This window comes from Panicum virgatum, chromosome 8N (assembly GCF_016808335.1).
Source record: "Panicum virgatum strain AP13 chromosome 8N, P.virgatum_v5, whole genome shotgun sequence".
NCBI lineage: Eukaryota > Viridiplantae > Streptophyta > Magnoliopsida > Poales > Poaceae > Panicum > Panicum virgatum.
In genome coordinates, this window is record NC_053152.1 from 2,886,318 (window position 1) to 2,958,188 (window position 71,871).

Here is a 71,871-nt window from a genome sequence, read left to right on the forward strand (position 1 = left end):
TCGCCTAGTCGTCCAGGCGGAAAAAATCGCGGCGTCCAGGGCGCCATGAATCTTGTGCGTATGGCGTCCGGAGTCGTCGCCTAGGCGGGCATGGCATCGATTTTCAGCAAGTCGGGCGCCGCGCGGTGATTTGACGAGGGACGCGCGCGGGTGAGAATGAGTGGGCGCGCGAGAGAGATGCGCGCGCGGGGAATCGGGAGAGTCGGCGCGTGCGGGTGAAATCCACGCGCCTAACTTCCCGCCAGCAGGATTAAGAACGAGAGAGGGGAAGAAGAGGCCGCAGGCCCGCCGGCACCTGGAAGACAGAGGGAGGGCGGATTCAGAGAGAGGGAAGGAGAAACGGAAGGAGAAAGGGCTGCCGCACCTGGAATCCTCACCGGCGGCGCGTGGCCTCAGCCCAGGTGCGCCCGCACCTTGGTCTGGCGGCTCCCATCCCTTCTGCTGCAACCAATCCAGTCCGCCCACATCTAGATCCAGGTGCTCGTCGACTCGTTCCTCTTCTGCTCTGTCTTCCGCTCTGCCTCTTTGTCCTCCCGGTCTGCTCACAGTGCACATACCTCTTCCTCTCCATTCCTCTGCTCTATTGCTCTGTTCTGCATTGCTTTCTGCTTGGACATAGTCTGCTCTGCTCTGTTCTGCTGTGCTTCTTGCGTCAGGAGGCAAACAACATTGGCTGCTCTGCTCCACTGCATCTATTATGATTGATTCATGTGATTGCATCTTACTGCATTTTGCTTAGTTTTGCTACTTGCTACTCTCAGTTTCAGAATTGACAGCAACAAGGTAGGTTTATGCGCTTCATCCTAGATTATGATATATAGTATGGCGTCGCCTCGCCGCGCGCCTTACTCGCCTAGGCGTCCGGAAGGGGGTGGGTCGCCATGCTTCGCCTTACCGCCTTAAAAACCATGGCTTTCATGCATATTGAGTCATGTTCTATTGAACTTAAATGCTCATATCTAAGTTTATAGGCTATGTGCTCATACATTTGCTTAATCTTGGTGTACCAAGTGCTCTTTGTTTAAAGATTTTCAATTGGTTGCAAGTCACTTTTAAATTGGTACATGCAAGGTAAACAAAGCTTCCCCCGGAGGTATGCAAGGTTCTAAATTCATTCAATTAGTATCTTTGTCATTCCTTGTTATTTTAGAGCTACCTCCGTGCATGATATGATCTAAGCTTTCTAATTATAACATCTAGTTGTGCACTTGATTTTCACATTATCATTTTGTGCACATACTTATGGAAAGGTTAGCTCATGTCATGCTAGTTTCGTGATTTTGTGATCCACCGTAGTGAAATTTTCAATTGGTATCTTCATTGATATCATACAATTGGATCATGAGTCATGGAACTAACTCACTAGGCTACTAACCTTCTCTTGAGCTATATTGTTTTGAAAGACCTTTTTAGGAGCAAGACTTTTTAGGTGATTTGATTCCAAAGGGGGAGAAATGTGGATCAAAGCAAGGTATTTTCTCAAGGAGGAGAAGCATATCCCAAAGGAGGAGAAATGCCTAAGTGGATCAAGTCAACATATGAGAGAAGAGTAGTAAATAGGGGGAGGAAAAAAAAAGAGGAATCATAGCTTTAGGGGGAGGCCAAACCAACATTGGATGGTGGTAAGGATCCAAGCAAGTGTAAGTGGTTTAATTTGTAAATTTTTGCAAATTTTATGCTTGCTTTGATTGTGTTGTCATCAATCACCAAAAGGGGGAGATTGTAACGAACATGGCACCATTTATGCCATTTCGTGTGATTTTGGTGATCGTATGACAACGCATTCAATGGGACTAACAAGTTTATTAACTGAATCTTTCTAGGTCCCAAAAATGTATTAAAAAGGGTTAGCAAGGTAAAATATGAAGAAAGAACTCAAAGAAATGCTGAATTGGACGAGTTATGCAAAAATCAGTAGGACCGGTTCTTCCTATGACCCTGCACCGGACCTTCCGACAAACATCGGTTTAACCAATGTTCAAAACTTATTCAAATGAGATGGAATTTAGAATAATCTTGTAGAGAATTTCATAAGCTTTCCAAAGAATACAAGATCATCGAAATCGGAGTTCGGAGTAAAAAGTTATGGTCAAAACACGGAGAAGCTGATTTCTGTGTGGCACCGGTTGAACCGATGCCTATCACCGGTTATTCTGAGGATCAAAATTTGGTCAAATGAGATGGACTTTAGCAGAATCTTGTAGAGAATTTCACAAGCTTTCCAAAGAGTACAAGATCATCCAAATCGGAGTTCGGAGTAAAAAGTTATGGCCAAAATACGAAGCACCTTGAAGCTGATTTCTATAACCACCAGAAATTCCGATGCTACAAAAAAGGACCACCGGAAATTCCGATGCTACAAAAAAGGGCATCGGTGCAATGCCCGTAGTATTGCCCAGAGAGCATGTTTTTGACCCCAGAAAGTTCCTTTAGCACCGGAAGTTCCGATGCTACCACCGGATATTCTGATGGTACCATTTTTCAGCTGCAGAACTTGTCAGAAAGGCCCAACGGCTAGTTCAAACTATTAGTGACCAGAAGAACCGATGCCCAAGCATCAGAAATTCCCATGCCTACGCAGAAATGTGCCCAACGGCTCTAAATGGCTAGTTCAAATTGGAGGCCTATATATATATGTGTTCCCCCGGCCATTTGAAGTTTGCTGGAGTCCCAAGACATCTCATACACACCCAAATACACCTCTAAGCCATACAAGAGCTCATTGATCATATCATTAGGTTTTAGCACTAGTTTTGTAAAGTGTGAGTGCTAGATTAGCTCTTGAGTGAGTGAACAAGCAAGGTTGAGATCCTTGTGGCTAGTTCTAGAGTGAACCACACTTGTATTACGGTGCGCCGGCCCCTTGGAGCAATTGGTGACTCGCCGGCAAGTCAACGACCCTCCGGCTTGGTGTGGAGCGGCGTCGACGATATTGTATGGGGACGGAGACCCCTCATTCGTGGGCAATCTCCCTTAGTGAAGATCGGGATCAAGGTGACCGTGATTGTGTTCACGGAAGAGACTTGATTGCCGGAAAGCGATATTCTTCGTGAGTGCTTCAACAATGTGGACGTAGGGGCGCCTTTGTGGCAATCCAAACTACGGGATAAATCCTCGTGTCGAGAGTTCGCTTCCTCTCATCCCCCTCTTTAAGCTTCCGCATTTCATATTGCAATTTGTGTGCCTTTGCCTTCTTAGTGTAGTATCTTGCTAGGATTGGTTATAGGTTGCAAAACTCTTTTGGGATGAGGGTTACACACTAAGGTGAACCATAGTTGCACATCTAGGTAGCTTAATTTAGTTTAAATTTTGTGCAAACTAGTTGGAGCTAGAGGTTAAGATTTTTAGAGTGCTTAATTCACCCCCTCCTCCTCTTAGGCTAGAGCACCCGATCGCTTTCAATCAAATAATCACTTGCTTGGATGAAAAACAATAAACACATGTAACAGATTGTATCAGGAATACTCAACCATAAGGCGTTTTCCTCGGCGACTCGCATCTGGGGGCGGATCCGGCGCCTTCCCTCTCCTCTCCGGCGGCTCTTGAGCATTGGAGAGGAGGGGGAAGCGGGATTGGCTCGTCGTTGTAGATAGTTGGGTAGCTAGTTTCTAGTTTGCTACTACTAGGGTTGTTCGCCGGCTTTAATGGCGGCGGAGCTTGGGTTCGCGGTGGAGGCGGCACGGCCACTTCATAGGCGAATAAGTGTCCTCCAGAGCTTCAGCGTCATCTACGGCGATGCTTTTGGGAGGTTCCAGTTTCAGTCAATCTCCGGTGATGGTGGCGACTACGGCGTCGTCTCCGGCGAGATCTTCGGGAGGTCAGTGACTTCCTCTTTTGGTGCGAAAGGGGAACGGATCCTTTCTTTCCCTATTTCTCAAGTTCTTGCCGAGTTGCTGGCGTGGCCGGCGACGGCGGCTGCTTCGTCCGTGAGCCCCCTGTACGGGTGTCCGGGCTCCGAGCTTCGTCGTCTCCAGCAGGCGGCGGGACTGTGGCCCTTTTGCTTTAAGGCTGCAGAGCGGCTGGTGGATTTCGTGGAGGTTTGGTGGTTGGACCATGCACAAGCTTCCCTCGACGGCGGAGGTCGTCGATGGCGAGCAGTGGTCCATGAGCTGAAGAGCTTGGGGTGCAGCCCCGGTTGATGGGCGACCGCCGATGGCTATATCCCATCCCTCGGGATGGGTGTCTACTTCGACTCCTTCAAAGCCAGCGCGCGATGGGGCTCTTCTAGCTCGGGGTCATGCCCAATGTCTTCCTCGACGACGGTGGCCGGCGACTCAATCTGATAACGGTTTGGGTCCAATCCGGTGTGTACAGTTCGGTTTCCTTTGGCCCTTACGGTTCGGCGGTAACTGGGCTGAAATGTTATTGGGCTGGTTCGGTTTGGGTTTAGGGTTAGAATGGGTCAGTCTGGTCCGGTCCGGTGTCTACTGGTTCGCCCTCGGCGGCAGAGGCAAGACCGCAAGAGCGGCGCCGGCGCCCGCTCCCTCCGTGCTCTCCTCTCCCGGCGGCTGCAGCGCAGGGGATCGACGCCTCCGTGCTCTCCGCTCCCGGCGGCTGCAGCGCAGGGGATCGACGCCTCCGTGCTCTCCGCTCCCGGCGGCTGCAGCGCAGGGGATCGACACCAAGCGGCGCCGGCGGCTGCAGACGAAGCCCGCGCCCGCGCCCCCGGCCGCCGTGGTTGAACAAGCATCCCCATGGTGGTGAGTCTTCCTCCTCCACTCCCCTCACCCCCAGTCCCGCAGTTCTCCCTTTGGTCTTGCTCCGTGCGTGGCTGCTCCAATCCGTGTTGCGTCCAGCTGCTTGTGGGGACCTGGTTCTTGAATCTCGATTTGCTGTTGGATGGGCCGTGCGATGGTTGGGGGTTATCGGTGCTGTTGGATCGAGGTATCCTTTTCTGTATTCATACTCGATGCAGGACCGGACCAGCCATGCCTCTAAAGAATTAGTTGGCTGCGCGGATAGCTGAGTCCCACTGTCTCTAGGTGACTAGGACGATTTTGAGAATGTAATTGCAGTTTGGGATTAAAGGCACAGAGTATTGGGGCTAATGTCTTTCTTAATGTGTCTCCTTGCCACTTCTGGTGCTGCCAGGGAATTGTTGGTTAATATATATATATATATATATATATATATATATATATATATATATATATATATATATATATATATATGTAATGGCTTGGTATGCGGAGGTTGTGGATTTCTGCAAATTTAAGCTTGTTTGGGCTTGTCATTCCTGGTAGTACTGCAGGCTGTGCATTCAGTTATGTACCATGTCATGCTGTTGGAATCGCCCCTTTGTTGTTCATAGATAAGTGCATTTGTGATGTCATTTCCATGTGCCGTCGCTCCGTTGTGGCATGGAATACTCTGGCTGTGCTCTGTAGTGTAAGCTAAAGAACATAGGGGTACTGAATTTGTTGCTGAATGTGGGGAACAGATTCATGTTGCACTTCCAGCTGGCTGGCTGTGCTGCCGGCACCATTTGTACATGACACGCACACGGATGGCGGCATTGGTTTTCTCAATCCAGTGTTGCATGCGCAGAAGAGAAGCGCCGGCCAGCCACCGGCGCACCGCACAGCAAGGAGGAGGATGTGAATCCAGCGCGGCCTAGGCCTATTGGGTTCAAACCGTTAGCAACTATGGTTTGGTTTGGGTTGGCTTGCTTTTTGCTCCGGTTTGGATTGGTTCGGGCTGGAGAAACATATTAGTGGGTTGAAATTGGTTTGGGCTGACTGCACCGTGGCATTAGTTTGGGGTGGGTTTGGGTTCGGTTGTTCACCCATTAACAGCCTGACCGGCGACGAGGATTTGTGGCAAGTTCGCAGAGATCCTAGGGGCTTCGTTGTAATTTCTTTTTCTTTCAGGGTCTTCTGTGAAGTTCGGCTGGGACAGCTGTCTCTGTATCCTTACCGTACGTCTCTGTATCCGTATGAGTATATGTACGTTTTCCTTATCTAGAAATACAAAAATGTTTTATCAAAAAAAAACATAGGAATGGTCCACCATTTCTTGGCCGTTTGATCAGAATTTTCTGGAATCACTTTTAACAGCTTATTCAGATTACACAAAGATAAAACAATAAATATAATAAAATGGGCACTTATCAATGTGCAAATACAGTTCAATCCAACCAGGAAAATTTATGAGTAATTACCTCACCAACAACAACAATAGTTAAGTTAGTGCCTGTTGGAAGAGTCCATATGCAGAAAAAATATCTTACAATTAATATCCTTCCTGCTAGTAGCATCACATACAGTTCAAGATTTGTTAGATAACCCTGATTGAGCATTCACATCCACATGGTCGAGGTTGCTTCTCAAAGTCCTCACTTGCTAGGCGTAAAATAGAGCCATCTGCATTACGAGCCCTCAGTACCATCATCCTAATAAAAGTAGGATGTCAAAGACCGTTTAATCCAAAAGTTATAGCCAGTCATGAACACGCAGAAAAAAGATGCGGTGATGCTTAGATGCTCAATAGTATATAGTACTGTGGGCATTTATTTTTTTAAGAAAAAAGGACACACATATGAATAGAATGGTCAAGAGAAATTCTATAGGATTTTGCAATGGTGAAATCTATCATATCTTGACATCCATCGATGTAATAGGTTTTTCATCTAGTATGCACAGAGAATCTGAAGCGCACTAAGGAGGCAATGCAATCTGTAGAGGCTGCTTCAACAGCACCATCTTCCACATCTAAGAATTGTACGAAACATGATGGAATGCATCATGCATCTGATTCAGAAAAGCCTTGGATGAGTTTCTTTTTAAAATTATCAAGACATTAGAGAGCCATCATAGTAGAATTTAGATTAATTTATTTATTTTCTTGATAGCTTATGGTTTTCGTAGCATCATGCTGTTGCCTTTGTTTTCTGGCTATAAACTTAATGAACTCTCTTGTTACACAAATCTTTCAGACAGCCAATCTGAATGGCAGAAAAGGGTGTCTGTCCTAGTTACTTGTCCTATTTACTGGCTAGCTTATTCAGTGCAATTTTCGACACCATTGCTGATGCTGAGTTAGCTTACAGCAAGGAGAAAATGTCAGAATGTCAGATGCCAAAGCCTGGCAGTCAGCATGATGCTATGAAAACCATAAGCTATCAAGAAAATAATTAAATTAATCTAAATTCTACTATGATGGCCTGTAATGTCTTGATAATTTTAAAAAGAAACTCATCCAAGACTATAAACTTAACAAACTCTCTTGTTAGACTATTCTTTCAGACAGCTAATCTGAATGGCAGAAAAGGGTGTCTGTCCTAGTTACTGGCTAGCTTATTCAGTGCAATTTTGGACACCATTGCTGATGCTGAGTTAGCTTACAGCAAGGAGTAAAGTCAGAATGTCAGATGCTAAAGCCTGGCAGTTTTCAAAAACCTGAATGCAATGGTATTGTCTGAAACCTACAGCTCTTTTCGTGCAAATGTTTTTTTTCAGTGATCTACAAAATCAGTACCTTATACCAAACAGATCTACAAAACAAACAATGGTTGATTCCATATTTTATATGGTAATGGTAAAAACAGCAAAGAGAATGGTTTGAGGCTAACACTGCAATGCTGGAACTCTGTAGAGGAACCGTTAAGGCACCGGCCAATCTGCTTAAAAAGGTGGCACCATGCAATGCTGAAACTCTGCAGAGGTTATGTCGCCTCAAGCACTTCTTCTAGGTCTCCCAGAAACAACACATACTTCAGGAATTTTTAGTCCTTCTCAACGAACTGAACAATACAATAGGATAGCATGGTCAGAAGGTGCACAAGATATTTCATTGCCCAATGCAAAAATGTAAGTAGATGACATGGTTATTTTCTAGCACTCAGTTTGCAGTAATTTTGTGTTTGTTAAGTGGGTTGTTCATTTGTACATTTTTTCCTAGCACTAATTGTTTTTTAGCACCTGATGCCTGAATTGCTCTAAAATAACTTCATTATTCTGTGAATCAAAATTGGAGGTAATTTTGATCTATGCTCACGGCCAATCACGAGTGGAAAGGATACTACAAATAGCATGTTTCCGAAACATAGAATGTCCCCATCTCTCTTCATAGTTCTCAGATCACAAATCCTATAAATTACAAGAACATATTGTATAAGTCCAACTAATCAACTAATTCATCCCCAATCTCACCGGTTAGGGTTAGAAAATTTGGGGGAAATAGCTTGGCATACCTTAGGGAATTGGGAGAGGGGGCCAGTCACCAGGCAGGGAGGAGGAGGGAACCGCACAGGGGAGCAGGGAAGTGCCGGGCGTCGGGAGCCGGGAGGTCGGGGAGCGAGCTGGCGAGTAGCAGCTGCGGTGGCGGTTCGCCGAAAGCTGCGCAGCATAGCCGCACAGGGGAGTAGGGTTGGCCTGGGGGCAGGGCAACGGCCGGCGACCGACGGCTGGCAGGGTCGCAGGACGGAGTCCATGGCTCGGGTCGCCTCCGCCTCGTCTGTCGCCGAGAGGAGACGAGTCGAGAGGTGAGGCCGTGAGGGGCAGGCCGGACTGGTGAAGGAGGGGTGCGCAGGCCGGCGAAGCGCGGGGCAAGAGCGGCGGCGCCGAGCGCGGGGCGGCGAAGAAGGGGCGCGCGTGCGAGCAGTAATCGGCGAGAGGTGTGGGGGCGGACAGGGAAGGAGGGAGGGGGAGACGCATTTTTTTTTTGAAATGGTAGCCTTTTAAATTCATTTACCCGATCGTTACACAAAGAAGGCCAGAGAAACTCTGGAGCAACATGAAGCCAGACCAATTCAGAGATTTGATCGGTTGACCTAGCAAGTACATGAGCTACCTCATTACAACATCTACTAACATGGATAAAAGAGAAGACAACAGAGGAAACATGTGCCGCTTTCTTATATCTTGGGTAATGATTCCTGTATGGGATCGATCCATGTCCTGTGACTGGAGCTTCCGGATCAAGGAGAGGCAATCTGTTGCTACAATAGCCCGGCTATATGAGAGCTCAGAAGCAAAGAGAATCGCCCGCCTGAAAGCAATAGCCTCCGCTAATTCCGGGTTTATGATCCTATCGATGCCCTGTCTGCACGCCGCCAAGAAGTCCCCTTTGTGGTCTCTGATCACAATGCCCAACCCCATTCGATTAGTTTTGTGAAAGATTGCTGCGTCTACATTCACCATAACCCATCCCCCAGGTGGTGGATCCCAACATTTAGATTTATGAGAATCACACTTCTCAACGGGATTATAAAAATGCAGCAAGACCATATCCACGTATGCAATCAACTTCTCAACTATACAGTGGGGATGCATCTCACTTTCTCCATTTCGAACATCATTTCTAGCCTCCCAAATATGCCAAAGAGATATCACAAATATAGAGGCCTCTCTCTCCGAGCAGTCAGCCAAAGTTTCAAAAATCCATTGCCTAGATGAGATAAAAGGTTTGAGCAGTTTCCTGAAACCACACCTCATTTTCAATTGTCTCCAGACTTCAGCAACATATTGACAAGTGAGGAATGCATGTTCGACAAATTCATCTCTTCCACAATGACAACATAGATCATAAGCTGGGATGTTTCTAAGTTAGAGTTGCTGTCTGGTTGGAAGGCAATTATGTGCAAATCGCCATAGAACAATTTTCATCTTGGGTGGAGCTTTAATACTTCAAAGACGCTTCCATTCTTTTGCAATACATAATTGATCTGATGGTTCCCCTTTACCGGTGGTTGTAGCCTTTAGATGTACTTTCTCAGTTTTAGCCAACAAATAAGCTGATTTCACTGTGTAATTGCCCGTCTTTGTAAGAGGCCAAGATACACAATCTGGGACCTGGTTATGACTTGGAGCAATATTGAGAATGCATTCAGCATCAGCAGGAACATGTCCGAACTAACTCCTCATTCCATTTTTTAGATGAGCGATCTATCAGGGAGCTCACCTTCAGACCATCAGACATTTGGACAATTGGGAGAATTGGATGACAGGGTGCATCAGTAATCCATCTATCTTTTGTAATTCTGATTTCTTCACCATTACCCACCCGCCAAAGGATACCACCGTCCAGGATGCTTTTTCCAAACATCAAGCTTCGCCACGTAAAAGAACGAAGTAGACTTTTACCACTCGGATGCGTTCGCTCCCACCATGCGTCCGCCTGCCGCTAAAAAACGCGCCTCCACTTTCAGAAAGGATGTGGAGGCGTCTTTTTTAGCGGCGGGCGGACGCATGGTGGGAGCGAACGCATCCAAGTGGTAAACGTCTACTTCGTTCTTTTTAGTTGTAGAGATCTCTCTGTTTCTTTTCCCATTCGGTGGACGGCTGCAGCGATGAAGCAGTGCAACTCGGGATAATGGACGCGGCGCCGCCCTCGAGAAGGTAGTAGGGTACATTTGTATTTTGTTTTTTTAAATAACATTTGTATTTTGTCACCCCAAAAGCTACAATGCAAGCACGCCGCCGCATTGCACCGGGCATCACAAGCTGCAATACATGGGGTCGGCTGGTCGGGCCTGTGACGCCCGGGCCCCGGCCTTCCACCGGGAGATTCGCCACGCCACCCGCAGAAAGGCCACCAATCGGTGGGCCTGGTCCAGTCCATCCAGCGAGCCATGGGCCCGGCAAGATTGATGGGTGGGGGTGGGTGGAGACAGGGAGGTGTGTTTGCTATTTCCACGCGTCCAGTGTAAGAAGACGTATTCGCTCGTGTGACGCTTCACCACGACACCAAGTCACGAACCAACACAAGTGCCCGCCAAGCTTTGCCTAGCCAGGCTCTTCCAACCTCGCCTCCATGGCTCCATCTATGTCTCTGCTTCGGCCCTTCCCTGTACCGGCCGCTAACACATTGATTTGATATTCGTGGCAAATGCAAGTTCATGTCTTCAAAGCGGATGTTAAATATAGAATTTGATACTAGGGTGGTCTAGTATATACAATTTTTCTTTTACGAAGTAGTCGTCGTGGGCGTACTTCGAGCTAGATCTTAGATGTAGCCCACCTCCTAGATCCGCTAGTCCGATAGAGTAGCTCTACACATCATGTGGACGCTAGGCATTCTAACCTGGCTGGACAGAAGCGGAGCCATGATTTCGAGTTAGGCCCGGGTGCAAATTGCAAAAAGCAAGCTGAGAAGGCCCTAACAGATTAGCACTTCTTGATGGCTTCACAAATAAAAAAGCTCCCATCTAGTAGTTGTATAGGACACGGACTGAACCTATGCGGCCACAGAGTAGTTAGGCTTTCACTATTTTCCCCCTTTACTGAATATACTGCTATATTTCTCTGCAAATCAGCAATATTTGAGGGGCCATGGCCCATGGCCGCTGCTGGCTACCCCTAGCTCCGCCACTGCAGCAGGAGTGCCAGACCGTGCTCGGTGCTCCACTCTACTGAAAGTGCGTCCGAGGCTCACCATGTCAATCTCCAGCATGTGGTAAATTAAAGTAACTAGTCAGGTTGGCGCGCTATGCGCGCCTATACCGAAAATATTGATATAAAATAGTAATAGAAAGATATTGTCCGCTACTATATTCGAAGCAACATTGCATCGATGTATTAAATCAAATTTAAAAGTTACAGTGAAGCAGCATAGTAGTTCAAAGTCTGAGAGCACGCCAATCCCAAGCATTTTAGTATAGAGGTACAGATAATTTTTTCTTAGAAATTGTTTTTTTTGCGTTAATAGGTATAGTTGATGGATTGTGTTACATTAATTATTATTTTTTGTAGGGAGAAAAGTAAGATTAGCAATGAATGAATAGTTCAATTATATTTTGTGAGTTTACGAAGTGAAAGCGAAACCTAAAAAAAGTAGGACTATCACATATGAATGTAGAATATAAAGTCTAGTTATTATATTTATACGTAGGAAATAGTTAAATATATTTTATATTGTCAAATAATAGAAGGAAGATATTTTTTTGAAAGATAGACCCACTTAATAGAACCGTAGGCTCCACCAAACAATGTGCGCAGGTCCACCTGAATAGTACATGGGTCCCGCCTGAATAGTACATGGGTCTCACCTGAATAGTATGTGGGACCCGCATAAACAGTACGTGGGTCCAACTACGAAGTGAAAGCGAAACCCAAAAAATAGTAGGACTGTCACATGTGAATGTTGTATACAAAGTCTAGTTATTATTTTTATATGTAGAAAATAGTTAAATATATTTTATATTGTCAAATAATGGAAGGAAGATATTTTTTTTGAAAGATAGACCCACTTAATAGAACCGTAGACTCCACCAAACAATGTGAGCAGGTCCCACCTGAATAGTACGTGGGTCCCGTCTAAATAGTACGTGGGTCCCGCCTGAATAGTACGTGGGTCCCGCCTGAATAGTACGTGGGTCCCGCCTGAATAATATGTGGGACCCGCATAAACAATGCGTGGGTCCCATGTGGGGCCACAACTCACGGGAGCTCCCCAAATCTTGGCACTTTAGTACACGTATATAATTCATTTTATTTTCTTTTGCCCTGTGTTCTCAAGTCAAAAGTTTGGTCAGAGAGAACATATCAGTTCGGCATCATTATCTTTAAAGATAACTCTTACTAAGCACTCAAACAAGAAATTTGCTCTGATGTACAGGCACTTCCTTGGTATCTGGCAGTAGAGAATACTTCTTCCGTTCAATTTACTTTTAGAGATATTGTTAGATTAAGTTAAAAAGTTTAACTTTGAAAAAAATATAAACATAGCTATATTATGGAACGGAGGGAGTAAGAAACAATATGCACATCGTAAGGAAACCTCAATTGTAGTCCTTTCTCAGTACAATCTTGAGTTTCTCAAACGCGACAAATTGAAAAAAGCTCCGGTCGAACTTCAGTTTGGTACATCATACACTCCTACAGGATTAACGACCATCTAATTCGGTCCTAAACATCACAAAAGGTTACAGCTACGCTTCACAAGCCGGAGCGCCATTGTCCCGGGTTAGTTCTCTGACCCTACAGCATCGGAGGCCTAAAGCCCTATAGGACCCGGCTTCACCAACCCCTTCACAGCAAACACAAGTGCGCCTTCATTTTCCAGCTCCTTGATAAACTGCTCTGATCTTGGTGTCTGCGCAACGACAAGGCCAAGCAGCTTGGTTGGGGGAGCTTCTGAAGTTGCGTGGGGCTTCCCATGATCACTGGGGTCAATCTCAGTGCCAACGCCATGGACAGGGCCTGGAGACGGTTGCCTCTCAGATGGCATGGTACCCTTTGAAACAGGCATTTCTTGGTCCTGGGTGTCGCCTTGCACCTTATCTTCATGGTCCTGGTCCTTTCTCTCCACAGCATGTGATGTAGAAACCTTTTGTTTCACTTGACTAGCTGCTTTGCTCTTGCATGACCTGCGCCTGAACACTCCCCACAGATAGGGTTTCCCTTGGAACGCTACAACAAACCAGGATTTGTTAAGTGAACTGCAAAATATTAGCAGTAGATGTCTTAACTATAAATCACAAGAACTTAACTGCAAGAAATAAATAACTTTTCAAGTGTAGTAGTTGACAGTAGAAACAAGTGCAATGCAAAATTGCGCTGACCAAATGCAAATGCAAAACAGGTGCAGTGCCATATTATATCCATGACGCTAGTAAATAACATTGCGAAATCAACAATATGGTACTTACTTTGACATTGCTCTGGTAGGAGAACAGAAGGGAAGATCAGCAGCTTGTCAAAGCCAAAAACATATTTGAGAATTATGCTATGATCAGTGACATACTGCACTAGTCGATCCAGATCTTTATTTGGCCTACAAAAGCAACATCATTTAAACTAGCATGTAACTGAAAATACAGAACAAGCAAGTATGCATAGGGTAGGCCACACACCTCATATTATCTGAAAAGAAATACAAGCCAATGCTTTCAGCAGTAGGTTCTGATGATGCCTCCCAGCACTTTGGCCAGGCTTTCAACTTTGAATGCTTTGTTACTTTCATTATAGGTGGTAATGATCTTGATAATTCCTGCACCTTCTTGCATGCTTGATTTGAGAGATGTGCAGCCAGTGAAATATACTCTTGGCCAATCTTCATGATTCCACTATCAGTATAAAAAGTGAAAATATTAGCACTGCAGAGACAAAAATATTTAAATGATTTAGAATTAATAGGATTGAGAGCATCTAACATACGTCCAATAAGGTCTATCAATGGGCCGTGGACAAATAAAGCTTTCTTGATCAGTAGGTGCTGAAAAGACTGGCATCCCGGATAGGCTACAGTGTCCCGCTGCCACTGCAGCTTCTGATACTAACAGCTCAGCATCTTTCGGTGCGCACTGAACACTAGGATTCCTTAGAGGTGCATTTTTATCTTTATTTTGCCTTCTCTGCTTCTTTGTCAGTGTATTTCCTGGACTCAACGCTTCCTCATGATTCCCTCCAGATCTTCTCTTATTCATTGTACCATTTTCTACACGTCTCCTATTCATCCTTACCTGTCCATCATTCTTGCTGGATGGGGGGTTTGAATCTCCCATCCGCATGGCCTTGGCATCTTCATCACATGGTAAAACAAGTCGTTTTCTTTCCATGGGCACGATATTCTCAAAAGATTGAGCCGCACTAGGAAATATTGGCCCTGCATCGTTAGCATTATTTACTTCCTTAGTCTTTGAAGACAAGTCCAAGGAAACACTTGAGCAAGCATGATCGAGTTGCTTTGATGGCCTACAACTTTTCAGCTGTGCAGGATCAGCATTTATATCCTTGGTAATGATCTCAAGCTTGATTTCCTGATGTTTAGTATGACATTCAGTATGTCTGTTTGATCGCTTTTTAGAGTTACTTTTTGTTGCCTTGCATGGACTAACATTCTTGGAAGGCAACACCTCACTGTTATCATCTTCCGTTTGTGACACTTGGCTACAAAACACATTTTTGCCAGCAGAAACTGAAGCCTTCGGCACATCATCTTGGGTATTCCTTCCCTCCAGTTCAGAACTGGGATGGGAGCTTTCATTAAGACCATTGTGACTGCAATGGAGTTCGCCATTCAAGATGTTTAGATGTGATGAAGGTACCTCAACTTGTTCACTCTCCTTGTTTTCTACGCTGCACAGAATATGTTTATCTGATCTATTTGCTTCATCTGAGTTGTCTACATCAGAAACCAAGCATTCTTTTGCTGTTGAGGTACTTGATGCTTGGACACTATCCAGTGCAGGGGTGACAGTTTCCGTGCGTGACAAGCATTCTGTTCTTTCAGCACTGTTTTTCCCAACAGCTGAGTCATGTTCTTCATTTGAGGAACTTGGTGGCTCTGCCAATGGACTCGATTCCTGGACATTATCCAGTGCAGGTGTAACAATTTCCGTGCCTGACAAGCATTCTGTTCTTTCAGCTCTGTTTTTCTCAACAGCTGAGTCCCCTCCATTTGAGGAACTTGATGGCTCTGCCGAGGGACTCGATCCCTGGACATTATCCACTGCAGGGGTGACCGTTTCCGTGCCTGATAAGCATTCTGTTCTTTCAGCATGATCTTGCTCAACAGCTGAGTCTCCTCCATTTGAGAGACTTGATGGCTCTACAGTCTTTGACATTGACCTCGAGAACAAGCACGCTTTAGAAGAATCCAGGACGTCCGTATTCCCAACATCTAGACCTGATGACTGCATTGGCTGTGAGTTATTTGATTGAGGGTTGGATCCTAGGATACTCTTTGGAACATCCTCCCAAGGTTTAACCACTTCTGAAGGCTGAGGTTGCTCCCAACTTTCCGAGGTTGAACCATCTGTATGCTCCTCACTTGACAATGTAGGACTAGTTTCGTCACTAAAAGACGGATGGGATTGCTGGACATCATTAACTGAAGCAAATAAGGCTGCCTTCGTTTCTTGTTCTTCAATTTCTAGTGCAGGGTCCAAGGGTGAATGGCTTGAGCCATTTGGATTAACCACCACCCAAGGACAAGACTGTTCTGCACTTTCCGATTCCTGACTAGAACCATCTTCCAGCTCCACATTCGGCAGTGGCGGACAAGAACCATTCACAACAAATGGTCGAGATCTCTCAATGATTAAAGGAAGGAAGTCGGTTTTGCTACCTTCAGGAATGGACCCTTCAACATAACTTGGTGACAAAGAACACCTATCTTTTTCTGTTAAGAGGCCCAGATCTAGACACTCCACAGTGTTCATAGTAGGTTCAACATCACCCATCGTCTTTTGTATTTCTGCAGCAAGGTCAGAAGCTGAATGACTTGAAACATCAGCACTTTCTGGCCCATAAGCTAAGTGACCATTTTTACTTTCCCCTTCCTTTTCAGCATCTTTGAGCTTTGAATTTTCCCCAACGATCATTTCAGAAGAGTTGAACGTAGCTTCACTTAGAAAATATCTAGTGTATGCATCAGTACTATCCCTTCTCGCCTTGCGCGATCTATGTTTACGATGCCCCCAAGTACTATATCTTCTTGCCATGTACGACCTATGTCTACGATGCCCCCATGACCACAATTCCTCCGTCACCTCCACTCTATTCACATTTGGTTCATCAATTATAGAAGAACCCAATTGAATAGAATGGTGGTCATCACACCTCCAATTTAATGATTCCGCAGCTTCATTATGTCTTGGGGCGCAATCATCACACAACCATTCAATTGATGGATCATAAATAACATTATCCAAACAATATCTACAAAACCACAAACCACTCTAGTTAAGGATAGACCTTTTATGCCTCAAGAGCCATAAAGGTATCCAATTAGGGTTAATTGGATCTGTGCCATTATAATTTTGAGTTTCTAATAAACACCACTAATATTCACAATATTTGAATCATGCCATCACAATTTCCATTATCTTCGAGATATGCCATTACTGATCTCTTCGATGCATTTATCAAGATTCGTACACCAAATTGCCCTTGTCTTCTTCCCTCTACTCTCCTACTCATCTCTCTGTATGTGCTTCGCACTACAATGCCTAAGGGTGGGAAAAAACCAAAACCAATGAACCGGACCAGGACAACCGAGACCGGAACCGAATATTCGATCATAAATTCGGTCTCTACTTCTAAGTAACCGAATTTAAATCGATTAAGTCGGTCTTAATCCTCAATAAAGCAATTTGTCTGAGAAGACCAAGTGGTATAGCATAGCACACATACAATTGTATAGCCCAAAAGCCAAGCAGCTTAGGCCGGCACAACACTCTCGTCAATGCATATATATGTGCAAAAACAAAACCCTAACTCACCGATTCACCCTTCACTTCTCCCATTCGGTAGCCATCACTAGCTCAGGCACAGCTCAAGCAACAATTCTAACCTCCGGATCCGGTAGGTGCAAGGCCCTCCTTGTCCCTGATAGCATGCATGTGCAGCTGCTTAAGGCCTGGCGGCTGCACCTCCTCCGCTACACCATTCTTGCAGCCTTGCAAGAGCACGTGGTGCCTCCACTCTACCCTCCATACTGGCACACTGTTCAGTGGCGAGCCTCCTTTGCTTTGTCCTTCTTTGGCTATCTGTATTGATTGGATGTCGGTTGTTGTGTAGCTGTTTGATTCAACATCGAGCCTAATTGGATTTGAATCGGTTGCATCAACGTTTGGTGCTTGTTTCTTGTTTCAATTTGATGGAAGAGGACTACATCAGTGAAATGCGTTTTGCTTCGTTTTGCTTCTTCTCGATTAGTGCTTCCTCCATGTTGATTTTGGATGCGTTAACTGATAACACGGTCGATTCAGACACAACCGAGACCGAACTAACCTAACCAAGACCGAATTGTCTTGGTCTAAGCAATTTCTAGGAACTATCGGTCCCATTTTCTGATGACCGAATTCAATGCAAACATGAAGAGCTGAACCTATTGATTCCAGTTACCTAAATTCCCACCCCGAACGGTGCCATCCCCATCTCTCTCCATTCACCATTGCTCAAGCCAAAAGATGTCACAGGCTCACAGCACCGGTCCCTGTGGCGGGTGGGGTAGGTGGTGATGCACCGCCCACTTCAACTACGGCGGGTGTGTGTGTGTGTGTAGGGGGGAGGGGAGGTTAGGCTCGCCTTCCTCCTCGTGCTAGTTTTGGTGAGGGTTAGGTCGAACATGACAGAAGTGATAGACTCGATGGCGCTTTGTGCATGGAGAAAATTATGTTGGTGCTGATATGGTAGATGAACAGTAAGTAGATGGGGCAAAGGTCGGACACGCCTAGCAGGAGGTGCTACACCCAACAGGAATCTAGTGATCAGCAAGGTTTTTAAAGCGGTAAGGCGAAGCGAGGCGATGCGCCACCGCTCGGACGCCTAGGCGATAAGGCGTGAGGCGAGGCGACGCCTTATTTGCCTGTAAAATACAGACATTTACCTCTAAAACACATATATTTAATTGTAAAAGAAAAGAAAAAATAGAGGATCATTGGGCCTAGAGGTGCAAAACAGGCCCAAAGTCAGCCCAACCCAGTGAACCCACTCCCTCGTCCACCCTATCTGCAACCCTACCGGCCGCCCGTGCCTCTCTCGCTCCCATCCCGCATCCCGCCGCCTCTGCCTCTCCCTCTCCCTCAGATCCCGCCGCCTCTGCCTCTCCTCCTCCGACCGCATCGCCGCCGCCGCCGCCTACCTGCCTCCTCCTCCTCCTGAGCCGCTGCCGCTGCCCTCCTCCGCCTCTGCCTCCTCCATCGCCGCCCACCCCTGCCTCCTCCGCTGCCCGCCTCTGCTTCCTCCGCCGCCAGCCCCTGCCTCAGCCCGATGCAAGACCAGAGGAGGAGGAGGGGGAGGCGGCGGCGCAGCTCCTTCCCCGGGTGGCGCGGCACTGGAACGCCGGCCAAGGCGAGGAATGGTAAGGCGACGCCGACGCCCAGCTTTTTTTCCGCTCGGACGCCTAGGCGTCGCCTAGGCGACGCCCTAGGCGACGCCTTAGAAAATCAAGTCAACACCATCGATGATGATATGTTAGACGTACAAGAGATGAGTCAAAACGAATAAGATGGCAATTTGGTCAAACCGAGTGGTTAATAAAGGCATGTCACAAGTAAATTGTAATGGCACAATTTGAATATCACGAGTAACCGTGGTATTTATCCAAACAAAAGAAATTACAATGGCACGGATCCAATTAATCCACAAAATTAAATACAAGGAATAATTGCAGCTAATCCTACTAGCTTGTTTGGTTCAAGGGAACTATTCAACTTAAGTATTTACTCCATCCAATATTTTACAATATGTATTTCTTTTCATTAGGATTAAGCCTTCGACTACCACGCTAGGGGCCAAGTTGGACCGCATGTCGAAGACAATAACATCCCAAGGGTGAACCTAGTGTTAGGGGTGGTTGAAGCTTCAACCCAATGCTCACACCTCCAAGTCAACTAGACAATACATATGATAATGACAATCTGAAACACCTTTAGATGAAACAAGTACGTGTGTGCGTGTGTTTTGGGGTGTGTGTGTGTGTGGGGTGGGGGGGGGGAGGCTCTAGTGAGTCAGGGAACCTTCCACCACCCCTCCTCCTAGATGGGTTTAGAATTTTGCCTAAGCCCATATTCATCGGTGGGTACCCACGGATCACACGTGGGTCTACACCTTACTATACTAGTTTTTATCATAATCAACAAATTTAATATAAGAGAAAAGTCTATATTGCCACCCTAAACTTGTCACCGAGTTTGAAAAAAAACCTTAACTCTAAGACCGGCCATTATACACCCTCACATCCTCAAAACCAGGCAAATAACCCCCTGCAAGCGGTTTATGGAGTGGCTTTGCTGCTGTGGCATGCGGGGCCCACATGTCATCCATTTCCCTCACATGTCATCTCTCCTTCCTCTCTCTCTCCCTCCTCCCCTGCCTCCCTCTCCCTCCCCGCAGCTCCGCCGCCGTTGTCCCGCATGCCGCCGCGCCCGCCGTCAGAACCGCCGACCTCCCTCTTCTTCCACACTGAGCTCTCTCCCTCTCCTTTTTCTTCTCTCTCTCTATACCCTCCCCTGTTCCAATCCGGCCACCACCATTGTCGGCCACAGTGTTTTAAAAAGCATTTTTAAACGTCGTTTAATCTTGATTAAACGCTGAATGGTGACCAAGCGTTGCGTTTAGTCATGGTGTCGTTTAATCACAACACACGTTTAATCATGTTCAATCTACGTTTAATCACAAAAAACTCTAAACCATAGGCAAGCGTTCGCCTAGCGTCTAGCGTTTTTTAAAACTTTGGTCGGCCACCACCACCCTCCAGCCACTCCGAGCAATGGAGCCCACAGTAAGCATCCTTGAACCCACTCCTACCATTCCCCACTCCATTTTGCACCTCCCGTCCTCTACCGACCTCCCATCGTGCGCCCGAACCTACCGCCACCATGCCTTCATCATCAGTATTAGAATATATTTGGTAGTTGTAGATATACGTATCGTAGACTGTCATATGTATCCCGGGGAGCCTTGCCCCCCAAGTCATGTACTCTTATATATACCGGCCGAGGCCTCAATGCAATACATCCCATTATACACCAATCCTATTATTCTACAATCAGCTGCCTTGGCTCGACCACCAGTCAATTAGACCACAGCACCACCTTCTCTGTGCCTCGTTCCCCCTTCCCGGTCCCTGCTTGACTCCCCTGAGCCCCCGCCTAGCCCAGCGTTGTGCGCCGCCGCCCGTTGGCTTTCCACCTTCGCAGCTCCGCTGTCTTCTCTGCGCCCGCTGCCTACCTGCATCGTGAGCTTGCCGCCTCCTCTCCCTCCGCGGTGTGCACCACCTCCACGTGGCCGACCTCCATCAATCGGTCAACATCGTCAACCCCAGGAGGGCACCGCTCGCGAAGCCAAGGAGTCGGTCGTTGCTCGCGGCGTAGAGCCACTAGGGAGGGAGCACGCGCCGCCGCGTTGGGAACTTGCGCCTAAGAGAGGATCTCGAGTCGCTAAGCCAAGGGAGGAGAGGGAGGCAGCGCTGCGGGGAGGGAAAGGGTGGCAGGGCAGGAGAGAGAGAAACAAGAGTGAGATGCCATGTGGGCCCCACATGTGAGAGGGAAATGGATGACATGTGGGCCCTGCATGCTATAGCACCAAAACCACTCCATAAACCGCTTTGAACTGTTGGAGGGGGGTTATTTGCCTGGTTTCGAGGGGAAGGGTGTATAATGGCCAGTTTTAGAGTTAAGGGAGGTTTTTTAAACTCGGTGACAAGTTGGGGTGGGGGGTGGTATAGACTTTTCTCTTAATATAATAAGCCTAAAGTTTATAGTATACAAAAACATGATGAGCAAGAAGTTAATAGCTCACTAAAAATAACAAGTTCTATAACACCATACAAAGTCACGAATCCATCATATACATACACAAACACTACAACAACAAAGCAACAACAACCCTACCCTCCACTAAAACATTCACGGTTCACTAAAATAAGAGGTGAATGAGAAGGGATATTAAGTTTGTTATCAATTCACAAAATAAAATGCAACTTGCACTATGTTGGACCGGATTTTAAAAAAAAACTATAGGTTTACGGGTTTGGGTATTGTAGGAATAAACCCGTGCCCATAAACCTGACGCGTAGAACTTTGTGCCCATTAACAAACCCATAGATAAGAAAATTGATCCACATCTGTACCCTAATAGAGTAAAAACCTGTTAGCTAGGTTAAAAATCACATGTTGAAGACAACGATGATGTGGCAGTGGACCATGACGTGTAGACACTGCATCTTGGAGACAACGATAATGTCCCGAGACCTCAATACTAGGTGATCTAGAGGGTCAGACATAAAACAATGTTGGTTAGAGGCTAATCTCCCAACCAAAGGGAATGCAGCCTTGTGGCGTACAAGATGGTAGACGGCACTAGCTAAGGTGGTGGCAAGTAGTAAAGAGTTATGACTTATCACCCTCCTTAATTCATATGCAAGGGTTCAAAATTGTAATATCATGACCTATGTTTTGCCCTCGGCTCGTATAACCCAAGTGTTTGGATGTTTTGGGATTACTCCTAGCATGATTGTTTAGATAGACTAGATCTTATAAACCTTTATGTTCCCAACATAGCAAGCCTAGGTTAACAACTTAATGCAAATCAACAACGGAAGTGTAAGAAAAGTGCTATGGTCAGAGAGGCTAGGACAAAGGGATTTCGGATAACGGGGTGTTCCACACGTAAGCCTTATATTTGGAATTAAGAGTTTACTCCTTACTAAAGGTTGTTTGGCAGAGCTCCAGTTCCAAGCTCCACGCGATTATAGAGTTTATATGACAAATTAAAGTGGTTCAAACCTAGTTATTTAATTAAAAAAACTAAAGAATAATGCCACAACTTAATAACCTTAGTCAACCTACAACTCCTACCACAAGAATTTCTAGAGGTAGAAGTAAGCAACTTAATTCTTAGACTAGAGCCTTGCCCAACAAGCCCGAATTCCAATGAGATTGTACCATACGGCTCTCGTAAAGACGAGTGTAAAAAGAGGTTTAAAACTTTTGAGCACCACAATGACAAGTGAATAATTAGTTTAGTATGTAAATAAGATTTTAGAGAGATAAACAAGGGCTGAATTGATGCAGATTATTCTCTACAAGAATGATAACAAATCAAGCACCAAGCTATTCTAAACATCATTATGACAAGATAATCAAAATTCATGCAATTGTTTTGTTCTTTTTACTTAGGCATTTTAATATGAGAATAGGAAGACATGAAATCAAAGTAGAAAGAAGTTACCTGTGCCTAGTAGCGTTCCTGCAGCTATTGCATTGTACCAAAAGATGCTTGTAACCGACAACACCACACACTTCGCATACCACATCCTACAGAAAAACGCAAACATGTATTTACAAAATCTCACACAACTAAGAATAATGACATTGCATGGATCACATATTGCATCCACATTCAAAGTTTTGTCTGCATTATTACATTGTGTTTAGGATTTCTCATGTTTCTATCAGTATGAAACTGGAGTTGATACATAAAGTTAAAAAGAACAAAGCTTGTTGATCAGAAGTGTTTCACATTTATCTAAGGTAGGTTTGTTTGAGCACTCGCCTTATGCTTCGAGTGGAGGAAATTGCCATGATCTCCTCGACCCCCTAGCCCATTGACAATGGAAATGTAACGACCCGGCCCGGGATAACGGCTAAGATCTACTCTGCACGTTGAGTAAACCACACCTGCTAAATAACTCTCTTTCGTATTCGTCCTCGCTTCGCGCAAAAAGCCGCAGCCGGAGTTACCAGCTTCCCACGACCGACCCTTTTAAGCTGGTCTGATTCGCTACCGATCGACAGTATGGTACTATCTCTGGGAACACTACAGTACCCGCCGAGCTACAGTAACCCGAAACTGGCCCGGCCCATCTTAGCCTGTAGGTTGTTCTGTTACAATCACCCACCCTTCAGGATTCGACGTCCTCATCGAATCATCGAACCAGCTTACCCATACAGGACAGGACCAGAATCTCCTCTCTTGGCCACGACTGTATGTCCTAGTGCCAATCAACATATGTACACGTCTGTGCGTTTAGTGCTAACGGCGCATCCCCGATGCCCGCGCACTGACCCGCACACGCCCGTGTACATGCTGGGCCTGTGACCCACACCTACCCGTGAAACCGCGAGAGTCGGCTCTGATACCACTGTAACGACCCGGCCCGTGATAACGGCTAAGATCTACTCTGCACGTTGAGTAAACCACACCTGCTAAAATAACTCTCTTGCGCTTTCGTCCTCGCTTCGTGCAAAAAGCTGCAGCCGGAGTTACCAGCTTCCCACGACCGACCCTTTTAAGCTGGTCTGATTCGCTACCAATCGGCAGTATGGGACTATCTCTGGGAACACTACAGTACCCGCCGAGCTACAGGGGGGCTAGGGGGGATCAAGCCCCCCCTACACACACACACACCCACCCCCATTTTTAGGATGAAAGAATGAAGAGGAAAGGGGAAGGAAGAAGAAGAGAAGGGGAGAAAGAAGAAGAGAGGGGAGATGAGCCCCCTCTACATGTGCTAGATTCGCTACTGCACTACACTAATAATCTACTACGACAAGCCATCAATCGTTTGCCTCCATCAGACTGCCCTCACGTCAAGGTTCTGGTGGTGCCTGACAGACTCACCTCATGGCTCTGGTGGTGCCTCAGAGTCAACACACCCAGCAGCGCTCATTGAGCCACCATCCCAACCTTTCCTCCACACGCATCCCTACCAATCTGAACCCAAATCCCCCAAACACTAACCCAGGCAGAGCTCGCCGGAATTGGAAGAATAACTCCTGAGCAGAATGAAGGCACGGATCGGGTGGTTAGAAAACAGGTTTGGAGGGGGAGACGAAACACTAGTGACAATGCAAAAAGGTTCTTGGCGAAAAAACGAAAAACGTTCCCCACCGTGAGCTCCTCTAGCTAATCACCAGTGGTAGTGGTAGACAATCCACCACCCTTCTCAATTGGACCAGCCTATGCCCACATGCAGACTGTAACGTCCCCGTGGCCGCCGGCGATCGCCGTCGACGTGAGTAACAGCACAAGCGAACTTGGGGTAGGAGGACCAGGCGGCGGACCAGACCTCGAGCCTCTATTTCTCAGCGATAAAAAACATTCATGTCTTACAGTTTTCTCCCACCGGGATTTAATCCCCCCTCACGACTCACTCACTGGCCACATGGCCCCACACACAACTCTCTATGCCCTATTACGCTTCCTTGAAGGCGCCTTTCAGCCGGCCACGTGACCCTCGGTCACGACATCTGCCCCCCCTGGAGAGCGAGCGTGTCCCCAAGCGAGTGCGTCTGGAAAACGTTGGCGCAGCACATAGTAGTCTTCCCAGGTAGCTGACGTAGCTGGAAGTTTCGTCCACTTGATGAGCACTTGAGGTACCGCGCGACCTCCTTTCTTGACCAGGCGACGATCGAGGACGGTTTCCGGCAGGACGTCCGAGCCGTCGAGACTGACCAACGGTGGAAGATCGGAGAACACCGGAGTATGGTCAGGAGTATAGGCCTTCAGCTGTGAAACATGAAAAGTAGGATGAATTAAGCTAGTAGGAGGTAGATCAAGGGTGTAAGCTGCCTGACCGATCTTCTGCAGAACCGTGAACGGGCCGTAGTACTTCATGGCTAGCTTAGGAAATGGGCGATTCACCACGGATGATTGAGCATATGGTTGTAACTTGAGAAGAACCTTGTCACCCACTTGAAAGGAAACATCAGTGCGCAAACGATCAGCCATGAGCTTCATGCGTTTCTGTGCTTTCTCCCGATGATCTTTAAGGAGGACCGAATGTAATTTATGGTCAGCAAGAAAATCCGCAACCAACGGAGGAGCATCAGATGGGGTATCCACTGGAACACCCACGAATGAGTCATGACCATAGAGCGCCTTGAATGGAGAACAGCCAAGAGAAGAATGGTGTGAGGAGTTATACCAAAACTCAGCTTGCGGTAGCCAGGAGTGCCATTTGCTTGGAGAGTCACCAACTGAACAGCGCAAATACATCTCAAGACACTGATTAACCCGCTCGGTTTGGCCATCCGTTTGAGGATGATAGGCCGTACTGAGTTGTAACTGGACCCCCAACAGCTTGAACAATTCCTTCCATACATGACTGGTGAACACTTTATCTCGATCCGAAACCATGGAGTGAGGAAGACCATGAAGTTTAACCACAGTGTCAAAGAGTAACCGGGCTACTGAGATTGCCGAGTAGGGATGTTTCAGTGGAACAAAATGTGCATACTTAGTGAAACGGTCGACAACTACCAGAATGACATCATAACCATTGGACTTGGGCATGCCTCCTATGAAGTCCAGTGAGATCCTGCCATGCGCCCGCTGGAATGGGTAATGGTTGGAGAAGTCCCTGAGGATGAGTATGCAAATGCTTTGCTTGTTGGCAGATGTGGCACTGAGAAATAAACGCTGCCACATCTTGTTTGAGGCCTTTCCAACAAAAGAGTCTCTTAATTCTGTGATAAGTTGCATGCTGCCTGGAATGTCCCCCAACTGCACTTGAGTGGAAAGCAGCAATGATCTTGGTCTGAATAGCCGAATTGGCACCCACCCACAGCCTGCCTTGATATCTGATCAGACCTTGATGTAAACTGCAGCCTTGGTCATTGGGAGTGTGCACAGCTAGTTGGCTTAACAATTCCTGAGCTCTAGAATCAGTAACATAAGAGTTGATGACCTCTTGCACCCATTGTGGTTGTACCTGAGATATTGCCTGGAGTGCCAGAAGGTGTCCCACTCTAGATAGAGCATCAGCAGCTTGATTGTCTTTGCCTTTCTTGTAGACCACCTTAAACTGAAGACCCATAAGCCTAGTCATAGCCTTTCGCTGCATATCTGAATGAAGATTTTGCTCTGTGAGGTAAGCAAGACTCTTGTGGTCAGTCTTAATCACAAACTCTCCTCGTTGTAAATATTGCCTCCACCTTTCCACAGCCATAATGAGGGCTAAGAATTACTTTTCATAAATTGACATGTTCATGTGTGATTCTCCCAAAGCTTTACTCAAATATGCCACCGGTTGCCCATGTTGTATGAGCACAACTCCAATGCCAATGTCAGAAGCATCAGTCTCCACCTCAAATGGTTCCTGGAAATTAGGAAGAGCTAGGACTGGTGTAGTGACCATAGCCTCCTTTAATCTGTCAAAGGCTTGCTGAGCTTCATCAGACCAATAGAAATTCCTATGCCTTAGCAATTGTGTTAATGGTTTAGCAATCAAACCATAATGCTTGACAAAACGTCTGTAGTGTCCAGTGAGCCCCAAAAACCCCCTCAACTCTGTGACTGACTGGGGAACAGGCCAGTTGACCATGGCAGCTGTCTTAGCTGGATCAGTGGTGGCCCCTTCTCCTGAAATAATATGGCCCAAATAATCCAATTTTAACTGAGCAAAAGAACACTTACTAACTTTCAAGTACAACTGGTGTTCCCTGAGTTTATCCAACACTTGTCTGATATGTGTGATATGGGTGTCCAAGGAAGGGCTATAGATCAGAATATCATCCAAAAATACCATGACTGATTTTCTAAGAAAAGGTGCTAAGACTTCATTCATCAGACACTGAAAAGTAGCAGGAGCATTGGTTAAACCAAATGGTATGACTCTAAACTGGTAATGACCTTGATGTGTTTTAAATGCTGTCTTGTGCTCATCCTCTGGCTTCATCCTGACCTGATGGTACCCAGAGCACATGTCAAGCTTTGTAAAGTACTTGCTGCCAGCTAATTCTTCCAGAATTTCTTCCATGAGAGGCATGGGAAACCTATTCTTAATTGTTAACTCATTTAAGCACCTGTAATCTACACAAAAACGCCAGCTGCCATCCTTCTTCTGAATGAGGAGCACTGGAGAAGCAAAAGGACTGGAACTAGGGACCACTAAGCCAGCCTGAATCATGTCCCTGACTTGCCTTTCTATTTCATCCTTGTGGTGAGGAGAATACCTATATGGTTTAGAATTGACAGGAACTGAATTTGGCAAGAGTGGAATAGTATGGTCATAAATCCTACTAGGAGGAAGATGGGTTGGTGGCTGAAACACATCAGCATATTGGCTAAGCAACTCCTCAATTTCCTGGGGTCTATCTATTGTTGAAGTGTCTGGCTGCTGCTGCAAGACTGCTAGGGCCCAAATATCATTTCCCTTCCACCATTTCACCAACTGATCTGCTGACAACTCTTGAATTGAAGTGGCCTTGTTAGTGATGCCCTTCAGACACACAGTCCTACCCTGATATGTGAATTCCATGGTCTTGTCTGTCCAGTGACATGTCATGGGGCTCAGAGGTTTCAACCAGTCATAACCCAATATGGCGTCAAAAGCAGTAATATCTAACACTCTCAGATCAGCCTACAATGTATGACCATTGCACCACCAAGACAGCTTGGGAACCCATTTATCAGACATCAGAATCTGGCCATTGGCTAGTTTAACTTGCTTAGGGGTAGTAGAAATGGGTTGAATGCCCTCTTTTTCCAAAAATGCAGCACTAACAAAGCTGTGAGAACTGCCTGTATCAATCAAAGTGAGCATGACCTTGTTCTGCACTAGAGCTCTGATGTGCATGGCATCACCATGGGAAGTACCAGCTAAGGCATTGAGGGAGAGTTGACAAAATTCTGAGACTAAAGAATCTTCTAGCTCTATCCGGGCTACTACTTCTTTAGACAGTGGCATATCCAATGAATTAGCAACAAGTGCATTTACCTGAGCCTTAGGACGCTGAGCACAGATGGCTGCATGATTAGGATCATACTTCTCACCACAATAATAACATAGGTTGTTGGCCTTGCGGTAGTTCAATGTTTGCCGTTCTTTTCACATAGAAGTCTGAGGAGTAACAGATTTACCATCTCCCTTGAACCCACTGGACTGAAATTTCTGTGGGCTAGCATTCTTGTGCCATTTGTTCTTTCCTCTTTCCTGCACCTGTTCCTGAATCTTAGCCAAGAGAATAGCCTGGTCAACATCCCTGGGCACTTGAGTTCGTACTCTGGCACTAATATCCAGCTTCAGCCCCTTGACGAATTGAGACACAAAGAAGGTGTCATCATAACCATCATGATGCATACATATCTCAAACTGAAGATTCTCAAATGCTGCTGCGTATTCGGCCACAGTATCTGTCTGTTTGAGTTCCAAAAGCTCACTCATGGCATCCCTGTAATCATTGGCGCCAAACTTTTGTTCCACTGCAGCAATGAAACTGTTCCAATCACCTAACCCATGTTGCCTTTTGTATACCTGCAACCACTTAGCTGCCTTGCCATCCATATTCAGAGACGCTGCCATTGGCCAAAATGCCTCATCGATGTTACATAGCTCAAAGTAGTCCAAACATTTTGACTTCCAAATGCGGGGGTTAGAACCATCAAAAGTAGGACAAGACATCTTAGGGGTAACATGTCGATGACCAGAAAAATCAAAAGGCTCACGTCTAACCCGGTGGCCCTGAGGAAGAGGACGAACCGGAATACCAGAAGCAGCAGCACGGAACGGATGGGGCCCTCGATCCAGAGAACTGTGGGAACGTGTAGGGCTTGGTGGAGGATCTGCGGGCTCTTGAGGTTGTGGGCGATTCAGGGTGATCCGTGCGACAGCTTCACCGGTTAACTCGATCTGCTTGGCGAGGATCTGCTGGTCCTTCAGCATCTGCTCCATCACTTGGTTGCCCAAATTCATCTGTGACTCCAGCCGCTCTTGATTGATCCCAATTGACGCCACTCGAGCAAAGAGCAAGTCGAAATTCTCATTCACTTGGGTCCAGCGCTCATCCTCCTGCTGAAAACGGTCGTCCATCTTGGAGAGGACGAACTGAGTCTGCACGGAAGGCTTGGGGGGCGCCGTGGCGACTGCACCTCAAACCCGGAGATACTGCTCGATTTGATGAAACCCCACCCTCCGGGGCTCGAGCAGCGTCGATCCAAGCCGAAGGAGTACCGCAGCTGCACACGAAACCCACGAACAGCGACGAAATGTTCGCCGCCGCGCCGAACTGCAGACACAGAACACCGATCCCGATCTAATCCTAAGCGGCGCGAGAGAGGAGTGGTCGACGGCGCTGGGCAGCTAACCGTCGATTTGCGGTGGCCGCCGCCGACTGGGAGTCGGTAGGCGGGGCAAGGACGCCGGAATCGGAGCGATTCGCGGCGGAGCTGGTTGACGACGTCGGTGTGACGGTACTGACCAAATCGGGATCGAACCGGGGAGGAACGGAGCGCGCCGAGGAGCCAGAATCTGATACCACTTGTAACGACCCCGTGGCCGCCGGCGATCGCCGTCGACGTGAGTAACAGCACAAGCGAACTTGGGGTAGGAGGACCAGGCGGCGGACCTGACCTCGAGCCTCTATTTCTCAGCGATAAAAAACATTCATGTCTTACAGTTTTCTCCCACCTGGATTTAATCCCCCCTTCGCGACTCACTCACTGGCCACATGGCCCCACACACAACTCTCTATACCCTATTACGCTTCCTTGAAGGCGCCTTTCAGCCGGCCACGTGACCCTCGGTCGCGACACAGACATTCTTGCACAATAACAGGATAGAACTAACCAAATCTGACTCGATTCGATTCAATTCCCCATCCATGCTTTACAGATGTACATCCCCCCCCCCCCCCCCCGAAACCGAGAAAAAGTAATGCGCATAACATTGAACACCTTGTCCCCACAGGGTTCTGTCTGCTTAATCCACGATTTCAACATTCTCTTCCGAAGAAATCAACCAATCAAATAAACGGGGGGAGAGAGAGAGTGAGAAATCTCGCAGCGCCGTCAGATTTAGAGGGTGGGGGACTGGAGAGTGAGGATCCGTACCATTTCGCAGCGCCGTCAGAAGAACTCGGAAGCTGCTCCTCGTCGCCGTCGTCGATGAGGGGTTCAACGCCCAGAAGGGATGCGGGGAAACGCTACCGAAACCTTGCGCCCTCCTCCCCCATGGCTTAGCTTCAGCCTCAGCTGGCAAGTGAACGCCGCCGCCGCTGCAAAAGAGAGACTGCGGGCTTCGACTGGGAAAAGGAGGAGAAACGGAAGGCGAATCGGTGGCGGCCGCTGCGGATGTGGGGACCACTCAGCTCGGCCGCATCGGCGAGCACGTTGCCACCATGCGCGCATCCAGCGCCACGCGTAGCGTCGCCACCGGTAGCCGGCGCGGCGAAGCAGCGATGGTGGAAAACAGTAAACACAGCACTGGCAGGCACCTCCGTCCGATTCGGACCGTCCCGTTCGTATTTTTTGAGTTGAAGCACGAAAAAAACTTATGATATTTTATTTAGTCATTTTGTAAATAATATATACTAGTATAAAGTAGTAATATAATTATATTAAAAATTATAAAATAATATAACATGTCAGGTGTTATTTCGCCTGTTCGGATGGGTTTAACTGGCTGGCTAAAGCTTCTGCCGGAGCGCTAGCCAAATCAACGCCACGCAGTGCCAACCAAACCAATCCAGCCCAGCCCCAGTCTCTTCCCCAGCAGAACATATTTATAAGATCGTAGGCAAAAATTTTAATCAGCTATTACTTAACAGTATATTTGCATGCATATTAATGGTGTCATTCGCTCTGTGGCTGGATGTGGCTGGCAGCTGGTGCTGATTTGTTGTCAAAGAAAAATACTGCTGGCTAGTTACTGACTGGTGGCTGATGCTGATTTGGTGTAAAAGAAAATCACTACTGACTGGCTAGCTGACAAGCCAGCTGAACAGAGCGATTATATTCTTATTCAAAAACATATTTTTATGATCATATTTTTGTATTGGATCTGAGCATTTTAGGCCTGGTCCAGCTGCTTGAAGCCCTACTTGGTTTTAGTCTACTTGCGTTGCTATAGGACCAGACTTGATTAAGACTTGATTAGAGGAAATCCGACTCAGGAAAAAAAATTAAGGCCGATCTGAGCCGCCTTACTATTTAGTTAATTTATTTTCAACTATAAAGAGTTGAAAGTTTGGGTTCTGATATAGGTCAGGTCTAAAATTCAGCCTGAAGTTGCTCATGGGATCGGACTGGATACACTTTCTAGATCAGAAATGAATCGAGCATTTTTGCAATCTAACCCAATTAGAAAAATGCTCAAATCTATTTTCTATCATATAAATATAAGGAATCAATGGGGGTAATTATTAGACCAAACATGGTCCTAACCATTGTGAAGTTACCATATTCAACTAGGTAGAGAATCACATGTAATTTTTTTAATAACATCAAATCGCTTGTATAGTAAAGTTTAGTATTTTGCTTTCATACTGATAATTTATCTTGCAGTTTCAAAAATACCATTGGCCTTGCTAGGGTCGTTGTTGCATGTAGTGCTCTCTAATTGTTTGTTTCCTCGTTTTACATTGGGACAACTTTTTTCATTTTTTTTCACCGAAAGAACTTTTACTTCTTAAACCTTGGCAGATGGTAGATGATGATACAAATCACCCCCACGTGCACGTAGCAAGAGCCAAGAGGGAAGGTCCGGCTTAACCTAGTAGTTCCAATGCATAGGACTGTGATGATATGTACATCCAAGGCTGCTATAAATAAATATCATTACATTAGTATGTAGAGACAATACCTCTAATGTGTAATAACATGTTGTTCTCTAATTGAGAACCAGCCACTGTGTGGGCTCTCTGTTGTACATTGCGGAGCAAGAAGCAACCAAATCCGATGGCTAGAAAGTGTTAGTGTTGATCTCCACTAGTTGGCCGTGTGTTGATCTCCACTAGTTGGCTCAACGGCCAACTTGGGCCCTTGACTCGCGTCCTGATCGGGGACGCCCAGCCCAATAGACAGCTGGTGGGCCCCTGTCGCGCAGCGCCATGTATATAGAGGAGGTGGGGACCACAACACGAGGTTGACTCCTGCCACTCGCTACTGTTCCCACCTTGAAAAACCCTAATCCGATCCAGAGAGGGCGTTGCCGTGGCGGGAAGCCCACCGACGCCAACGCCCTCACCAAAGTGAGAATGTCCCCATCGCCAGTTTTCATTGCGTCGCCACTGCCACGACCGTCGCCGTTGAGCCGTCGCCACACCTCTGCGACCTCGCCATCGCCACCGCGACGCCCTGCACCGCGCGTCGCTGCTCTAGAGCAGACCTTCACCAACGAACCAGTGATGGGCGACTCGAGTTCCTCAAGAACCAGTGAGTCAACCCTCTGATCTACCGCTAGATGATCCAAAAAGTTCTAACAATGGTATCAGGTTAGCCGATCTAGTGAGCAGATCGAGTTTGCGAAAGTGGATTCGGTAACGAGTCGGAAAAAAAAGACAGATTGAAAGAATGATTCGAAAGAAATGCATCATCACGATGCGAATCAAAGAAGAAAGAACCGATTTCGATTCGAATCGGATCAGATTGAAAGAAAGAAATCCCTAACCCTAGTGAATAAAGGCGGTGGGGCTTAACTGCGTGCACGACCGCCATTGCGCAGCACAGAAACACCCAAGGCGTCGGCGAATCGCCGGCCACCGCCGTGCGGGTAGAAGTTCAGAGCCGCCCCTCGACGCTTGCACACGGGCTCGGGCGCGGCCACAGGACCGCTCGACGGCAGCGCACTCGTGCCAAGACGAGCGCGCGCGCTAGCGAGGGGCCCCAAGGCGGCGCCACCGCCTCCTTCCCTGGCGATCCTGCCAAGGGCCGCTGCCGCCGCTACATGAGATGCTGGAAAAACGAGGAGGACAGAAAAAAAAGAGAGGGGGTTCAGGTCGCTGGCCATGGGACCGGTGACCGGACCCGATCGAGTGCCGGCGAAAGCCGCCGCCGCGGGCTTGGATCGGGAGAGGAGGAAGAGAATGACCCTAGGGTTAGGTTTTACAGAAACCAAACCCTTATATCGCCCGATCCGCACACCCAGCCGTCCGATCGCATCAGACGATCAAGATCAAGGCGGGCCGGTGGAGGGGGAGGGCGGCACTGCTGGGCCGCTACTGCCCAGGCCGAGCCGAATGGGCTACCAACGCGCGACTTGGGCCGCTGACTGGCGATTTGCCTGCTGGACCGCACGAGCGTGCGTTGGCCCGCGAGTGCGAAGGCCCTCCGCGAGCTGGGCAACAACGCCGAGCGCGCCAAGAAAGGGTCTTGGGCCAAATTTTCCAAGCCGGGCCGAGTGCTCAGTAAAGAAAAGAGGATAGTCTCATTATTTTCAGAAGCATTTATTTGGTGAATCTTGTATAGTCCTTTACCTCTATTCAAATTTGAAGCAACGGGATAATTTGTCTTAGAGAATAGTAAAGCTTAAAATGTTTTGCTTCTGAATATGAGTATACATTTTCATGTTTCGGCAGCAAAGTAAAAGTTTCTTTCTCTATTTAAATTAGAACCAATGAGAAAATTTAAATAGAGGAGTGAAAGATATTGGTTTAAAGTTAAATTATGGTATTGTTATTTTCTGACCAATGTTGATGATAGCAATATTATAATTTTATTATGAGTTCAAATTCAAGGTTAAATCTCTGATATTGCTATTATAATTTTATTATGAGTTTAAATTCAAGGTTAAATCTCTGATAAATTTTGCATCAAAGTGATCAATTTTTCAAAGAATAGAGAAAGAAAAGAATTGCTTCTCAAAGAAAGAAAAGTTTTCCGCTGCTATAAAGAAAGATAAGATGACTTTTTCCCTGTGGGTAAAAGCCACTTTAAAAGTTTAAGATTCAGAAAGGCTTCCGCTGTTTTAAGTCAAAGTTGATCTTTTGGTTTATTTTATCATTTTAAGTGTCAAGTTGAGCATTAGTTTGCTCTTAAAAAAAGAAATATAAAGTTAATTATAATATTATTATTTTTTGACCAAAATTGATGATGGCAATATTATAATTTTATTCTAGTCATTAGTTCTGTTTCTGCCCAACGATGATATAGAACTGAAAGTACCAGAAAATTGTATGTTTCTTAAATTTGACCATCGTTAAATTAAGACATACAATTCTTCCCAGTAAAGAGAAATCAGCAGACAAAAATGATTTCGATCAATGCTACAGACAAAGTTTTGATCATACTCAGCTGCATAGTTGAGGTTAAAAAAGAAAAGAGCTTGCGTCATTCTAACCTTTTGGTTGATAAGAAAAAGAGACGCAACTGCTTCGAAAGTTTTTTCATGGTATTGTCATTTGTTAAATTTTCTGGTTAAATTGGAACCAACGAGAAGATTTAATCAGAAAAGAAAGTATATATGCATGTTTTAGTCATTGGGACTAAAGTTTTGTCACTGTAAAATGATTTTTCGTCCTTCAATAATAAAGACAATGGTTGAAATGAGTAAGATGCATGTTCAATTCGAACAACGTTGAATTAAACATGTGTATTAGTAAAGTTGTTCATATCCTGCATGGTAGGGAAAGTTTGTAATGACTCATGTACTACTTCAGTATCACAGAAAAGAGAAGAAGTCTGGGGGAGCCTTTTAAGCTATCCCAGCAATACTCATGCACTTCAATAGTGTCATGTTGGATAGTGACTTAGAAATAGTCGAAGGACAAAAGAAAGTTGTATATGAACCAACAGTCAAGATTGCAAGCATGACTTGCAAAAGTATAGTAATATGAAGAACTCTGATGAGTTCTTTGAAAGTGTAACAGTAAGAAGAACTCCGATGAGCTCTTGAAATGGAATGAGGAAATGGTACCACTATTGTTTTGCATGACTTAATCATGTGAATAAACCAAGTAATAAAAGACTCCTTGTTCGCAAGTGTTAAAAATAGTTTCGAAATTATGGCAGCAAAATTTGTGTCATATTTCGAGGGGGAGAAAGATTAGAAAGACAAGAAAGATTAAAATTTAAAAGAAATTTCCCCTTAAATTTAAATGTGATGCTTTTTAAAGCAAGAGTGATCTATTAAATAAGAATTTGACCGTAAAGGGAGTACAACGGTCATAACATTAATACCCCAACCTCAAAAATAAGAAGAGATTCCTGAAGGTTTTCAGGTTCAATAGAAAGAAAAGATAGTTGAGCCTCAAAGCAACCGAAAAGAAAAGGTGGTGCTTAAAACACCCTATGAGGCTTGGAAAGACTAAACCCAAACAAAAGTTAGAAGATATTTCATCTCTACAATAGATGGGATAATGTGGGGGAGTAAAGTATGTCGAGAACTAAGGCTTGAAGAGAAGTGGAACCGTAAGTTCACTCCAATGATTTGAGCACTGCAATATGACAGAAGTTGAGGTGACAATTGCTTTTTGTCAATGAAGAGCAGCAATAGCCCCAGACAGAAAACAATGTCTAACTATCCATTGTTAAAGGATAAGAAAGGTACATAAGTGAAGAAATACAAATGAAGGTGATTCCACCTCATTTCGAGAAGTCATGAGAGGCGCTCATTCATCGAAGTGGCAAGAAGCCATGGAAGATGTCACGAGACCTAGAAATTCCAAAATTATTTTGGAACATAGAATAAGTTCCTCATGGAGCCAAAATAGTAGGCTATAATGGGTCTACAAGATTAAAATGTGACTCCAGAGGGAATATGGAAAGTCGCTAAGCGCGATTTGTAGCAAAAGGCTTTATGCAAAGAAAATGATAGGTTATGATGAGACATTCTTGCAGTCTCATGAAAGGGTAAGTTATGTTGGATCTCCCGATGGAGATTTGTATAAAAAAGTATATACATGACATAACCAAATGGTTTTTATTGTGGAAAAAAAGAACATTAGGACACCACCTGTTGAAATTAGATCACAGAACAGTGGTATCTAAAGTCTTGTGAGAATAAAGAAAAGTTTTGGTTTTCAAGTAAAGGTCAATGCAAGATGACAAATTGCAAATATGCAAAGTTCAAAGATGGGAAATATTTCTCGCAAATTTCAAAGAGGAAGGTTATTATCACCTCTAGTTTTGATAAGAAAAATCTCGGTGAAGATTCATTCGCTCTAGGAATGGAAGTTCACTGGGATAAAAGAAAAAGGGGTATATTAGGACTATTGCAAAGAGCATACTTAGAAAAGAGTTCTAAAGAAATATAGTATGCATGCGCGTAAGCCGACGCCTGTCCTATTCTCAAGGGTATTAGTTTTGGAATTTTCAGTATTCCAGGAACCAATATGAGATCGATCGAAAGAAAAAGGGTTCCATGTGTTTCAGCTGTTGGAAGCAAAAACAGTGCTCAAGAAAGAATCTACCTTGGCATAGCTCAAATATCCGGGATTTTTTGGCAGAAGTATAGTCCAGCAATAGATCACTGGAATGGAGTGAGAGAATGATTTTGCATTCTTGCAAAGTATTGTAAGCCTCATGTTAAGAAAGAAAGAGACACATGCTCTCAAAAGTTTGTGAGTAAAAAGAACTGAGTTTTGGCGAGGTGTTTAGTGAAGCCCACAGTAATAGCTAACACTCGCGCTTGGAGTTTTATTGTGGAAAACCTCCAAAGCAAAATAGATGTGATATCGTGAGTAGTGTATACCCAAAGTTTATCATGATATGAGGCTACAGGACAGGCAAAATGGTTGAGGAAACCATTACCCGGAATTGATAATGGTAGACAACAGCAATATACCATTCAAGTATCTTCTCTCCTATGGCAACAAAGTGTGCTGCCAAACACATTGATAATGAGTTTTATGTTGCAAAGGAGAAAGTCCAGAATCATACGATAGCATTGAGCATTAAAGTACCAAGCAAGTGCTTGCAGATCCGCTTACCAAAGGCCTACTGCCCAAGTCGACGTGTGTTTTACGGGAAGCCTATGATTTCTGGATTACAAAGGGCCCAAAGAAAGGTTAAGGTCTTGTTTCAATACAAAAAGGTACATTATGGCTATTAATTTGACGGTGACTAATAACTGTCATGATAAAGCACGCCCTACGTGCTGATCTGCAATGAGACGAGGACCAAGAGCAAAGTAATCAAAGAGAAAGTAAAAAAGGGTTATGTCAAGGTATAAAATTTTAAAAGTATAAGGAGAGATCAAGGGGGAGAATGTTAGTGTTGATCTCCACCAGTTGGCCCAATGGCCAACTGGGCCCTTGACTCGTGTCCTGATCGGGGACGCCCAGCCCAATAGACGGCTGGTGGGCCCCTGTCGCGCAGCTCCATGTATATAGAGGAGGTGGGGACCACATCACGAGGTTGACTGCTGCCACTCGCTACTGTTCTCACCTCGAAAAACCCTAATCCGATCCAGAGGGGGCGCTGTCGCGGTGGGAAGCCCACCGACGCTAACATCCTCACCAAAGTGAGAACGTCCCCATTGTTGGTTTTCATTGTGTCACCACTGCCACGACCGTCGCCGTCGAGCCGTCGCCACGCCTCTGCGACCTCGCCATCGCCACCGCGACGCCCTGCACCGCACGTCACTGCCCTAGAGCAGACCTTCACCAACGAACCAGTGATGGGCGACTCGAGTTCCTCAAGAACTAGTGAGTCACCCCTCTAATCTACCGCTAGATGATCCAAAAAGTTCTAACATAAAGGACCACATGATTACACGAATCTCAAGCATAGGAAGATGTATAAGAAAAATTCTCCCCAAAAATCTCTACTTTGTACACGCTCTTTATAATTTAGTATGGGCCGCTGTTTATTTTCATGGCTATTTCATTACTATTGATTGAAGGTAATGATAATTGTGTATATTGATTGATGATTAGGGTATATAAGGGTGTACATACATAGGGCAATCTCGATTAGGGTTTATAGAAACAGGATCCCACGAGATTGCCCTCCCTATCTGTTGACAGCCAATTCTGGCAGTTCAGAGGCCGACCGGTCTGACCGGTCGGGCCGACCGGTCAGACCGGTCTGTCCAGTTGTATTCTGAGTAGGCTTCATTTTATTTTGGAAATTCTTGTATAAATCGACTTGGAGAGGGGTATGACTTCCCCGGCCTATAAATATAAAGGCTAAGGCTGATTGAGATTATTCCCAATCGAATCAATACAAAAATTGTATTACTTTTTATCTCTCAAACCCTAGCCTTTTCCAACCCTAGATTGCTTTCTTCCTTCGTCTCGACGGCATTTGAAGACGTTCTGAGAGGCCTACCGACCTCAGAGCAACCCTACGTTCACGAGCTCCGATGGGGTCCCTCCCGAGCTCGCTGTTCTAGGTCTTCGCGAGCTCCCTGCTTGCACCGGTCAGACCGGTAGGCGAAACCGGTCAGACCGGTCCGCCCAGGGTTTTCGCTGTGTTAATCGTTTTGACGATCGTTGCGCGTTCTAGTGCATTCGAGTGTGTTGGCGCGATTCTGTGTCAACATACTTTTTGGCGACTCCGCTGGGGAAAGATTAATCTGGTTTTAAAACTGATCTAATCTACTCCTTGAAGAAGATGGGCTTTTCAGAGATCGACAAGGAAAACATCATCACGGCTACAATGGAGGAGCTCACCGAAGAGGAGCGCAAGGCCTACCTTCTTGTGGAGGAGCACGTTAAGGTACAATTCTTGAAGGGCTTCAAGAAGGATCGTGGTGGCCTCGTCAAGAGGGTGGAGGAGTTCGTACTGCCGTCACTCAAACTTAGCAAGGATAAGATTGAAGAGATCCTCAATGTAAGCCTCTCTCCCTCTGATATGTTTGATAGAATGTCATCCATAATGGATCAAAAGATTGTTGCCGCACAAGCTGCTGCAGGTGATATTTTGATTAAATTGAGTAGTGATGTTGATGCGCTTAAAGGTAAACAACCCATGTCAGATCCTAACTCATCAGATCCGAGTTCGGCTACCCCTGAGTTTACATCTGAACCACTCTATGGTATGCCGCCGAACTCGTTCTCAGGGCAAACCCTGCCACCATCGACCATGCACACTGCACCTACCAGACTGGTCAGACCGGTACGACCGATCAGACCGGTTATCAGACCGGTCAGACCGGTTACTCAGTACCGTCGACGACGCCTCTCGAGACAATTCCAGGTTCGGCTGCCCCTAGCCGAACTAATGAGTTGTCACTGTATACACCACCTCGCACTACTACTGTAGCGGGAGGGCCGCGAGGATCTGGACCTAATCAAGGACCGATCCCGACTTTTTCACAGACGATGGCGCATGGAAATTCTAATGCACATCGTTTTTCTGAGTTTTATACCAGCCAGTACTATCAGGCCGATCTCCTTAAGTTCAAAGAGGATCTGGCAAATGCGATTAAAAGTAAGCTTAGGGTGGATATGGGTACTACACGTTTATATCAAAAATCTTATCCCGCTGAGTTTGATTTTACTCATTTTCCTGCTGGTTGGCGTATTCTTGAGTTTACTAAATTTAATGGTGACGATTCTCGTATGACTTGGGAACACGTTAGTCAATATGTCTTGCAATTAGGAGAAGCCGGTTTCAATGATGCTTTGCATGTGCATTTATTTTCTTTATCTTTGACTGGAACGGCTTTCTCTTTGTTTTCCTCGCTTGCTCCTAATTCTATTCGCAATTGGGCTCAGTTGGAGCATAAGTTTCATGATCACTTCTTTAGCGGGGAGACCGAAGCAAAATTGTTAGACTTAACATCGATTAAGCAAGGACGTGATGAATCTTCTTCGGATTATTTCAAAAGATTTAAAGAAATTAAAAATCGGTGTTTTAGTTTAACGATTTCTGAAAAAGATTTGGTGGATTTGGCATTTAATGGTTTACGTTCTTATTTGAAAGAGAAACTCGAGGGCTTTGAATATCATACTGTGAATTTCTTGTAAGTCAAGGTCATGGGTTTAGAGTTTAAACTTAAAAATGCCAAAGATACCTTCAAGCCTCATCGGTCCAACAAGCATATTCTTGATCATGATTCGGATAGTTCGGATGATGATAGCAAGGAAGTATATGCTGCTGAGTTTGTTTGGCCATCAAAGGCCAAACCCGGTTTAGTTCCGTCTCTCAAGCCGATTCAAAAGAATCAGCAAGAGGAGCTGAAATTTACTTTTGATGTTTCTAAGTGTGATAGGATTTTTGATGAATTGCTTAAGAATGGTAACATCCAATTGTCACATGCTATTCCATCTCCTGACAAACTTAAACGACATGCATATTCTAAGTGGCATAATTCTACATCTCATGCTACTAATGATTGTAATGTTTTTCGTCGACAGGTACAATCGGCCATTAATGAAGGGTGATTGTTACTTTCTGAGATGCAAATTGACAAGGCTCCTTTCCCTGTTCATACGCTGGAATTAAACAATCCAAAGGTGCTCATTCGGCCGGAACAAGCCGAAGGAGCTAAGGGGAAGCATGTTGTCATCGGTGATCCAAGACCGATGAATACAAGTGACAAGATCCTTGCTCGGGAAGTTATCAAAGAGAAAACTGAAGATGGCAAGGATACTCTAAAGATCATTGTCAGAAATCCCAGACTCGAGGGGCAAGGAAGCTCTCCACCAGAGAATCGGTCTGCTGATCAGGCACGACCGGTCAGACCGGTGTCCCCGATCGGTCAGACCGGTCCGAACGATCAGACCGGTTCCTCCAACCGGTCAGACCGCTCTGGTGACCGTCCCCGGACTTTTAAGCCAAAACATCCGGAAGTGGGTACTTGGAAGACCAACGAGGTGAAGGTGCAGGGAAAGACTGCTAATCAGAAGCCCACCTTCAACCAGTTGTTGAACAAGTACACAAAGGCCGTTCAAAACGATCGGCCACTAAAAAAGAGACAGCGATCACCACCGCATCAAGATCGTCCAGTGTCTCCAAGGAGGGAATCCAGCAGGTGCAGAGGTGATGTTGTCACATTGTATCCTCCCCAGAAGATGTATGCTACCATGCCATGGGTGCCGCCGGCGTCAAGTGCAACAAATCCGGCATGGGAGCATGAAGGGATGTGGATGCAGTGTTTCCCGATGCCTTATCCTCCACATTATCAAGGGGAAAGCTCCAGGGTGCCCGTGCACGACCGATTGGGACCACGCCAATCTGGTCCTGTGCAGCAGGCGGTCAGACTGGTCACCTCAGACCGGTCTCACCAGAGGCCGGGCCAGGTTCCTGCTCCAAGATTCGAGTATCGCATCAAGGAAAAGAAAGAGGAGAAGAAGCCTGTTGCTGATCCAGAGAAGTCTAAAGCCGATGTTGTTCAAATCGGTGAAATCAAAGTGCCCATAAAAGACACGGACAAAAAGCCGATGGATATTGAAGAATCGGCTGATGTTCCTTCATAAAAGCCGGTCATAGCTAATGATCATGAGGCCGGTAGCAGCAAGAGCACAGCGGACAAGTACCATCAGCCTAGGTGGTGCCCTTTAGGTTTAACTCATACACAGAAGAGGAAATTGCAGCGCCTTCGCAATAAAGAAAAGAAGGAGCAGGAGAAAGAGAAGATGAGGGATGAGGGCTTCAACAGATACAGGCCCATGTTCCCTCAGTGCAAGGTTTGGAAGGTCAAGATAGCTGATCAGCCAGCCAGACTGGTCGGACTGCCGCAGCCGACCGGTCAAACCGGTAAGATAGACCGGTCACACCGCTGTGACCAACCGGTCAGACCGGTAGAGCCTACTGCAGAGCCAGCAGCCGAACTGGCACTGCCCGTTTCGGTTACTTCTATAGACGAAGCCCCAGCAGTTCCTCTGACAGCAGAAGACGAGGAATTGGTGGATTATGAAGCGTCTCCGGAGCGCACCAACTTGGAGATTAATGTGGTGCACTTGTCTTCGGATTACTTCGTGGTTCCAAAAGAGAATTTGGCTCATCTTCAGTTTGGGCCCCGTGAAGCTGTGTTCCAGAAGCCAAGCGAGAAGGACAACTATCTGAAGGCTCTTTACCTGAGGGGACACATCAACGGGCAGCCGGTGACTCGCATGCTAGTGGATGGTGGGGCCATTGTAAATCTTATGCCCTGCTCGCTATACAAGAAGCTCGGTGGCCAAGATGAGAACTTGATCAAGACAAACATGATGGTCAGTGGTGTTGGAGGGAGCGAGCCCCTTAGTGCCAAGGGAGTTGCTTCCATGGAGCTCACCATTTGGAGCAAGACGCTTGCCACGGCTTTCTTCGTCGCGGAGGTGCAAGGTAACTACAATTTGATTCTTGGGAGGGATTAGATTCATGCAAATCAGTGCGTTCCTTCTACCTTGCATCAGTTTCTTGTTCAGTGGATCGGCGATGAGGTTGAGATTGTCCATGGGGACACTTCATCCTTTGTTGCTTTAGCCGATTCGGATTCTATTAGTACACACTACAACGTCAAGTGTTTATCGGGCGTGGATCTGTCCGATTATGACTTGATTAGTTGCACTAAGGATGGTTTTGTTTCTGCTGTACTAAAGCTGATGGATAATCGGCTAAATCATTTAATGTAAATTAGATGAGTACAACAGAAGTTCCAGAAGCGACTGGTCAGACCGCTTGTGCCAACCGGTCAGACCGGTCCAGCACAGAGCCGACCGGTCAGACCGGACACCCCGACCGGTCAGACCGGTCTAACGCAGAGTGGCTGCAACAGAGGCTAGATCAATATCGGGCGCGTACGAACGATATGTGTGAAGCCATTGAAGATTCTGATGATCTAGATAAGCTGGGCCAAGGGTTTACGTTGGCCGATCCTTTAGAAAAGGTAGACATTGGTGATGGAATTATTCCTAGGCTGACCTTTGTAAACAAAAATTTATCGGTTGAATATAAAGCCGATTTGGTTAATTTATTGAAAGAATATGTTGATTGCTTTGTTTGGGAGTATCATGAAATGCTTGGTTTGAGTCGAGATCTTGTTGAACATTGATTACCGATTAAAGCCAGTTTTAGACCTTATAAACAACTGGTTAGGCGTTTCAATCCCATTATTTATGACCGAATTAAAACTGAAATTAATTGTTTATTTGATGCTGGATTTATTCGGTCTTGTCGTTATGCTGATTGGATCTCTAATATTGTGCCCATTGGGAAAAAGGATTCGGGGAAAATTAGAGTGTGCATTGATATTAGAGATCTTAATAAAGCTACTCCCAAGAATGAATATCCTATGCCTATAGCCGATATGTTGATCAATGAGGCTTCCGGACATCGTGTCATTAGTTTTCTTGATGGTAACGCCGGTTACAATCAAATATTCATGGCCGAAGAAGATATATCTAAAACGACCTTTAGATGTCCAGGATTTGTCGGCTTGTTTGAGTGGGTTGTTATGACTTTTGGTTTGAAAAATGCGGGTGCTACTTATCAAAGAGCTATGAATTTAATCTTCCATGATTTACTTGGTGTCATTTTGGAGGTGTACATTGATGATATTGTCATTAAATCGGCCGGTTTGGATCATCATTTAGCCGATTTAAGACTTGCTCTTGAGAGGATGCGCCGGTATGGTTTGAAGATTAATCCACTCAAATGTGCTTTTGGTGTATCGACTGGAAAGTTTATTGGCTTCATTATTCATGAGAAGGGTATAGAGGTTGATCCTAAAAGAATTGAGGCCATGATGAAGGTTGAAGCCCCTACATGCAAAAAGGATTTACAGAAGTTCTTGGGCAAGGTAAATTTATTGAGAAGGTTTATATCTAACTTGTCCGGGAAGATCGATGCTTTTACTCCTATTCTTCGGTTAAAAGATGAGACCGAATTTACTTGGGAGGCAAAACAGCAAGAAGCGTTTGAGAAGATCAAGGTTTATTTGTCTTCGCCACCCGTACTCAAAGCACCTAGGAGAGGAGTACCTTTCAGACTTTATGTGGCTACTGAAGACATGGTTATTGGGGCTGTTTTGACTCAAGAAACCGAAGGGAAGGAGTATATCATTACATATTTAAGCCGACGACTTATTGATGCGGAGACGAGGTATACGTTTATTGAGAAGTTGTGTTTGTCTCTGTATTATGCTTGCACCAAATTAAGACATTATCTACTATCTAGTACTTGTATAGTAGTATGTCAAACCGATGTGATCAAACATATGTTACAAAAATCGATTTTGAGTGGAAGAATCGGCAAATGGGCTTATGCTTTGGTTAAATATGATTTGGCTTGTGAACCTTTAAAATCTATGAGAGGCCAAATTGTAGCGGATTTTATTTTTGAGTATTGGATTAATGACAAGCATGATCTAGAAGTCGGCTATATTACTTGTACACCATAGAAGTTGTACTTTGATGGATCGGTTTGTGATGATGGTCAAGGGATTGGTGCTGTTCTTATTTCTCCGAATGGTGTCGTTTTTGAATTTTCAAACCGATTGGAAGAAGAGTGCACAAATAACCAAGTTGAATATGAGGCTCTTCTATTTGGCTTGGAATTATTGCAATCCATGGGCGTGAAGCATGTTGAAGCCTTTGGAGATTCTCTTCTAGTGGTGCAGCAAGTATCTAAGGTATGCCAGTGCTATAATGGTTCTCTAAATGCATATCTTGATAAATGCCTCGATGTTATTTCTTCCTTCAATGAATTTATTATCAAACATATTCCGAGGGAAGAGAATGGAAAGGCAAATACTCTGGCTCAGCAAGCATCTGGCTATAATGTTACAAAAAAAATATTTCAACATTCGCAAGCCGATGCAAACGAAAGCCGAGTGTCTGGTTCTGGACGCACCGGTCCGACCGGTCAGCGATACCGGTCTGACCGCCCAGACCGGTCTGACCGGTCAAGAGACCGGTCTGACTGGTGATGCAGCTGCTGGTTCTGATTCGGCCAAAAAAAATGATTCAATTGTCTCGGCCGAAGCCCAGGATTGGAGGGTTCCTCTTATATCGTATTTGAGAGATCCTGATCGTGGTGCAAAGAGAAATATTTGGCGTTTGGCTTTCAAGTACGTTTTAATTGACGATGAACTTTATCGTCGAACTGCCGAAGATTTTCTTCTCAAGTGTTTAGACTCGGATCAGGCCTGGGTTGCTATGGGTGAGGTTCATGAAGGTATTTGTGGCACTCATCAATCGGCTCCCAAGATGAAGTGGTTACTTAGAAGAACCGGTTTCTATTGGCCCACCATGCTATCTAATTGTTTCAAGTACTATAAAGGATGTGAAGAATGTCAGCGGTTTGGTGATTTGCAATTGGTGTCTGCTGCGTTGATGCATCCTATTATTAAACCATGGCCGTTCCGAGGTTGGGGGTTGGATTTCATTGGACAAATTAATCCTCCATCTTCAAAGGGGCATCGCTTCGTGTTGGTTGCTACGGATTATTTCACTAAATGGACCGAAACGGTTCCTTTGAAGAATATGACACATAAGGAGGTAATTGAGTTTATTACCGAGCACATTAATCATAGATTCGGCATTCCACAAACTTTGACAACAGATAAAGGTTCTTCATTTATATCAAAAGAGGTGCGTGCATTTGCCGAATCTTAAAAGATTAAGTTGCTCAATTCATCTCCATACTATGCTCAGGCCAATGGGCAGGCCGAGTCTAGTAATAAGATTTTGATCAAACTTGTCAAGAAGAAGATAGAAGAAAATCCTAAGAGGTGGCATGAAGTGTTATCCGAAGCATTGTGGGCTCATCATATATCTAGACATGGTGCTACTAAGGTTACTCCTTTTGAGCTTGTGTATGGTCAAGAGGCTGTTTTACCCGTTAAGGTAAATCTGGGCGCATATAGGTTGGCAAAGCAAAATGACCTTTCCGCTGTTGATTACCATGATTTAATGATGGATAATATTGATGAGGTGACCGACAAGCGTTTGAAGGCTTTGAAGGAGATTGAGAAAGACAAGCTTTGGGTGGCCAGAGCTTACAACAAAAAGGTAAAATTTAAATCTTTTCAGGTTGGGGATCTGGTTTGGAAGATAATTTTGTCTCTTGGGATGAAAAGCAACAAGTTTGGCAAATGGTCGCCAAGTTGGGAAGGTCCATACAAGATTGTCAAAGTTATCTCCGGTAATTCGTATATGGTGGAGACGGTGCAAAGTGAGCGTCTACCAAGGGCTATTAATGGGAGGTACTTGAAGAGGTTCTATCCTAGCGTATGGCAAAGTACATGAGGACGAAGATGGCCGGTATTGGACATCGCCCTTAGTTTTATTTTTTAGACTTGTATGCTCTGTGTAAAACATGTACATCAGGATAGTTCTTGCTTTTTGGCTTGTGAAACTCACCAAAAAGCAGGGGGGCATATGTTGACAGCCAATTCTGGCAGTTCAGAGGCCGACCGATCTGACCGGTCTGTCCAGTTGTATTCCGAGTAGGCTTCGTTTTATTTTGGAAATTCTTGTATAAACCGACTTGGAGAGGGGTACGACTTCCCCGGCCTATAAATATAAAGGCTAAGGCCGATTGAGGTTATTCCCAATCGAATCAATACAAAAATCGCATTACTTTTTATCTCTCAAACCCTAGTCTTTTCCAACCCTAGATTGCTTTCTTCCTTCGTCTCGACGGCGTTTGAAGACGTTCTGAGTGGCCTGCCGACCTCAGAGCAACCCTACATTCACGAGCTCCGACGGGGTCCCTCCCGAGCTCGCTGTTCTAGGTCTTCGCGAGCTCCCTGCTTGCACCGGTCAGACCGGTCGGCGAAACCGGTCAGACCGGTCCGCCCAGAGTTTTCGTTGTGTTGATCGTTTTGACGATCGTTGCACGTTCTAGTGTATTCGAGTGTGTTGGCGCGATTCTGTATCAACACTATCATCTAGCAGGCTCGGATGAGCCGCCCTTGGGCCTAGGCGTGACACAACCCAGGTCCAGTACACATGCAATACAGACAATCTATTTGTCTAACATTGATAACACCTGGAGGCCGAAGCCCTCGTTGTGACACCACCAAGAACATTGATAGGCCACCTCCATAGAATTTGAGGTGAGGGTCACCATACCATGCCTAGAGTGCAACATCGGCAGCATCTTTGCCACCGAAAAAGAAAAGTCACACGGGAAAGAAAATGGCGGGAGTCTGATGTATCATCAGTTTTGAACGATCGTCCTCTTTCCTATGAATAAAAGACTCCAAAAATAATATGAAATACTACAAGAACTAATCTAGAGAAATTAGTAATCATGCATGCACAATCTTTAGCCATCATCAAATAAAAAAAAGATGTGCTTAGCAACACCGTTCATGGCATTGCGATTTGAGCATGTACAAGAGGGGCAGAATGGATGACCATGAGCATTGAACCAGTGCTTTGGATTCAGAAAAACACCGAGAGATTTGGATTCACAATTTCACGTTCCATCTGCTGATGCAGTGTTGAGCACTGCCTGAATCATCTGGCCGACCTGAACGCAGGGCCTCCAGCCGCGCACCGTCTTGAGCAAGAATGCATCGATCAGCTTCGCCACAGCATGCATGCTCCAAGAAGGCAGTTCAAGCTCTTCGACCATCTCAGTAGCCACTGAAAGACTCGTGTCCTTCTCCAGGTCAAATGCGAACTCAATGTTCTTACACTTACCTGTATTAAAAAATATCAATATGCAGCGTCAGTACTCATACAAATGGAAATTTCTCCAACCCAAAGATGAACTTTTGATGTTTTAACAATTACCATTGGGGACAGGAATTCTTAGTAACAACTTGACGGGGTCGTTGATCCTCATATCTCCTTCCAGCACAAAAACACCCCTCCGAAGCACCAGGCTGATAGACTCCTTCCCATCACCAGGAGTTCCATTGGATAACAAAGAGACGAAAATTGGTGTGGCATCGAGATCTAGATCCAAATTTTGTGGAAACGCTATCGGTTCTTGTGCTGGATTAAAGGTTTTATCATTGATGATGTCATCTTTCAGGATAAAAGGGCTCTTCAAGAGCTCACTTGCTGGTAATCTGTCAGCTGCTGAACCCAGACAGCCCTCTATGAAACTTCTTACTTCTGCATCTTTGATCTTGGAGAGAGAAATTGGTTTTACACCCTACAATTGTACAATTATAGCGCCATTCATATAAAACAAAAGGGGCTGTTTGGTATTTTCTTGAGAAATCTTGAAGAGGGTAGGCACTTTATAGGAAACAGGTCACTTACTTCAGAAATCTTCTTGTATATCTGAAGAAAGCCCTGACATTCACTGTAAGGGCACTCACCAGTCACCATTTCAAGCATACACATCCCAAAAGAATATATATCCACCAACTCATTGTAGTTTTCACCAAAGAGCTCTGGTGCCATGAATTCTAAGGTGCCTGCGTTACAGGGTAAATGTATACACATGTTAGGTTTGCATGAGAGAAATATCTGGCAGTGTGGCTTGTAGATAAATTCTACCTTGTATACTCTGTGTCTTCCTCTGTTGCATGACCATTGCCAAACCGAAATCCCCAATCTTTACTTTTCCATGGTTTCCATTGATGAAAATGTTGTCACACTTCAAGTCCCTGTGTATGATTGGTGGCTTCTGATCGTGCAGATAAGCTAGCCCTGTCAATATTTGTTTCGCCCATCGCCGCATTGCCTTGATGTCAACTTTTTTGTGCTTTGTACGGTACCTAACCACAACATAACATAGATCATAAAGGGGACGGGGAAGCTAACTACTTCTGTACAGCTGTTTCTCTTCTGAATGGAGGGCCAAAAGAACCAACTTTATGTCAAACGACATATTTCATTTAGTATTCTGAATCTGAATATTGAACTATCATGAAAATTCTCAAATATTATATTTGAAAGAAGAAAAATATTATCCAAATTTTGTATGTACACTGGCATTAACTAGACATTCTGCAACTAGTAAAAGATAAGCATATACAATTATACATAAACACGTACTGCCTCAAGTTGCCGGAGGTGAAGAGCTCAGTGATGATGTTGACGGTCCTCTTCTTGTTGTCGACCCACGAGGCATAGAGCTTAAGGATGTGCTTGTGCTGGAGAGACCGCAGCAGCTGGATCTCCGTCTTGAGCCGCTGCAGCTCCTTCGGGGATCCCATGATCCGGCTGGTTATCTCCACTTTGGCCCACGCCACCTCGATGCCGTCCACCGCGTCGAAGCCTTTGTAGCTGCCACCAAATCGATCACGTGATGCAGCAACACCAAACAACTGTTTCGTATTTTTTTCGTTTGAAATAATGAAGCAAGTATTCAGGGCCTGAATTATGTGGCTGCTCGAGTTTACGAATATGCCTCTGAATTCGAGGGATTAGTTACTGTCATCTGCTACTGAATTATCACTGCTAATAAACAGCTGACGAGGGAAGATCGGAAAATACACTGTCTTGAAGGCACCTGATCCCACGATCTCCTTGTACTGCACAATGCACGCACGAAACCGCAGAGGTCAGGGAGGAAGAACTATTTTTTCAGATTCAGACGAATTTGCGACAACAGGATGCAATCAAGAACAAGAACAGAGATCGGCCCCCTCGCTAATCGGCGATGAACCCAACCCGATGAGACGAATCGACATTAGCTGGAAGCGAACTCGAGAAGCCGCGGCGGCGGAACACGTGCGTACCCGGAGGTAGCGGCCGGTGGGGTCGACCTCGTCGACGTCGGGGTCGTCCTCCTCCTCGTCGGGCGGCTCCGCCTGCCCGCCAGCCGCCGCCTCCGGATCGGGAGCCATCGCGCCGCCACGCTCCTTCTCTTCCTCCTCTTCCGCTTCCTCTTCCTCCAATCCTCCTCGCGAGATGGGATTCCGAGCCGCGAGGAGTCTCAACTCTGAAACGCTTCCCACAGGCCCCCTCCAGCCTCCGGGGCGCAGCGCCGGCGGGTGTTTAGGAGCGGGGCCACGGGAGGCTGCAGGTGGGCCCGGCGCCCTGGTGGCAACTGGTTACGGGACGGCGTCGGATGGCAGGCCCAATTTTTCAGATATACTAGAAGAGTTTGGCAAAAATACAGATTCAGATATGGAATAACGTATGCGTATCGATCTGATCACTATTCCCTTGAGATGAGATACGCAGACAAGGATTCCTTCAACAGTGGATACGGATTCTACGATAATCACATGGATATAAGAGCAAGATTTCAGGGCGCATAGCTCTGCTAACAGTAGCTCGCACAAGGGCAACGCGACCACGCGAGGAAAAAAAAAAACCAGGGCGCATAGCTTTGCTATGTCTGTCATGGCCACACCACGTGGCTACACTGAACAACAGAGCATTTCCTTTTGCCCACAAGAAAGCATTGGTAAAGTGATAATGGAAACCCACCACCATGAGCAGTGAATACATGACTTCCTGCCTAAACCTTGAGAGATAATGCATGTCATGAGTTGATGAGGTCACCTTCATGAATGACCGGCACCAACAACCCATTACCAATGTAAAACATTTAGTCCGACACTGAGAAGGTAAAAAGGGAGATCACTACAATAAGCCGGAAGAAAAGCTACCGAACGCTGTCAAAGGATGCCTCCGATCACGAATTCACCATACGACGTCGACGCCGTACGGCCAGAGGGCCGAACCCGACATTTACACGGGGCATACCGCATACTACATAAGGATGGATTCGGATCGGATACGGATGAAATCGGATCCGGATATCACATTTTACCACATTTTAATCCGGATACGAATACGAATGCGGATCTCATCGGATACGAATACAAAACGGATAGTTCGAATCCGGATACGAATCCGGATACCTTCTCGATTTGAAACATAAAACTATCATAAGTATGTTTATTTTGTCAATAATTTTATAGCAGATCAAAATCATTATACAAGTAGGGAGTAAAGGATTAGGAGATAGCTAATAAAAAAAGAATATAATTATCTATGCATAGCTTTTATATTAAATATATAATACTAATTATAAATGTAAAATAAATAAATACTTAAATACTTAATAATTAAAATATATAAAAAAGATTTTATCATTAAATAAATAATTAATTTGACTCGTATTAAAAAAATTTAATCATGAAATAAATATATTAAATAGTTAAAGTTAATTTTTATATCATTATTAATTTTAATAAATATATTATTAGTTATCTAGCTTTCTAAATAATTTAAATAGTGTACATCATTAAATAATAGGTATAAAGATAAGTTTAAGATTGTCTCACTAATCATTTTTTCTTTGCGGATACGGACGAATACGGATGTGATCGGATATTCTTCGAATACGAATATGGAATCGGATAGAGAAAAGTTCTTAAAATCGAATTCGGATGCATCCATATGACATCCATATTAAATTCGAATACGGATACGGATATCCATATTTACGTTTTAAACGGATACGAATACGGATAATTCGGATCTTCAGACATCCGGATCCATCCTTAATACTACACCGTGTTCTACTCCGACAGGAGGTAATAATGACCACGTTCGGGCATGGTACGATGCGTCGACAAGTGTCAGTTTACCAGCCTTGCTTTAGCCGGGCGAAGACACGAGCACTTGCAATTCACTGTTCACCAGTACTGCAGTTCACTGTTCACCGGCCGGACCCGACCCCACCACCGGCACGTGCCCCTGCTTCGCCGTCTGCTACACGCCTACACCTACCCCTCGCGCGTCGAATTGAACTCTAGACCCCGATCGAGCTGTAACCACGACAAGGTCGAGCGCTGCCAGCCTAAGACGCCCCTTGCATTGGGGATTTTTTCCCCTCAGGGCCGCCCCACCAAACCCGAAGGAAAGAGCCAATGATGCGCCGCGTACCAATTCATATTTTTAGGGTGTCTTCCTGTCTAAATTGAAAAGTGAGATGTGCTAGCCACCAAACTACTTTTTGGTGGTGTGCTTAGAAAAAAAACTAAATATGAATATCCACGTGTTCAAGCCCATCCATGACAACAGGCGAGCTGGGCGACGGCCCAGGGCCCCGCAAACTGAGGGGGCCCAAGTAGTTGGACCAATGCGCTTTCAAATAGTTGGGTCAAGGCCCAGCTCGGCAGCTGGGCACTCTACTCTGGTCAACGAATCATCATCAGCGAAATAGAATATGAATCGTCATCTGATCGCTGTCGCTGCTAGCTAGGGCTGGGTTGCATCTGCATCTGCCGGCCACGACGGCAACCGCGGTGGCCGCTGGGAGCCTGCCGGTTGCCCGTTGGGCGTTGGTCCCTGGGAGGACCGACTAACAGGGCAACAATAGTGTCTGGCGCCCTGCGGCCCTAGGACACACGCTCCACTCCTCGGCAAGTTTGGTGTTTTTATTTTTCAATCTCTTCTTTTCTCTGTTGATTAGTTATGAAGTGTGGTTTAAATTTGATTTACTTTTATTTATTATTATTAAAAACAAGAGTTGTATAATTGCATGAAAAAATATATTACTTATATTTGACATATTATTCTTCTATATTTTAGGGCCCCATTTTACATCTCGTCCTCGGGCCTCGCATTGTTGGAGACGGCCCTGCACGTGTCGGCTATTTGTGCTCGTTGGTGAAATTTAAAAGCACTAGCTATTGCTTGGACTTTGTTCTCCTCTGCGCGGCTGTGATTTTCTATTCAGATAGGTCGATGTGTTTGCAACATACAATTTTTTTCTGATGCGCACGATTCGACTCTCATACGCTGTGTTCGCTTGACTGTGGCTAATAGCTGGTGCTGATTTGTTATGAGAGAACAGTACTGCTGACTGACTGGTAGCTGGTGGCTGGTGCTGATTTAGTCTAAGAGAACAGTACTGTTGGCTGGTTGGTTGACAAGCCAAGCGAACATAGCGATAGTGTACACAGTTCCGTTTCGCAGCGCGACTAGTCGATTTTACCACACGCGGGAGCTGCCCCCTTAGGTTTAACTAGGCAGGTTGGCACGCTTTGCGCGCCTGTATCAAAATGTTTGATCTAAAATAATAATAGAAATATATTATCATGTGCTACAGTTAAAGCAATATCATATTGATGTATTTTAACAACGTGTTGATGTATCGTGTGCTACAGTTAAAGTAATATCGTGTTGATATATTTTAACAATGTGTTGATGTATTGGATGAAGTCTGAAAGTTACAGGATATATGTATAGTAGTTTAAAGTCCGAGAGCATGCTAAATGTATGGATATATATATTTTTAATAATTTTTTGTTTTATGTTAGTAGGTACGGTAGGTGGAGTGATTTACATTTATTATTGATTTTGGTAGGGTTAAAGATAAGTTTAGTAATTTTATTTGATAGAAAAAATGATAAGATTAGAAATGAATGGATGACTCAATTATATTTTGCGAGTTCACGAAGTGAAAACAAAATCCAATAAATAATAGAGGATAAATATAGTATATAATTTTTGTGTATAAAAAATAACTAAACATTTAAACATGTGGGTCCCACATGGTTTAGTTTTATATTATAAATTATTTTTAATTATTTTTTAATTATGAACAGTACCTGGGCCCACATAAACAGTAGCTTTTATTATTTTCTATTATGAACAGTACCCCGGGATCACATGAACAGTGCTCCCGGGCCCGCATGAACAGTACCTCCGGCCCCACGTGGGGCCACGGCTCACGAGAGCGCGCCGAATCCTGGCGCTTTAGTATAGGTTATTGATGGATTGTCTTGAAAATTAACCTCCATCTATGCAATTAGTTTTGTAATTAATATATATTTTGAATTTCTAATTAGTGTAAAAAATTTTGATACAACAAAGACTGAAGTTTTTCTTGTCGGGGTGATGACCAAGTCCATCCGAAGGTCACAGTATTTGACCAATAACCCCAGCTGCACGTCAAGGTTGAACCCGGTCAATTAATTCGAGAAAAAAAACCCGGTGAATTGTGCGCCCCACATGCTACTGCCACCGTAAAAGTCTTAGTGTTTTTTTACAGGAAACTCTAAGAGAAGCCCTCAGAGTATAAAAGCGCGGCACTCAGAATTTGAATTTTGGGTGGGAGCACTCCAACCAGTGGTTTTTGCGACTTGGCCGTGAACCCCTTCGCAGTCGTAGTGTTTTTTACTCCCGCATCCAGTAAGATTATCTTCTGACCGGCAATGGATGGATAAATGCGCCCTGAGCACCAACAATCGCTGTCTCGTGTCCAGTCTCCATACGAAGTTGACTCTGTTACACCGTAGGCGCGCTGATCTGTTACGAGTAGTACTCCGGAGGAGCCGAGGAGGGAACAACGGGCACCTTGAGGCTTGGTACGATGCGTCGACACATGTCAGTGCGAGTCTTAAAAAAGCAGAGTGCGAGTCATAAAAAAGGTATGACGGAGGACACGTACAGCCTCTACCCTATGACGTGCGATCTGGGAGCCGAGTGTGCTACCATCCTTTTCAAGATGAAGGAATCACTAGCATCTAGGCTATGTTTAATTCGTGATTTTTTTAAATTTTTGATATTGTAGCACTTTTCAATCATAAATTAATTAGACTTAAAAAATTTGTCTCGTCATTTGTAATTAAACTGTGTAATTAATTATTTTTAAACTATATTTAATGTTCTATGCATATATCTGAATATTAGATTTGATAGGTACTGTAGAATTTTTTTTGGGGAACTAATCACCGCCCTAGATGGAAAAGCAGGTTTCACTCGTTTTCTTGTAAGATCCGATGACAATGATGCGACCTCTACAAAAGAAAAAAGACTCGAGGTATGACGGCTCCTACGGTCCTACCGTTTTTCATTAAAAAAAATTGCAAACAATGGCAGAAATTATTACTAGCATCTACTATCTAGTTGGAAAATGCTCTTCTCATTCTCAGATCAAATTAGAATGACTCGAGTGCTCCCTGTTATGAAGGAATTAGGAATTAGTGATCAATTCTGTAATTAAGTAATTAATTAGATTAATGATATCATTATGATGTCACTAGGAAGTTAACATTCGTGAAGGGGTCATTCCAAAGGGACATGTCCCTTGGGCCCTTGTCTCTTGGTCTTGTATATAAACACAATCAATCAATACAGAGAACCATCTATTCACTTTCATTTCACAATACGTTATCAGACACGTTGCTTTCCACTGAGAAGAAAGGCCGACGCACTGTTCCCTAGAGTAGTGGTTGGCCCGGTGGTTGAAGAACTCGTCGAGAAGAACAGAGAGAGGCCTGGGGCCCTCGGCGTACAGCGGCCATCGACAACGGCGGCAGCGGAGGCACCCGCGGTGTCCTCGGTGCCCGTCCCTCCTCCATAGGGGCGGTGCAGAGCCATGAACGCCAACACATGTGCGCTCCATCACGGCGGCCCTCCGCAGCGGCAAACGGCGTTCGCGCGCGGACCTAGAGACGACGACGCTTGGCGCCGGCGGCAGTGACGCCCACCGGCGACGGCCATGGCGATGCAGGGGCCAAGGGGCGGCGGCGGCTGGCTTCCAGAGCAGGAAGAGGTGCCGCCCCTTGGGGCAGGCGGCGGCACGCCCAAGCGGCGACGGGGCGCCCAGCAGGGGTGCGGCGCCGCTCGGCCAAAGCCCAAACGGCGGCGTTGGCGCAGCCCCCAAGCGGCGTTCGGCGCCCGCGACGGCAGCACGTCCAGGCGGTGGCAGCGGCACTCCATGGCTCGGCGGAGGAGCACGCCGGCGGCGGGGCACCAAAGACAGACGGCGACGACGGGCGGATGGCGGCGTCGAGCAGTCGAACGGTGACTGATGGCGGCGGCTAGTGCACGCGGACCCGGCGGCGCTGGCCACCGCCTGCGGCGGCGATCGGCGCGGCGGCCGAACGGACCAGCGGCGCCCAAAGGGGCCGGCGGCGGTGGCGCTCCCAAGGGAGGCGGCGGTGGCGCCCCTTGCCCCGAACGGGCGGCGGCGGCGGTATCCAGGGAAGCGGTTCCCCTAACCGCCCCCCTTCCCTGCCCTTTAACGGGCCGAGCCGGACTGGGCCGCTATTTAGGCCGGCCCAAAGGCCGTGAATTAAGCCGCCAGAGGCCCAGCGCCCACAGGCCGGCCCAAGCTCCCTCTATCCCCTGCAAACATTGTAACTAGGCCCCCTAACTTACATATATTTACATATTTTAGAACTTCAGTCCTGCATATTTATATTTGAGGCCCTTAATTATTCTGTTTAGCCCTCCATTTAACTATGCAATATATATTGCATTTATATGTCATATAATTGCTCGTTTTAGATCTCTGATCTAAACAAATTATGATGCAAATTATTTACCTATTGTAAATAAATAAGTTTTTAAAAGCATCAATTCTCATACAGTGCATCATAATAATATATTGCAATTAATTTACTATGTTAATATTTAGACATATTTTCTGTGTCTATGATTTCCTGATTTAGTCATGGATCTAATTAGTATGATGGCGAATGTTTTTTAATCCTATACATGGTTTGTTTCAAAAACCAAAAAATTATTCATGTCTAAATATACATTGTTTGTCAATTTATTGTTTAGCAATTAATTTTAAATTGCAACAAAATTGGATCCTCTTAATTGATTAAGAGTTAATTAAGCATGAACTGTTTTAGATTCATATGAACCTAACAGAAAAGGCAAAATGGTAGGCAAACCATTTTTGCTAGTGAGGCTAATATAGGAAGTGGGTTGTTGCTTTAATCCTATGGGATTTTGCATAAACTAAGCCACTACCCAAGTATAGCACTTTGTGCTTTGTTGTTGCACTATATCTACTAGATATTGTCATTTTAATATATTTTGTGGTTTGATTATATTATATTACAACGCCATTTTTTTAGCTCTATTATATTTTTGGAGTATGTGGTGTATCTAACCCCTTTGCACCACATACATATTATATTTGTGAATTTGATAATTTTATTGGGCTATGTCGGTGCACTCAAACCCTCTATTTTTGCACCTACACATAGGTTACATTTGTAATTATATAATAGAACTGAGTATGTCGGTGCCCCCAAACCACATTTTTGCACCACATACAAGTTAAATTTGCTAGTTACTTAGTTGTAATTTAACTAAGATATGAATATCATTAAAGATTATTAATATTTGATGGATTAAAATTTACAATATAAGTATCTTGATTATTTTGATTAATTAACACAAGGTAATGGAGTCTATGGCATTGGTTGCGTTTAATTCCTTGTGAATTATCCTGCCTTGAGACCATGTCATTGCAGTGATCTAATCACCTATTACTGAGAGGTCTACATCTTATTTCTCTGAAACATGATGATTACCTACGATGTGTTTTTAATCAAAATAAAGGTTTTGGATTACTCTTATTCATCATATTGTTTTATTATTACACAAGGTAGCAGAGTTCTAAGCAAATGTTGTGTTTAATTCCTTGCGAATTATTCTGCCCAGAGACCGTGTTTAGGCAGCAATTTATTTGCCTACTATAAGATCTACTCTTTGTCTTTGACATAGAGACTATATTCTTGTGTAAATCCAAATTTATGATGATTTATTGCATGGTCTAAATATTTATAATGGTTACCTACAATAATCCAAAACTACGATAAGATACACAATTGTAAAATATTACATTTGAGATCACAACATGAAGCGCCCCGACCCGAAGATCAAGGCTAAACCATGTATTAATTACCAAATAAGGTCTCCGGCATAATACATGTTACATCAAGTGGAGTCCAGAGTCATACAGAGCTTTATTTAACACGTACATGAGGAGTAAAGTGACAACACAAAGCTACACAGAACAACCATAGGATAACAACTAGCATAGCGACATGCAGGACTAGCTCTTCGTCCATCATGGCTCCACTCGATCAGCTTGGGTACTCAATAGGGGTGAGTACAAAAGTACTCAGCAAGCTCCACCTCACCCTACGGGAGGGGAAATGACATGCACGACGCACATTGAGCACAATGCATTAGCAATGCAACTAATGGTATGCAACTCTTCCCGACACAACCCACAATAGGTAGCTCACTAGTTGTAAGGACCACACCGTAGCCTGCCCATACCGTGGGCACGGACCATTCGAATGGATTATATACTCTGCAGAGGTCGTACACTGTACCCACACGCTCGGCTGCCCGAACGGACAACCGACATAGCCAACACCAAGCCGTGGTCACGCCCCAGCCCGGCCGCACAAACCCTCGGGCCCTGACCCCAATGGTCTATACCCGTAAACCATCCCTGCGACCGTCAGGCTAACCAGTGGGATCAGGCTAAGTCCGGCCCATACCGGAACCTATGGTCGTACTAAAGTAAGCTAGGTGAGATGTCAAAACAACTCGGTCCTTATGGTTCACCAAGGCAGCAACAATCCTTCAACATGTCAACTCGAGCCTACCACCACGGTAGCACTCACCCGCCAGTCTACCACCACGGTAGCGCCGGCTCCAGCATACCCAGCTGCCCTGGTCTCAGCCAGATCCCTTCGTATCCTATTCTCAGCTCTGGATATGCATGACTACTCAGATGCATGCATGAGCACACTCAATCACTCAAGTACTGGTATATGTAATCGATCCTAGACCCAGGCTACAGCTAAACATCCTCACATGGATGCAACCGCTCACGTAGGGGTCGATGAAACTTGCCTTCGCTTGCGTACGCGTCGTCGGCGGCGGCTTCCTGCTCGTGGTACGGGTCTTCTGGCTCCTTGGCAGGCTCCTCCTCGGTCACTCCGTGATCTATGGGCGAAAACGGCACAACCGGCAAACAAACACAAGCAACCAATAAAATAAGCTCAAATGGAGACGAAAATAGGAGGAATAGATATTATATGATTTGAGGAGAGTTTAGGAAAAAGAGTTACGTGAAAAGGAGTTGATATGAAGGAGATATTGAGTTTACAGTATTGATTGGTAGAATGATTTGGATTAAGTGCTCACGGCCTGGGGGTGTTTTGGGCCTTTATTAGTGGAGTTAATGGTCGGGGGAGCTGCCTGCCATCTCACCTTAGCGCGGAACAGCTCGAGGAAGAGGATCAATTGTTGGAGCTTCGTTTCGTGAGTGAGCTGGGCTCGGGAGGAGTGGTTCAGCTAGCGGAGCGAAGCGGCTCGGTGTGCTTGGCTGGTGACGGGGCTTGTCACGGCCTTGCTCCTTTTATAGGCGAGGAGAGCAGCAGCGGTGTTGCGCAAGGACGGCGACGGCGTGGGCTGTGGCAGCTCATCGTCGACGCGAACAGTGGCAGCGCTGAAGGCGCGAGCGCCGAGGCGGCAAAGCCGGCGAGGGCGTTGCAGTGGTGTGGGCGAGGTGGGGACGCGGGAGTGGGCGGCACGGCGTGATGCCGGCGGTAGTGCGCGGTCCCGTCGTGGGGCCGGAATGTCGCGCGTGCGCGAGCGAGAGCGAGCGGGTGAGGCGGTTCGGCGGAAAAAATCTCGGCCGGCACTGTGCGTGGCGACCCCGATTTTTAGCAAGGTGGGTGCTTCCATGACGGGTGTTTTCAAGGTCAATGGTGTGGGTACTATGTGGCTTCCAGGGAATAATGAAGTTATGGCAAAGGAGGTAGGCGCTGTCATGATTGTCTGGGAATTATGGCATGGTACGGTGACTCGAGAGGCTTTTATGGAGACGAGATGATTTTTGTCGTAGGTGCAAGCATGCGTATGCTGGTTATTGGAGGGAACGAATGTACTAACGCAAGGCAAGAGTATAAAATAGTTTCCTAGTAATTATGTAATACATCGTATAACGTTAGTATTATTTTACGTTACTAGTTTAATTGCAACATAAGTTTTATTGGAATTTGAGGTGGCCCTACTAAGTTGAGGATCTACACCAACTCACTTCAGAGTCGGTCAGCTTCTAGTTACTTAGTGTACCGGGTCCTTTTGACGGCAGAGCCGCCTTTTGCTTCCGGGAGGCAGAGCCTACCAACAGATGAAGCTGGCTTCCGGGTGGCAGAGCCAACCTTCGATGAAGCCCAGACCCTTTTGTGATCCCGGGTGGCAGAGCCAACCTTCGATGGATCACAACTTATACACTAAGTACTAAGCTTAACCGGAAGACTAGCACTTATAAAGACGCTTACCTTATTGGAGCAACAAAGGAACACACACCTAGCACACTCTACCCATGCTCACTTCTACCATGCCCTTGGATGTGTGTGGGATGGGGTGGAGTAGTATGGCATGGCAAGGGGTGGCACCCTCCTTATATAGGCACCCATACCCTCTTGAATGAGTGACATATGTCACATTCTAGGAAGTTCCCTACAAATATCTAATTCTAGAAAATTCTAAATTTTACCATGACAAGAAAATATCCAAGCTTCTTGTCTTCTTATGATTCTTGTGGAACATTCTAGAACCTTGTCATGGTGAACAAAATTTTGCCATGGTTTATCCTTATTTTTATAGAACCTTCTAGAAGTTTGCATTATAAATTTCAACACTCCCCCTTAATCGTGATGAAAACTGGGATGTTACAAACCTACCCCACTTAGGTTGAATCTCGTCCCCGAGATTCAGTTTCGCCACTAAAGAGACTGGGAAACTCGGCTCGGAGCGCGTCTTCTCTCTCCCAAGTTGCTTCTGCTTCCGAATGCCTGCTCCACTGAACTCGGCAAATCCTGACTTCTGGGTTGCGGGTTCTTCGCGTCACAGTGTCCAAAATTTTTACTGGTACCTCCTGATATCTGAGATCATCCTGCAGGTCGATTGTCTCTGGGGCCACTTGTTCTTCTGGTACTCGCAAGCACTTTCTGAGTTGGGACACATGGAATACATCGTGTACATCTGACATCTCTGCTGGCAACTGAAGCTTATAGGCTACCGCTCCCACTTTCTTGATAATTGGGAAAGGTCCAATGTAACGTGGAGCCAACTTTCCTCGTACCTGGAATCTGCGTGTGCCGCGAATTGGGGAAACTTTAAGGTACACATAGTCTCCAACTTCGAAGCTGAGAGTACGTCTTCTTTTATCGGCATAACTTTTCTGGCGGGATTGAGCTGCCTTTAGATTCTCTCTGATTTCTGCTATCTTGTCTTCTGCTTCTTTAATAAAATCTGGGCCCTCAATAATGCGGTCACCGACTTCGGTCCACATGAGAGGTGTGCGACACTTCCTCCCGTAGAGGGCTTCAAACGGCGACATCTTTAAGCTTGACTGGTAGCTGTTGTTGTAAGAGAACTCTGCATATGGCAAACTGTCTTCCCAATTTTTGCCATAAGTAAGAACACAGGCTCTTAGCATGTCTTCAAGGATCTGATTAACTCTTTCGGTCTGGCCATCAGTCTGAGGATGATAGGCTGAACTGAAGTCCAGCTTTGTACCAAGTGCTTCACATAACCTGCTCAAGAATCTCGAAGTGAACTGGGTGCCTCTATCTGACACAATGCTCTTAGGTACTCCATGCAACTTCACAATACGCTCAATATATAATTTGGCTAATCTATCACCTCCATAAGTGGTACGCACTGGGATGAAGTGTGCCACTTTAGTGAGTCGGTCAACAATCACCCAAACTGAGTCATGACCGCTTTGGGTTCTTGGTAGACCGGTGATAAAATCCATACTAACTTCATCCCACTTCCATACTGGGATCGGCAATGGCTGAAGTAACCCACTGGGCTTCTGATGCTCTGCCTTAACCCTTTTGCACACATCACAATGTGCGACGAATCGAGCGATATCCCCCTTCATACCATTCCACCAATATTTCTCCTTAAGGTCCAGGTACATTTTCGTAGTGCCGGGGTGAATGGAATAGGCTGAGTTGTGGGCTTCATCCAAAATGGTCCTGCGGAAATGACCTTGCTTAGGCACACATAATCTCTTCTTGAACCACAAGACTCCATCTTTATCTACTCTGAAATCTGGGGCTTTGCCTTCACTATTGCGACCTTTAATCCATACCAATCTTTTATCCTCCATCTGAGCTTCCTTTATCTGGTCATCTAGGACGGGATGGACACTAAGATTATAGTTGCAAGAGCGGCGTACAACCCTTAGGTTCAACTTCCTCATTTCTTCACTCAGCTCTGGGCTTGTGTGACTAAGTGATGGCAATATACTTTACAACTGAGCGCATCAGCCACCACATTAGCCTTTCCAAGGTGGTAATGAATTTCCAAATCATAGTCTTTGATCAACTCCAACCATCTTCTCTGTCTAAGGTTGAGGTCTGACTGGGTGAAAATGTACTTCAGGCTCTTGTGATCCATGTAGATTTCACACTTATTCGCAATCAGATAATGTCTCCAAATCTTAAGGGAATGCACCACTACGGCTAATTCCAAGTCATGGGCGGGGTAGTTCTGCTCATGTGTTCTCAACTGTCTTGAGGCATAAGCTACAACTCTTCCTTCTTGCATAAGCACACAACCCAATCCTTGTCGGGATGCGTCGCAATAAACGACAAAGCTCTTCTGATTATCTGGCAAGACTAGCACTGGGGCAGAAGTTAGTCGCCTCTTCAACTCTTGAAAGCTTCTCTCGCAAGCTTCAGACCAGACAAACTTCGTGTCCTTCCGGAGTAACTCGGTCATAGGCCGGGCTATCTTAGAGAAACCTTCGATGAATCTCCGGTAATAGCCGGCTAATCCCAAGAAACTCCTGATCTCCGAGGCTGAGGTTGGTTGCTTCCATTCTGATACTGCCTTGACCTTTACAGGGTCCACTTCAACACCTTCAGCTGTTAAGACATGACCCAGAAAACTGAATCTTTGCAACCAGAATTCACACTTACTAAACTTGGCATACAACTGGTATTTTCTGAGCTTTCCCAGCACAATTCTGAGATGTTGTCCATGCTCCTCAGCACTCTTATAGTAGACCAGTATGTCGTCTATGAATACCACGACAAACTGATCTAACTCCTCCATAAACACCTTATTCATGAGGGTCATGAAAAAGGCAGGGGCATTGGTCAGACCAAAAGGCATCACTGTGAACTCATACTGGCCATAACGGGTCCTGAAGGCTGTCTTAGATATGTCCTCTTGTCGCACTCTGAGCTGATGATAACCTGACCTCAGATCTATCTTTGAGAAGAACTTAGCTCCCTTCAACTGATCAAATAGGTCATCAATCCGAGGCAGAGGGTACTTGTTCTTGATGGTGACTGCATTCAGATCACGGTAGTCCACACAAAGTCTCATGCTTCCATCTTTCTTCTTCACAAAAAGCACTGGGGCTCCCCACGGAGAAGCAGCAGGTCTAATAAATCCCTTTTGTTGAAGTTCCTCAAGCTGCTTCTTCAACTCGGCAAGCTCTGGGGCTGCTAACCGATAAGCATTCTTTGCTATAGGCTTGGTTCCAGGGACTAAGTCAATAGTGAACTCTACATCTCTTTCTGGAGGTATACCGGGTAATTCATTTGGGAACACATCTGCGAACTCCCGAACTACTGGCACATCTTCTGGGGATTCTGCTTGGATGACGTTCACCATGGAGTCTGACAGGCTAGGCTGTATTTGGCATGTGACTGTTAACCCTTGGCGGTTGGTGACTGTCACTGCTCTCTCAGCACAGGCTATGTTTCCGCGGTGCTTGGTGAGCCAGTCCATACCGAGTATGACATCTATCCCTTTGGAAGTAAGGACTACTAGGTCGGCAAGGAATACTACCCCACTTAGGTTTATAGGGATATCTAAAACACCTAAGTGGCAAGGTATATGACCTCCAGGGGAACAGATCATTAGTGGCCTCTTAAGGGCTATAGTAGGTATATCATGCTTTTCCACAAAGTGGGAGGATATAAAGGAATGCGATGCTCCAGAATAAAAAAGCACTGAGGCTAGAGCTGATTGGACTAGAAACTCACCGAGAATCACTCCTAGTGCATCCTCTGCTTCTTCAGCATTCACATGATTCACTTTTGCCTTGCCGAAGGACTGTTGCTAGCTCTTAGCTGGTGTTGCATGGTTGGCTCCAGTCGGCTGCTTTGGTCCTTGAACAGAGTTGGAGAAAATAGAAGGGGCGGGCTGATTGAGATACGGACAGTTGGCCTTGTAGTGTCCGGCTTCGCGGCAGTGGAAACAGGTTTTCACATTGGTCACTTGACTTCCACCTGACGGTTGGGTGCGTAAGGTATTCTGGGTCTTCATAACAGGAGCTGATTGGCTGGCTTCTGGAAAGAACCGGGGTGCGCTTTGAATGAAAAGGCACTCTGGCTCCTCGGGCCTGAATGAGCCGGATACTGAGTCCTCTGAAACATCTCCAACTGCTGGGGTTTCTTGCTTTCAAACCGACGTTTGCGCTCACTGAGTTCTGCCTTCCTATTTCTCTCGGTGGTGATAGCCCTGTTGACCATAGCATTAAAATCACTGTGGGTGGTGACTTCAACCAAGGTCCTGATTTCAGGGTTAAGTCCACCAAGAAAAGCTTCTTGCTTCTTCTCGTCATCATTGATATCTTCTGGTGCATAACGAGATAGCTCTGTGAACTTATGAAGATACTCTGTCACAGTCATACCACCTTGACGAAGCTTTCTGAACTCATCCCTCTTGAGCTTCATAACACTGCTGGGAATGTGATGTTCTCTGAAGATCTTGACAAAGTCAGCCCATACCATCTCGTTGGCATTTTCATTTATTTCCCGGTAACTCTGCCACCAAGCAAGGGCTGGTCCCTTTAATTACTGTACTGCGAGCAAAACCTTGTCTCTGTCATCTGCATGGACCACTTCAAGCTTCATTTCAATTTCTCGCAGCCAATCATCTGGCTCAATAGGGTTATCAGATCCTCCAAACTTAGGTGGCTGCAGGCGGTTGAAATATGCAATTCTACTGCCATTGCCATTATGATGCATTGCAGGTCTATTGTTGCCAGGATTGCCTTGAGCTTGTGCTGTGAGAGTGGTCACAAGAACTTGGAGGAGTTGGTTCTACTGCTGCAGTATGGCTGCCAGATCAATGGGTGCTGGGGCACGGGGAGGTGGCAGCAGTAGGTGTCCATTTTCTGGTGCTTCTGGGGCTACATTCAGAGGGGCTTGGTTTCTCGGGTTGACCTCGTCACCGTCTTCCTAAGCATGGAGTCCCTGGACTCGGCTCGAACGACGAGACATCTACGGTCAAGGAGGGCAAGATTAGATGACTCCCCTAGTATAATGCTGGGGTATATTTGTATATATAAAATATTTTGTACCGCACAATGCACACAAACAAATGATTCAAGCACCACACAAGCATTCATTCAAACAAACAGGGATACATGACACGACGGATTACAATAACGCGGCTCGACTTTTAAGGGTCGGCCGGGATGACTCGACTACTGAACCCTACAACACGGTCTTCGGGGTCACTATTTCCGGGATCTCGGGGAGATGCGGGAGGCGTGGGCGGCACTGATTCACAAATCCTCCTGCGTGGTTGGGATGAGGAACAAAGCGGAATTCCCTCTAGGATTGGCAGCTCCGCGGTAGTCCTAGGATGGCGTTCCTTGCGCTTGGCACGGTCCACTAGGTAGACACCCCTAAGGAGCTGACTGTGGCGATCTGCCTGCTCCCTAAGGTTCTCTTCGGCCATGGCAAGGCGGCTTTCAGCTTCGGCTGCTCGGGCTTCTGCCTGGGCTATGGCCAGTTTAGCCCTACGCCAACGGGACTCCGCTCCCTCAGCACGCTAGATTAAATCTCTCACACGCTGATGCAGTTGGTCGCACAAATCGTCAAGGCTAAGCAAATAGCCAGACATAGCGACAACTATGGGGTTCTTCTCTGTCCCTGTGGGGCTCTCTAGGTTGCGGATCCTCGCCGCCCAAGCAGGACAGTTTCAATCCAGCGGGGGAAAGTACTTCATGGGAGTGGAACCCAAGTGCCATTCAAACATCTGGCACAGGTACCGCAGCGCCTTGCGAGCTGCAAGTTGAATGGTGTCTGGCATACAGGCTCCAGTGGCGGTGACGCTCCAGGGTTGCATCTCCAAGTACTTATCACTGGCGCCAATATGGATGGTGACCTCACAGCTTTCGGTGCCATGCTCCATGAACTCGCGACCCACGTACTCCGGACATTCCGGAATACCAAGTCGCACCGTGGCAGCATAAAGCACTCTGGGGAATCCATCTTCGTTGATGCAGTAGGTGGTGGTCCAGTCATCCGCCATCTGATTTTCAAGGGTAGGGTTAGCATAACAAGGATAAAGTTTAAGGAGTAATATATTTTCAAGGATTGACCATCCTAGGGCTCCTACGGTCATCGTTTACTACCGGTTCGCGTCCTACAACCAAGCATGGCTCTAATACCACCTGAAGCGCCCCGACCCGAAGATCAAGGCTAAACCATGTATTAATTACCGAATAAGGTCTCCGGCATAATACATGTTACATCAAGTGGAGTCCAGAGTCATACAGAGCTTTATTTAACACGTACATGAGGAGTAAAGTGACAACACAAAGCTACACAGAACAACCATAGGATAACAACTAGCATAGCGACATGCAGGACTAGCTCTTCATCCATCACGGCTCCACTCGATCAGCTTGGGTGCGGACACGATCTACTCGTAGCCTTCCGGCACAAAGTCTGGATCCTCTGGAGAAAAATTAACAGGGGTGAGTACAAAAGTACTCAGCAAGCTCCACCTCACCCTACGGGAGGGGAAATGACATGCACGACGCACATTGAGCACAATGCATTAGCAATGCAACTAATGGTATGCAACTCTTCCCAACACAACCCACAATAGGTAGCTCACTAGTTGTCAGGACCACACCGTAGCCTGCCCATACCGTGGGCATGGACCATTCGAATGGATTATACACTCTGCAGAGGTCGTACACTGTACCCACACGCTCGGCTGCCCGAACGGACAACCGACATAGCCGACACCCAGCCGTGGTCACGCCCTAGCCCGGCCGCACAAACCCTCGAGCCCTGACCCCAATGGTCTATACCCGTAAACCATCCCTGCGACCGTCAGGCTAACCAGTGGGATTAGGCTAAGTCCGGCCCATACCGGAACCTGTGGTCGTACTAAAGTAAGCTAGGTGAGATGTCAAAACAACTCGGTCCTTATGGTTCACCAAGGCAGCAACAATCCTTCAACATGTCAACTCGAGCCTACCACCACGGTAGCACTCACCCGCCAATCTACCACCACGGTAGCGCGGCTCTAGCATACCCAGCTGCCCTGGTCTCAGCCAGATCCCTTCGTATCCTATTCTCAGCTCTGGATATGCATGACTACTCAGATGCATGCATGAGCACACTCAATCACTCAAGTACTGGTATATGTAATCGATCCTAGACCCAGGCTACAGCTAAACGTCCTCACATGGATGCAACCGCTCACGTAGGGGTCGATGAAACTTACATTCGCTTGTGTACGCGGTGGCGGCGGCGGCTTCCTGCTCGTGGTACGGGTCTTCTGGCTCCTTGGCAGGCTCGTCCTCGGTCACTCTGTGATCTACGGGCGAAATCGGCACAACCGGCAAACAAACACAAGCAACCAATAAAATAAGCTCAAATGGAGACGAAAATAGGAGGAATAGATAGTATATGATTTGAGGAGAGTTTAGGAAAAAGAGTTACGTGAAAAGGAGTTGATATGAAGGAGACATTGAGTTTACAGTATTGATTGGTAGAATGATTTGAATTAAGTGCTCACGGCCTGGGGGTGTTTTGGGCCTTAATTAGTGGAGTTAATGGTTGGGGGAGCTGCCTGCCATCTCACCTTGGCGCGGAACAGCTCGAGGAAGAGGATCAATTGTTGGAGCTTCGTTTCATGAGTGAGCTGGGCTCGGGAGGAGTGGTTCAGCTAGCGGAGCGAAGCGGCTCGGTGTGCTTGGCTGGTGACGGGGCTCGTCACGGCCTTGCTCCTTTTATAGGCGAGGAGAGCAGCAGCGGTGTTGCGCAAGGACGGCGACGGCGTGGGCTGTGGCAGCTTGTCGTCAACGCGAACAGTGGCAGCGCTGAAGGCGCGAGCGCCGAGGCGGCAAAGCCGGCGAGGGCGTTGCAGTGGCGTGGGCGAGGTGGGGACGTGGGAGTGGGCGGCACGGCGTGATGCCAGCGGTAGTGCGCCGTCCCGTCGTGGGGCCGGCATGTCGCGCGTGCGCGAGCGAGAGCGAGCGGGTGAGGCGGTTCGGCGGAAAAAATCTCGGCCGGCACTGTGCGTGGCGACCCCAATTTTTAGCGAGGTGGGTGCTGCCATGATGGGTGTTTTCAAGGTCAATGATGTGGGTACTCTGTGGCTTCCAGGGAATGATGAAGTTATGGCAAAGGAGGTAGGCGCTGTCATGATTGTCTGGGAATTATGGCATGATACGGTGACTCGAGAGGCTTTTATGGAGACGAGATGATTTTTGTCGTAGGTGCAAGCATGCGTATGCTGGTTACTGGAGGGAACGAATGTACTAACGCAAGGCAAGAGTATAAAATAGTTTGCCTAGTAATTATGTAATACATCGTATAACGTTAGTATTATTTTACGTTACTAGTTTAATTGCAACATAAGTTTTATTGGAATTTGAGGTGGCCCTACTAAGTTGAGGATCTACACCAACTCACTTCAGAGTCGGTCAGCTTCTAGTTACTTAGTGTACCGGGTCCTTTTGACGGCAGAGCTGCCTTTTGCTTCCGGGAGGCAGAGCCTACCAACAGATGAAGCTAGCTTCCGTGTGGCAGAGCCAATCTTCGATGAAGCCCAGACCCTTTTGTGATCCTGGGTGGCAGAGCCAACCTTCGATGGATCACAACTTATACACTAAGTACTAAGCTTAACCGGAAGACTAGCACTTATAAAGACGCTTACCTTATTGGAGCAACAAAGGAACACACACCTAGCACACTCTACCCATGTTCACTTCTACCATGCCCTTGGATGTGTGTGGGATGGGGTGGAGTAGTATGGCATGGCAAGGGTGGCACCCTCCTTATATAGGCACCCATACCCTCTTGGATGAGTGACATATGTCACATTCTAGGAAGTTCCCTACAAATATCTAAGTTCCCTACAAATATCTAATTCTAGAAAATTCTAAATTTTACCATGACAAGAAAATATCCAAGCTTCTTGTCTTCTTATGATTCTTGTGGAACATTCTAGAACCTTGTCATGGTGAACAAAATTTTGCCATAGTTTATCCTTATTTTTATAGAACCTTCTAGAAGTTTGCATTATAAATTTCAACACTCCCCCTTAATTGTGATGAAAACTGGGATGTTACACAACATCACCATAGTGATTTTGTGTTTACCTTGGGTGTCAATTCATTAAATCAATGATTTGTCACATGTTGTGGATATTGACTTCAGAGGAGTCTGTTGAACTCGCTCTTGATGGCATCAATATCCCACATTGACAATGGACATTAATATTAATTTTATCCCATAAACTAATAAAAGAGTTTAATGACCCTTGATTGGGGTTGTTTATTATAGATCGTAGAAAATGTGTCTTACTGTTATTAATACACAATATCCATAAAAATTATTGATAAGAATATCTTATGGAAGGAAAATTTGATCTATATAAAGCATCAATAAGGGATAAAACAGGAGCTACGACATACAGGGTTTTTCAATCCTACACTTGAAGCTCTCTAGGAAATTGGTTGTTTTTACCGGATCTTATAAGATCGCATAATAAACAATCCTATTTTTCTCATCAGAGAACCTAAAATTCATAGACAACAAGATCATCGATTATAATTTGAATGACTTGATTTGAGATTTAGAATAATCTCATGGTCCATTGATATTATTTAATAATATCCATCGAAATATGTTGTAACACTTATTGTCAATGCATAACTATCGTGAGTATCATATTTGATACTTAACAATATTTATGGATTTCTATATATTAGACGAGAATTTTATTGAATTCTTGTGATATATAGATTGTATGGGAATTATCCCAATGGAGAATGATATATGCCTAGTGGACATTTGTACCACAAAAACTCTATACTTACGGAAGCAAAATATTCCTAGTTCTTATGACAAAAAAGGGAATAATTTTGGTCATCGCTGATCCTCACATTGATAGTTTGTTTAATTCTTCCACTATCATTCTTTCTAAGGATATGGCATATAAGAAATGAGATAAGGCTCATTTTTGTTGTTGTCGTTGTATTATGCATACAACCATTCTCGTACAATATGTTGCGTATAAAATTTTTCACATTGTTGATCTATTCAAGATTTGGAATGATCAACTTAGACATCCAAAGGGATGCGTGAAAAATTAATAGCAATTCTTTTGGTCATGATTTTCCCATAGTATGGATATAGTAAGTACCATAGGGAAACGGATTTTAAGACCCTCTTATCTTAAAATCAGATTGACTATCTTAGATTCCTTGATCATATTCAAAAAAATACGTATGGGTCTGTTACAAAGATTGTATGGACAATTCTGGCATTTTATGGTTGTAAAGATACAGCTGTTAGATGATCTAAAGTGTGAAAGATCCACACTTAGCCATATATTTAGTAGATAATGTCTTTGTTATGAGCATTATCCCGAACACTACTGAGCTTTTGTACCTGTTGGAATTTGGTCCATTTATGGCCCATTCAGGAGAGTTCCAAAGCAACATGTGACTGGTATTTATTGTCCCATACTGCTAGTACAAGCAAGTGGACACCTATTTAAATATTAGAGCACTTTCCATCCGTTGAATGGAACAGCCAAGAAATAGGGTGTGTAAGGCTTTGCTAAACACAAACCAACGCACGCGCGCGTGCGCATATCCGCGTCTTTCATGACTTGTGACTTGCGACGTGCGGTTGTGTGGCTATAATTCAGTCAATATTTTGCCACTTGTGTCTCTCACATTTTGAACCGTTGTGCATTGATTAGGCGCTAATTAATGGCCGGTTAATTCCTTAATACCCAGTAAATTGTCATGACCATCCTGAATGAGTTTTAATGTCTTTTATGGGCGTCATCAAAGTGATAATGGCTCCGTGAGGGCAGTCATGCCTATATTAGGGGACTGAAAATATTCAAGAAGCTCTCTCCAATTTTCCCTGCCATTTTCCACGTCTTGCTGTGTTGTGTCATCCAGCTGCTGGATCTCGCCGGCCCTTCCCTTGGCGTGCACTGAGGAGAAGGGTGAGCGGTATCTCCGAACCCTTGTCGTCGTGAAGCCTGCACGAGGGACGACAATAAGGTTTCTGGGCAGCGCAACTGCGCAACCGCTTGAGACCGATCGACTACGTTCTGCACTGCTACAATCTGCACTGCATCGTCTCTTCATGAGGACGGAGCGCTGCTTGGTAAGAGTAATCGAATTTAACATGAGTATGTTTTGCTTTGTTTTGCTCTGTCAGTTTTCAATCCTATTTGAGATAGCAGTAGCATCGCTATTTTTATTTTGCCTCAAATTGAAATCTGGTCTCTTTAAACTCATATTTCCAACAGTACCTACAATTACGATTGTTTGGTATAATAAAAAATTAGTTACATACCCAAAAGGATAAATTGGAATCTATAAGTATGACATTAAGTCATAGCAGGATCATTATTAGTAAATTGCTATTGCCAACTTCGTATTGGAGTCAGGTGGACTTACACACTCTTGACTTATGATTAATTGCATATCCCCCATATGCATATAGTACGTGGAAATACATGAAGATTTTCTATTTGCGTAAGACCACTCTCACCACCGCAACATACATTGATGGGTTAACACAGGAAACTAGGGATCAATCTGAGATTTCAAATCTCCGTCGATTGTTCAGTATCTAGATCTCTTAGAGAAGATCTATTTACAACCTGTATGCTGGATTTTAGTATAAATAAACTTTTCTAGGCATTAGGGGGAAATTAGAAGTACCATATATAATGCTCGGAAAATATTTGAATGCATGAAGCATTTCAAGCTCAGAATCACGTACTAAATTAACTGAACTTTGAGTTCAAAGAATTATTGATTTGCATAGTATTGCAAATAAACTAGCACATGCATTTACTAATCATTAATCTAATACAAGTATGTGCCAGAAAAAGTAGTGGTACTAAGTAAAACCACTCAACTCCCAATT

General features: G+C 45.6%; 2 protein-coding genes and 2 long non-coding RNA genes across 6 annotated transcripts; 1 reads left to right on the forward strand and 3 right to left on the reverse strand.

The window, feature by feature from the left end:
• Positions 1–4,407: 4,407 nt before the first annotated feature.
• On the forward strand, positions 4,408–7,923 carry LOC120684574. Its single transcript, XR_005679356.1, has 2 exons — positions 4,408–4,700; positions 5,441–7,923. It is a non-coding gene; the product is annotated as an uncharacterized LOC120684574 (long non-coding RNA).
• LOC120684575 lies at positions 6,127–8,629 on the reverse strand. The gene is made up of 3 exons (XR_005679358.1): positions 8,192–8,629; positions 7,571–7,741; positions 6,127–6,391 (listed from the first exon to the last, which is right to left on the reverse strand). It is a non-coding gene; the product is annotated as an uncharacterized LOC120684575 (long non-coding RNA).
• Positions 8,630–12,687: 4,058 nt separating this feature from the next.
• LOC120684573 lies at positions 12,688–30,599 on the reverse strand. 2 transcript variants are annotated; one of them, XM_039966428.1, is made up of 6 exons: positions 30,222–30,592; positions 22,620–22,705; positions 14,097–16,601; positions 13,793–14,005; positions 13,589–13,713; positions 12,688–13,349 (listed from the first exon to the last, which is right to left on the reverse strand). In XM_039966428.1, exons 1-6 carry the CDS (start codon positions 30,222–30,224, stop codon positions 12,934–12,936), a joined length of 3,348 nt encoding a protein of 1,115 aa, XP_039822362.1. In that variant the 5' UTR covers positions 30,225–30,592; the 3' UTR covers positions 12,688–12,933. The 2 variants fall into 2 exon arrangements, with proteins under 2 accessions (XP_039822362.1, XP_039822363.1); XM_039966429.1 differs by lacking the exon at positions 13,589–13,713 and having other exon boundaries at positions 13,127–13,349; positions 30,222–30,599.
• Positions 30,600–47,110: 16,511 nt separating this feature from the next.
• LOC120686195 (probable serine/threonine-protein kinase WNK6) lies at positions 47,111–49,864 on the reverse strand. Of its 2 annotated transcripts, XM_039968370.1 has the most exons (7): positions 49,627–49,854; positions 49,382–49,419; positions 48,941–49,171; positions 48,440–48,660; positions 48,200–48,357; positions 47,723–48,089; positions 47,111–47,629 (listed from the first exon to the last, which is right to left on the reverse strand). In XM_039968370.1, exons 1-7 carry the CDS (start codon positions 49,732–49,734, stop codon positions 47,403–47,405), a joined length of 1,350 nt encoding a protein of 449 aa, XP_039824304.1. In that variant the 5' UTR covers positions 49,735–49,854; the 3' UTR covers positions 47,111–47,402. The 2 variants fall into 2 exon arrangements, with proteins under 2 accessions (XP_039824304.1, XP_039824305.1); XM_039968371.1 differs by lacking the exon at positions 49,382–49,419 and having other exon boundaries at positions 49,627–49,864.
• Between the last annotated feature and the right edge of the window lie 22,007 nt (positions 49,865–71,871).

Excerpts from the sequence above, each read along its gene's own strand:
- LOC120684573 (XM_039966428.1), bottom strand. Across the intron at positions 14,006-14,096 it reads ATTGATAGACCTTATTGGAC|TGGAATCATGAAGATTGGCC; the intron begins GTATGTTAGATG and ends TTATACTGATAG. Across the intron at positions 13,350-13,588 it reads CCTACCAGAGCAATGTCAAA|CGTTCCAAGGGAAACCCTAT; the intron begins GTAAGTACCATA and ends GGTTTGTTGTAG.
- LOC120686195 (XM_039968370.1), bottom strand. The coding sequence starts at position 49,734 with ATGGCTCCCGATCCGGAGGCGGCGGCTGGCGGGCAGGCGGAGCCGCCC. Across the intron at positions 49,172-49,381 it reads TCAGGTGCCTTCAAGACAGT|CTACAAAGGCTTCGACGCGG; the intron begins GTATTTTCCGAT and ends ATTTGGTGGCAG. Across the intron at positions 47,630-47,722 it reads AAGAATTCCTGTCCCCAATG|GTAAGTGTAAGAACATTGAG; the intron begins GTAATTGTTAAA and ends TTTTTAATACAG.